The sequence below is a fragment of the Vulpes vulpes genome, chromosome 3 (genome assembly GCF_048418805.1).
Source record: "Vulpes vulpes isolate BD-2025 chromosome 3, VulVul3, whole genome shotgun sequence".
Classification (NCBI taxonomy): domain Eukaryota; kingdom Metazoa; phylum Chordata; class Mammalia; order Carnivora; family Canidae; genus Vulpes; species Vulpes vulpes.
Window position 1 is genome coordinate 116,969,947 of NC_132782.1, and position 70,158 is coordinate 117,040,104.

Here is a 70,158-nt window from a genome sequence, read left to right on the forward strand (position 1 = left end):
ACCTCAGTTGCTTGCTTGGTGGAGTCCCCTAGCCACTGCCTTCATTGCTTTGTCCCCAACACACTGCCTGGCTTGTCCTCCACCAGCATGAAGGCCGGGCAAAGGCCACAGTTGCACTGATGTCCAGATCTGGGAGATATGCCTCTGCCCTCTTCTGCACTCAGAGAAACACCAGGCCACAGGATGTGAGATCTGGCTTCCCCACCAGATGTGCTGGGCCAGCAGAGCAATTATCACCTGTGGGGCAAATATTGACCCCAGAAAGAGACTGCAAAGTGGAGGGGGACTGACAGGGGATATCCTTTTCTCCTCATTCTCACCAGCTGTGGCCCCTGATATTCACATAACTGTGCAATGGTCTGTTTCCTCGTGAAGCTGTGACCAACTTGGTAATGTGCCACCTTGTATTTCCTTTCCTTCCTTCATTTTTGCTGTCCTGGGATTGCACTCCCCCAGGAAAGCGTTAGCATGTAAGCTTTGTCTCAGCCTGTTTCCTAGGGAATCTGAGCCAAGACCATGTATAAAGAACTATTAGAAGGCAATGAAAAAAATCCCAATGCTACAGAAAAATAAGCAGATATGAATAACTAGTACATAGAAAAGTAACTGCAAAGGCAACTATAAATAACTCTTTAAAAACATGGAAAGACCCTCAACTCTACTCATAATAAGAGAAACACAAAATAAAATGATAATGATCTATATTTTTTTATCTATCACACTGAACAGTCTGATAACATAGTATGCCAGCAAGACTGTGGAAACCATAGGCACTCTTGCTGCTGGTGGAAATAGATATTACCATGACCTCTATGGAGAGTAATTTAGTAATACCTTTAAAAATAAAAAAAAAATTCACATGCTCTTTAACTTACCAATTTAAGCTCATGGTTGTTTTCTTTGTAAAAAGATTGGGAATAACCTAATGTCCATCACTTAGAAACCAGTTCAGTAAATTATGGTACAGCCATAATGGGACAATTATACAGCTATTAAAAGGAAGAAAGAGGAGAATTTTTTAAAAAGTGCACTGATATGTAAAGATCATCACTTTTTATTATGTAAAAATACCTCCAGAAAGGTACACAGGAAATTGGTAACAATGGCAACCAGTTTGCACCTTTTGTACCACATGAATCTATTTTTCCTTGCCTAATTTATTGAGCTTGTTGTACAGCCAAACCATATCCATTTAAAATGCACAATGCGATGAGTTTTGAAAATTGTATATGCTGTGACATCACCACCATAATCTGGATACAGAACATTTACCTCATCCCCCAAAGATGTCTCATGCCCTTTTGCTGATGTCCATCACTCTCTCCACCCTGGTCCCCTACAACCACTGACTTACTTCCTGTCATCAGAGGCCAGTTTGCGTTTTACATAAATGGAATCAAACAGTATCTCTTTTGTATCTGGCTCCTGTACACTGTGTAATAGCTTAGGGATTTACTCGTGTTATTTTGTGCATTCAATAGACTGTTCCTGAATAGTATTTCGTTGTATGATTTTTACCACATTTTGTTTATCCAGCCAACTGTTGATGAATATTTGGGTTGTTTACAGATTTGGGCTATGCAAATAAGGCTGCTGTGAACCCTTGTGACTAAGTCCTTGGGTGGAAATATGTTTTCATTTCTTTTGAGTAAATACCTAGAAGTGGAAATGCTAAATTGTAGGTGTGTGTATGTTCACTTCTTAAGAAATGCCAGTTTTCCAAAGTGATTGGACGCTTCTCCATCTTACCAGCAGTGCATGAGAATTCCACATCCTTGCCAATACTTGATGTTGTTGGTCTCTTAAATTTTATAATGAATGTTTAAATTTTTTTTTTTTAAGTTAGAGAGATTGGGAGTGGTAGAGGGAGAGGAGAGAGAGAATCCCAAGCAGACTCCATGTGCAGTGCAGAGCATGATGCAGGGCTCGACCTCATGACATGGAAATCATGACCTGAGCCAAAATTAAGAGTCAGATATTTAACTGAGTGAGCCACCCAGGCGTCCCTTACCTATTTTAAAAGATATGGTTAAGATCAAAATAAATAAATAAATAATAACTGATAGCCTCTATCCTCGAGTCTGTAAATAATGTGATAAGAAAGGTAGGTGCTGAAATTTTGAGAAGGGAGGTGTATTATTTTTCTATTGCTGTGTAACCAATAACTGTAACGTAGCAGCTTAAAACAACCTGCATTTATTATTTCACAGTTTCTGTGGGTCAGGAGTCCCGGCCTGGCTTTGCTGGGTCTTCTGCTCAGGGTCACACAAGGCTACAATCAAGGTTTTGGCCAGGGCTACATTCTTTTATGGAGCCCGGAGTCCTCTTCCAGCTGACATGGCTGTTGGCAGAATTCAGTTCCTTGGTTGTATGACAGAGCTCCCTGTTTTCTCGCTGCTGTCATCTGGGGCCTGCTTTGAGCATCCAGAAGCCACTCACATTTTCTGGCATGTGGCCCTTTCATAGGCTTCCACGACATGGTGGCTTACTTTGAAGGCCAGTGGAAGACTCTCTCTCCAGTCCTCTAAGAACTTGGGCCATGGTTCTCAGATTTGGGTGTGCTTGAGAACCACCTGAGGGGACCCATTCAATTAAGATGAAGTTAAGATTCCTGGGATATATTGCCAGAGTTTCTGACTCAGTAAGTCTGAGCTGGGGCTTAGAAATTTGTTTTCTTAGTGAGCAGTTCCTGTCTCAGATGTGTCTGAAGCAGGTGGCCCCAGGCCACATCTATAGAAACACTGTCATGGAGGTTACTTCATGGCTTTGGAGAGGGGCACTCTTGGCTCTGAGCTTCCTCTTTGCCAATTAGCAAGTGAGATTGACCGGTTCCATCTTTTCTTCTTGAAGACCAAAGGAGAGGCTGGGTACAATTTACCAGCAGAACCCTACAGAGGCAAAGACCACAACCATAGACAAAGGAGAACATGAAGCAGAGAAATCCTGAGGACAAGGTAATCTAGTAGGCCATCGCTGAAAGACAAAGACAAGGCTAATGAATCAAAGTAAAGTCAACTGGTAATATAGTAAAGTTGGTTACTATGGTTCTATCACTTATTAGATGTAAAACGTTGACGAGTCACTTAGCCTCCCGGAGTCTCAACATCTGCAATATGAGGATAATAATACCTGCTTCCTAGATCTGTTACCACATATCAGTGAGATACTGTTGGGGGAGAAAGAATAAAGGCTGCATTCAAATATCTGCCAAATCTTACCTGAAAAACTAGAAACTCAAATGGATTCCAGACTATCAAAATATTATCACAAAGGTTGGTGCTTCCATTTCTCCACAGAGACAAAGTAAAGAAAATAGTAAAGTCAAAATAAAAAGCAATAAAGATAAATGTAAAGGTCAAGGAAAGATTATACAAGTATATCATTTATATTACATGTCAAGGAGATAAGCCTCTCTATGAGAAGAAAATAAATTTAAAGTCTATGTTACAAAATAAATACAACTACTCAGTACCTATAAAAGAACTAATTAAAACCAAAAGACTTTTTTAAAAAGTGGGCTAAAATGATGGCATATTCTAAGTTCTGCTATGAGTGCATAAAAAACTAGGTGTCAAATAAAGTAGATTTACAGGCACAAATATTAAGGATAATAACATACATCCAACAATGAGTGCCTAACGGTTCTCAAGTTTTAGGTCCTAAATGATGCAATAATAAACACAAGCCCAAAGCTGGTAAAAATTAAAGAGAAAGAAAGAAAAAATATGATTGCATTTGAATCCCTTAGCACTTCATTAACTAGTTAATTTCCATTTTAGCAAGAGAGAAAATTGAGCAAATTAAATCAGGAGTGAAAAAGAAAAGCAATTTTTGTGTACTCGTTTATTAAACAATTGGTGAAAAGACAGTAAGTGAAGGCTAATATTTATTCCTCATTAGGGCTTTGAAATAAGATATGGAGATTTTTATTCTTCAATGAGAAGAACAATGTACTTCTGAAGAGCCAATGTCACTCTTACTGGAGATTGCGGACAGTTCCTTCCTTTGAAAGCAGGAGCAGAAGTTTTACCCAGCACTACTCTTTCAACATGGTATTGGAAATGCTGGTAATAGCTATTTGGGCAGGACATAAAAATATAAGGATAAAAAAGTACTACTTTTTGTAGTTGACATGTCAACTACAAGTTCCAAGAAAAGCAACCCCTAAATTACTAGAAATAATAAATGAACCCAGCAAAGATGTAGCCAAAAGAAACCCACATAGAACAATTGCATTTCTAGCTTAATGAAATACAGCCGCATATTAATAAAAATATAAAATAAAAAACAGAAAAAGATTCCATTTATAACCACAAACTAAAAATAAACTTGGTTGAGGATTTTCTTTGAGCCACAGTATTTATTCCAAGATGATTATTAAACCATAACAGGAAAAGGAAAGGAGGATGTGAACAAATGGAGAGATATAATGGATCATTACTGAAAAACAAAGTCTAGTAAACCTAACAGTGTTTTCAAAGTTGATAGATTTAATGCAATATTAGCTAAAGGCCTTATAAAATACTTATAGAAGCTTAATAATCAATATCAATCTTAGAGAACAGTGGGAAAAAATAAGGACTCTCTCAGAGGATTGAAAATGCATTATAAAAAGCACATTTATCAAAACAATAGGTCCCCAGGAGAGAAAAAAAAAAAAAAAAACAAACCCAGAAGAACATCTCCACTTGGTATGTAGCATCTTAAGCTTAAAATAGAACCAATTTCTTTTCTCTTTTCTTCCTTTTTCTTTCTTTCTTTCTTTCTTTCTTTCTTTCTTTCTTTCTTTCTTTCTTTCTTTCCTTCTTTCTTTCTTTCTTTTTCTTTCAAGATTTTATTTATTTATTCATGACAGACTCAGAGAGAGGTAGAGACACAGGCAGAGGGAGAAGCAGGCTTCCTGAGGAGAGCGGTATGCAGGACTCAATCCCAGGACCCAGGATCAAGCCCTGAGCCAAAGGCAGATGCTCAACCACTGAGCCACCCAGGCGTCCCCAAACAGAACCAGTTTCAAATTCCAACTGTTCCTCCTTCAGTCTGTTTCATCACAGTAAATGCAAAACCACCCTTCCAATGGTCTGGCCAAACTATGTGGAGTCATCTTTGACTTTGTTTCAGGTGAAAACTAGACCAAGAACCAACCACTGCTGGGCCTCCCCTCCCCCCGGCCCAGGCCGTTGGGCCCCGGGTCTGTCCCGCAGTGGGAGCTCCTTTCTCGCCCCACAGCCGAGCTCTTTTTTTTTTTTTTTAATTTTATTTATTTATTTATTTATGATAGTCACAGAGAGAGAGAGAGAGAGAGAGAGGCAGAGACACAGGCAGAGGGAGAAGCAGGCTCCACGCACTGGGAGCCCGACGTGGGATTCGATTCCAGGTCTCCAGGATCGCGCCCTGGGCCAAAGGCAGGCGCCAAACCGCTGCGCCACCCAGGGATCCCCGCAGCCGAGCTCTTAAGCATCTTCCTCCGCGCTCTTCTCTTCTGGAACCTGCTTTCCCCCACATATTTGTGTGTTGTGTGTGCGTGTGTGTGTTTTAAAGATTTATTTATTTACTTGAGGAGGGGGGAGAAGGGGAGAGTGAGCCCGCGCCTGAATGGGGAAGGGGCAGAGAGGGTGAGAATCCCCAAGCACAGAGCCTGGCTGGGGGCTCCATCCCACCACCCTGAGATCAGGACCCCAGCAAAAACCAAGAGTCAGTTGCTCAACAGACTGAGCCCCCCAGGGCCACCCCCCCCCCCCCCATATTTCCATGCTTACTCTCTCCTTTTCTTCAGGTCTCTGCTCAAATATCATCTTCTCAGTGAGGTCCTTACGTTTGTCATTGAAAATTTAAACTTTTCTTTTTTTTTTTACGACTTTATTTATTTATTTATTTATTATTTATTTATGATAGGCACACAGTGAGAGAGAGAGGCAGGGACATAGGCAGAGGGAGAAGCAGGCTCCATGCACCGGGAGCCCGATGTGGGATTCGATTCAGGCAATGGAATAATAGGATGTTTTATTTATTTATTTATTTATTTATTTATTTATTTATTTATTTAACTTTATTCATTTATCTGACAGAGAGGCACAAGCAGGGAGAGGAGTAAGTAGGGGGAGAGGGAGAAGCAGGCTCCCTGCTGAGCAGGGAGCCTGACCAGGAGCTTGATTCCAGGACCCTAAGATCATGACCTGAGCCTAAGGAAGACACTTCATCGACTCAACCACCCAGGCCCCCTGCCATGTATTACTTTAGAGTAATACATTATATCATATTCCATAATAAATTTCAGAGTAAAACATACACTAATGTTTTTAAAAATAGGAAAAAATCTTGTGTTTGAAGGAGTGATAAAGGTCTGACTACTGAAGAAATGACAAATATTGAGGACAAGATAAATACAAATATATAAACATTATTCTTTTAAGGATTTTATTTATTTATTCATGAGACACACACACACACAGAGAGAGAGGCAGAGACACAGGCAGAAAGAGAAGCAGGCTCCATGCAGGGAGCCCGTTGTGGGACTCGATCCCAGGACCCTGGGACCTGACCTGAGCTGAAGGCAGATGCTCAACCTCTGAGCCACCCAGGTGTCCCTATAAACATCATTCTTGGGGATCCCTGGGTGGCGCAGCGGTTTGGCGCCTGCCTTTGGCCCAGGGCGCGATCCTGGAGACCCGGGATCGAATCCCACGTCGGGCTCCCGGTGCATGGAGCTTGCTTCTCCCTCTGCCTGTGTCTCTGCCTCTCTCTCTCTCACTGTGTGCCTATCATAAATAAATAAAACAAAAAAAGTTAAAAAAAAAACATCATTCTTAAGAAATAAAGATTATTTTAAAACTTATGGTAGACACAGGCTATAGAAAAAATATATGTGAAGAACAGAATTTTTTTTAAATTTTTTTTATTTGTTTATGATAGAGAGAGATAGAGAGAGGCAGAGACACAGGCAGAGGGAGAAGCAGGCTCCATGCACCGGGAGCCCGACGTGGGATTCGATCCCGGGTCCCCAGGATCGCGCCCTGGGCCAAAGGCAGGCGCCAAACAGCTGCGCCACCCAGGGATCCCGAAGAACAGAATTTTGGAAGCTTATTCCAAAATAGGAAAGAACTGCCATAATAGATAGTTGTGTCCGATTCCAGTCTGTAAATTGCCATAGGAGATGAGTAGTTTATTAACAAATAAAAAGGAAGAACAAATATCACATAGAAAAATATCACATAGAAAAATACACAGCCTTGAGAGCAATAAAGAAAAACATATTTAAACAACTTTAAGATACCACTCTGGAACTATTAAACTAGTAAAAATAAGTAAAAATGATAAATCTCATGTTAACAGAATTGTGGGGTAATATGTACTTTCATATTGCTGATGATGATATGTTTGTATAATTCTTTAAACAATCAAATGATATGCACCAAAAGCTATAACAATTTTCATATGGTTCAGTCATATCTTCTGGACTATTTATTCCATTGTAGGAAACTTACCCACAAGGAAGTAAATAAAACATTAAGACTCTTGTCATTATTATGCCCTTGGAGAGACCTGTCCACACAGCAAAGTGCCTACAAGCAGAGCTTGGAGTGTCAGGACGGGCTGGATCATGTCAGAGCATCAAGAATTTATAGCCAAGAGTTACTAAGCCAACTGAGATTTTACTCAGACACATTTTTTTGGTGTTTGACCTTAATTTGGAGGGAGGAAGAGGGAAGACCTTCAAGGTGTTTACACTGGGGATGCTGGACTGCCTTGGGGAGGTTGCATGTTCCAGGATCCTGGGACCAGACAGGCTGCCAAGCAGCTCAGCTCCCCTCACCTCTCAGAGTCAGCCTCAGGACTCTGGCTGGAGGCAGTTCTTGAATTGCTTCCTGGGACAGAAGGCTGGTCCTAAATATGGTCCAAATGGAATCTCTGGGAACTAGACACAATGCCTTGCAGAACCTGCTGTGTGGCAGACAGATCCAGGAACACACCCAGAATTTAGGAAGTGGATAGTGCTTTTTTTCTTCTTCTCTTAGTGAGAGCCTGCCTATTGGTTGAGAATGGGTATTGTCAAAATTGAATCCTGATGCTCCCGGGAACAATGACAAATCTGGCTGCTTGGGGCAGTGGATGCGCAGAAGAAGGGAGAGACTGAGTGAAGGGATCCAGAGGGAAGGGAGGAATATCTCCTGGGCATTTTTAGGAAGCTTTGCAATGTACTGTGCTGTGTGACCTCCTCCTCTACGTCCCCAAGAGAATTTTGCTAAAGACTGACTCATCTTTTAAGGCTTTTTGAAGTCAGATTTAGATTTCTTTGGAATGTTGTACTATGATGATCCTAGAGCAGAAGCAATCCACAGATCTGGGATTATTTATTCACATAGTCATTTATGAAGCTTCTACTGTATGTGAAGCCACATGTATGTGGAGCAGAAAATATCGAGGTAAATAAGACACAGTCCTTGCTCTCAAATTGCTCACTGTGTTCTAGAAAGACAGACACACATAAAACGAAAAGGTAAACTGTCAGTATAATAAGGATAAATGTGGTAGGCTGTATAATGCTTCCTAAAAATATGTGAATCCTCCTCCCTGCGGATATCCTCCAATCCAGGTGAACTTACATGGAATTGCAGGTGTCCTTACAAGAAAGAGGCAGGCGGAAATTTGACCCCAGAAGAGAAGAAGGCCATGTGAGGGAAGAAGCAGAGGCCCAGGGATACGCTGCGAATGCAGAGGCAGGGCCACAGGGCCAGGGATGTGGGTGGTGTCCCGGCGTTGAAAAGGGCCAGGAAAGAGATTGTCTTTTTGGAGTCAGTAAGGGGCACAGAATGGAATGGATGCTCTGTTGCCCTGTTGACACACAGCGCATAGGCGACTGAGGGGAACTCAGGGGGGCACCTGGGCGGCTCAGTCAGTTAAGCATCTGTCTTTGGCTCAGGTCATAATCACAGGTCCTGGGATAAGCCCTGCATTCAGCTCCCTGCTCAGTGGGGAGTCTGCTCCTCCCTCTTCCTCTGCCTCTCCCCCCTCTCCCCTACCCCCTACCCTCCCACTTGTGCTCACTCTCTTGCTCTTTCTCTCTCTCTCTCATAAATAAAATCTGAAAAAAATAAGAAGGGAATTCGAGAAGAGAGGTGTTACCATTGACTCTTCTCCCAGCACCCTGAGGTGGGGAGTGATGAAAGCATCGTCCAAGCCCATACACATGCATTCTCCAGGCAAACATTATCTGCTCTGAGCTGGGTCCTCTCTTGAGTTCGATGGGGATCTGAAGATGAATAGACCAGAGTTCTTGTCCTCAAGGAGTTTCCAGTCCAGCAAGGGAGAGTCTGGCATTAAAAGCCCTGGGGTGTCCTTACGTTGAATCAGTTCCTTAACTTCTTTGGGTTCAGTTCTTTCTGTGTAAATCATAAAAAGAGCTGCTTCACCAAATGTTGTGAGGACCAAGCAATAAAATGTGTGCAAAGCTGTTTTGTAACTTATGAATCATATTCTAGGGCTGAATACCAATCTTTCCATAAACACTTCTAAATCTGGAGATCTCCCCGCTTCCACCACCTTCACCTTAGGGAGGCTCCCAGGTCCTCCTGAGGGTGTCGGGAGTTGAACCCAGGCTGTGTGTCTGCAATCAGTGCTCACCTCACCATCAGCGCTGTCTCCACAGTAGGCACAGTTAGGGGTTGGGCTTCGTTCATCCTTTTTTTCCATTTCTTTAAAAAAATATGGCTTAGGTGAAAACTTTTTTTTTTTTTTTAAATGAGGAAGTTGCTTATTGTCAAATCATGTGAAGGATGAAGAGAATAGTTCCTGGGAAAGATGATCTGTTATTGTAAGCTAGAAAATCAAATGCTGTGTAAAGTATGCTCCCTTTGGCCCTCTGCTAATATTCCCTTATCAGATGACCTGGTGCTGAAAAAGTGATGGTGAATGTTTGCAGTGGAACAAAAGTCCCAGCTCAGAGTTTGGCTCCTGGTGAACAGTAAAGAGGAAAATCATTGGTTTACAAACTGTATTTGCCTGTCTTTCTGTTTTGTTCCTTTCGCCTCCACGGAGGTGAACTGAGTGCCTCCTCCATCCCGTGGTGTGCGGTGCGGTGGGCGGGCTCTGAGGATGTAGTTCAAACCCAGGGAGGCTATGTGTCAGATGTGCTTCCTCTACATCAGTGATTGAACTTTTAAATCAAAGGGCTATAATTTTTTTTAAAGATTTTATTCGTGAAAGACACACACAGAGAGAGGCAGAGACAGAGGCAGAGGGAGAAGCAGGCTCCAGGGACTCGATCCCAGGACCCCGGGATCACACCCTGAGCCCAAGGCAGACGCTCAACCACTGAGCTACCCAGGCGTCCCAAAGGGCTATAATTTTTAAGGAAGATTCTAAAGCACATCCCAAATCTTCTTCCTCTGTGTATCTTCACTGATCCTTAGCTAGAACAACTCTGTCTCTTTTTCTCTGCCTCTGTTTCTTTAGGTATCTCTCGCTTCCTCCTTTCCCATCCCCCCTTCCTCCAACGGAGGCCTTTACCCTGTATCTCCCTGGACACTTCATATTTCAAATATTTTGCTCCACATTAGAATTCCTACATTAGAATGTGCTAGAAATGCAAATATTTTGACAACCAAGCAACAACTTCTGAAATACTTTTGCATCCCCCAAATAATAAAAACAGCAAACACTTGCATAGTGTTATTTTCCAGGACACTTGAGAAATAAGTACCATTATCATCCCTACTTTACAGATGAGGAGACAGAGGCAGGGGGCTATTCGATGACTTGCCTAAGTCTCCTTGGTCAGATCTTGTGGACCAATTTCCAGCTCAGAAAATATGGTCTCCACAGTCACCTGTCCTGTCTCTTCCACTCCTCCTTGGCCTTGTCTGAAAGCTTTGCACATCTGTGTTTTCATCTGCTCATTGGGCAGAAACACTATTGTGATCTCATCCCTCTGAATTCTCCACCGTGTTTATCTTGTCTGTAGTGGAAGTTCAAATAATTGTGGATTAGGTGAATCAGCTGAGGAAAAATATAGAAGCCAAAAGAATAAAAGAATGTCTGGGGGTCCCTGGATGGCTCAGTGGTTGGTCTCCCTTCGGCTCAGGGCGTGATCCCGGAGTCCTGGGATCGAGTCCCACATCGGGCTCCCTGCATGGAGCCTGCTTCTCCCTCTGCCTGTGTCTCTGTCTCTCTGTCTCTCTGTCTCTCATGAATAAATAAACTCTTTAAAAACAATAAAAAAAAGAATATCTGTAAAAGTTATAATGATGTGGGAAACATTTCATGATGACACTATTAAGTATAAAATTGATATAAAACTGAATATACATTATGATATTAACTATATAAAAATATAAATATAGTACTATTAATATTCTGGAAGAAAATACAAGAAAAGGTTGGCAGTAGTTGTCACTGAATGGTGTGGTTAAGAGTAATTTTTAATTTTCTTATTTATACTTTTTATATCTTCCTATTTATGTATATCTGGCTTAGGCTAACTTCATAAACAGAAAAACGAAAGTTTTCAAGTATATCATACACTCAAAGGAAAGCAAGGAGAGCATGACTGGAAGTTTGCTCTAGTGATTTGTGGTCTCCCCAGGGGATTGAGTGGAATTTGGGTTGTGGTGTGGATTTCACAGCTTCGGTGTATGTGTGTTTGTGTCATCTGTGTTGCAATCTGATGGTATTCATGTCAGGACATAGTTTAAATGATTACTTATGAATGAGGAAGTGAAATATCTCTCTCTTTAATATAGTTTAAATGGCCTATAGGCTTTGGAAGAAACAGGTCCTAGAAAAGACTGGAGTGTCAGAGCTGGAAAAAGGCCACAGAGATCCTAAAATCTAATTTCCTTCTTTTATACATCAATATCTAAAGCCTACTTTGTTCAGGGAATGGATCTGGGTTAACTAGATTGGAAAGAGGAGGTTGAAATCATAAATGGAATTCTCACTTCTTGCTCTGTGTGGGTCAAACCTGCAGCCTGGTCCTGCTGTCCTGGCAGAGGGCCCCTCAGGCATGCCTCCAGCGGTGGGCTGCTGCCCTGGTCCAGCCCTGCTCCGAGCACCTGTAGCTGTCCCCAGTCGTCTCTGTTGCTGGGGGCACTGTGTCTCTGTGGCTGTGCGTGAGAGGTCTTGTAATGAGTAATTTGGAGAAGTGCACAGAGCAGTGGGACTGGGCTCTCTGAAAACCCAGGCCCACCGGCCCAGTTGGCTAAGCTAAAGGGTCTGCTCAGTTGGCCTTTCTGATTAAATGTTCTCTACTCTTTTTAGGCCCATGTACACCAGCAGTCTGCTGTTTGTGACCAAAATGACCATTTGGAGACATCAAACAACCAGTCCTCAACCAGCAACTGACCAGTAATTTGTCCTATTGGTCAAATTACTTTTGCATGTTTAGATCTTGCCTCAGAAGGTAATATTTTGTGGTCTAGCAGATGGCTTCAGGAAAATCACGTCTACTTTACACACGGAAGTAGACGTTTTACAAAATATTTTAATTATATTTTCTTATAAAAATAATATGAGAATTTCATTAGAAATTAGAAAATGTAGGGGTGCCTGGGTGGCTCAGCCGGTTGAGTGTCTGCCTTTGGCTCAGGTCATGATCCCAGGGTTTTGAGATTGAGCCCCGCATCAGGCTCTCTGCTCAGCAGTGAGTCTACTTCTTCCTCTCATTCTCCCTCTGCTCTGTCTCTCAACTAAATAAATAAAATCTTAAAAAAAAATTAAAGACTAGAAAATACAGAAAAAAGAAAGAAAATAAATCCCTCATAATCCTTACCTTTAGTAATATCCCTTATTAACATAATTGTTTTTCCTTGCAATTAGTGGTTTCTTCTAATCTTCTCCCTCTATACAGATATATAGCATACGGTATGTATTTTTTATTCCTGCTTTTCCCCATAAAATTATATGATAAGCTTTCCCATGTCACTCAATATCCTTTGAAAACTACGCTAAGGACTGCATAAAATTCCATTCTGACAATGAACCATCATTATGTAACTGTTCTCCTGGTATCAGACATTTAAGCTGTTTCTATGTTTCAAAAATAAAAATGTCATGAAAAAAAAAAGACAATCAGCCCTAGATATCTCCTGATCAAAGCACACATCAGCACCTATGAAGAAAGCCTGTCAAAAAATTGAACTTGAATCTGATAAGGTCTCTAGATCTAACCTCCAATTTATTAGAAATGAGTGACAGAGGAACACATGAGTGACATTATGACACCAGAAAAATCTGGGTTCCAGGAAACTACAGGACAAATTAACAGATTTTTCAGGAGGGAAACTGCCTGGGGGAAGAGATAAGGGAAGGAGAATCTATGATGCCAAGAGGCTTAGAGACATAGCAACCAAATGCAGTATATGAATGATATTTGGGTTCATAGTCAAATTCTACAAAAATATTTATGAGACAAAATTGAAACGCTTACTTCGATATTTGATAATAATAAGGAATTATTAATCTTTCAGGAGTGATAAGAGTATTCCTGGTTATATTTTAAAAACAAATCCTTGGGGCACCTGGGTGGCTCAGTGGTTGAGCATCTGCCTTTGGCTCAGGTCATGATCCTGGGGTTCTGGGATCGAGTCCCGCATCAGGCTTCCCAGAAGCCTGTTTCTCCCTCTGCCTGTGTCTCTGCCTCTCTCTCTCTGTGTCTCTCATGAATAAATAAATAATATCTTAAGAAAGAAAGAAAGAAAGAAAGAAAGAAAGAAAGAAAGAAAGAAAGAAAGAAGAAAAGAAAGAAAGAAAAGAAAAGGGGCAAAGGAAAAGGAAGCCAGCATCTCTGATGGCCAAGGGCTGAGCTGAGCTTTGGAGGAAAAGAATCCTACACTTGAATAAGAAGGACCTCATTTTAGTCCCACCTTTCATACACTGGCTCTGTATCCCTGGACTGTTTACCTAATCTCTCTGAGCCCTAGAGCCCTCATTTATAAAATTGATATTATAATGTCTGCCAAAAAGTTGCTGTAAGGAGGAAACATGATCTTATCTGGGAAAGTGCTTGGAAAACTAAGTAACATTGGGTATTTTATCTCAAGAGATAAGTAGGACCTGAGGTCCTGGAGAATGTACCCCTTTCCTTCCTCAGGAAGTTAGGAATCCCCAGTTTTTTTTTCTTTCTTTTTTTAAAAGATTTTTTATTGGGATCCCTGGGTGGCGCAGCGGTTTGGCGCCTGCCTTTGGCCCAGGGCGCGATCCTGGAGACCCGGAATCGAATCCCACGTCGGGCTCCTGGTGCACGGAGCCTGCTTCTCCCTCTGCCTATGTCTCTGCCTCTCTCTCTCTCTCTCTCTCTCTGTGTGACCATCATAAATAATAAATAAAAAAAAAGATTTTTTATTTACTTATTCATGAGAGACACACCGAGAGAGACAGAGGGAGAGGCAGGCTCCCTGTGGGAAGCCTGATGTAGGACTCGATCCCAGGACCCTAGGATCACGACCTGAGCCCAAGACAGAAGTTCAACCACCCGGCCATCCAGGTTGTCCTGGATCCCCAGTTTTTCATTGACAGCTAAGAGTGAGCTTTTCACAGAAAAACACTGGTACACCATTTTAATTCCCTTTTAAAAAATTATTATGTTTTTGCATTGTTTTCTTTTTGGTTTTGGGGGGAGGGATGGTTGAATTTTTTTGCTTCGTTTTTGTTTTGTGTTGTGTGTGTATGCTGTGTGTGTGTGTTTTGAATTGTTTTCTTAATGGTTGTCCTGGGGATTACTGTTAGCATTTTAGAACAATCTGGCTTAGATTACACCAACTTAATTTTTTAAATATTTGTGATGTTTGACTTTTCTCAAGCATTATGATGTGAACAGTGAATTGAATGTACTATATATATTAAAATATTATTCTGAAAATTTTCAAAAATCTGCAAAAGCAGGGATTAGAGAAAACCAGTTCCTATCTGATTTTCTGGCATCTGTCATTTTACCTTAAAAATTGTCAACTCATAAATGATTTGGGTCCTACTCGCATGGAATGAGCCTACAGCATATTCCAGAGAGTGCATAGTGTTTTTAAAAAGATATTTTAAAATTTATTTATTTACTTATTTAGAGAGCAAGTGTGGGGAAAGGCAGAGGGAGAGGGAGAGAATCTCAAACAGACTCTGTGCTGAGCATTGATGTCCATGCCAGGCTAGATCCTACAACCCCAAGATCATGACCTGAGCTGAAATCAAGAGTTGGATACTCAACCGACTGAGCCACCCCAATGCCCCATGTATGTGAAGTCTTTTTCAATCTCTGTAGCTCATCCATGCTGGGTCTTTACAAGACATTAAATATTTATAGATAAATTCATGCACTCTCAGTGGGCACCAAGGTGGCTCAATTGGCTAAGTGTCTGACTCTTGATTTCGGCTCAGGTCATGATCTCAGGGTCCTGAAATGGAGCCCTGCATTGAAATTCTCTCTCTCTCTTTCCCTCTGCCCCTCCCCCCACTTGTGTGTGTGCTCTCTCTAAAATAATGAAAGAAAGAAAGAAAGAAAGAAAGGAAGGAAGGAAGGAAGGAAGAAAGTCTTCAAGAAATAAAGAGACTTCACATACAGATCAATCACTTGTGAATTATGGAGCTTATAAAGATCTTGAATCAAATGAAATGGCAAACCAGGAAACAAACAAATGAAATAATTGGGGAAATTAACTTAATTTTGATAGTACACCAGAATTTTGCTCCTATACTGCTCCCATACTCCCCCTCCTTAATGCTGTTATTTTCACAAATGACATTTTTACACACTTTTTGCCCATTGACATAGATTTATAATTATTACTTTATGCAGTTTTCTTTTAAATCAAGTAGGAAAAAATACTGTCTTTTGTATCTACCTATATATTTACCTTTACACACCATTTCTTCATGTGGATTCAGGTTACAATGTATATTTTCTTTTTTTTTTTTTTAAGATTTTGTTTATTTGAGAGAGAGTGTGTGCACACACATGCACGAGAGTGAGAGGGAGCACGCATGAGTGCACGAGCGGAGTAAAGGAGCTGAGGGGAAGGAAGAAGCGGACTCTGCTGAGCAAGAAGCCCAAGATAGGTGCTAGATCCCAGGACCGCAGGGTCATGACCTGAGCAGAAGGCAGAAAACTTAATTGACTGAGCCACCCAGGTGCCCCATTATGTAGCATATTTTCATTTCAGCCCAAAAACTCCCTTGGTATTTCTTGTAGGTCACATCTGCTCGGTGGAAAACTTTCAGTTCTTGTTTATCTGGAAAAGTCTTAATTTCACCCTCATTTTTGAAAGCTGCATATAGAACTTTTGCTGGATATAGAATTCTTGGTAGATAGGTTTTTTTTCCCCCTTCAGCACTCTGTGTATGTATGTCATCTCACTGTCCTCTAGCCTCCATGGTTTCTGATGAAAATTCAGCTGGCAACATTATTGAGGGGTCCTGGTACTGTTTGAGTCATTTCTCTCCTGCTGCTTTCCAAAGTCTTTTTCTCTTTTGAAAGTTTGATTATGATGAGTCTAGGTTTGGAAGTCTCTGAGTTTTCCTACTTAGAGTCCATTGAGCTTCTTGAATGTGTAGTTTAATGTTTTTCATCAGATTTGGAATGTGTCAAACTATTTCTTCAAATTTCTTTCTGCTGCTTTGTCTTTCCTTTTTTTAAAAAAGTTATTTATTTATTTGACAGAAAGAGAGCATGAGCAGGGAGAGTGGCAGGCAGAGAGAGAGGCAGACTCCCCAGTGAACAGGGAGCCTGATGTGAGGCTTGATCCCAAGACTCTGGGATCATGACCTCAGTGAAGTCAGATACTTAACTGACTGAGCCTCCCAGAGTCCATCCTCTCCTTCTTGGACTCCTATTAGGCATATGTTGGTATGGCTTGTTGCTGTCCTGTTGGTCTCTGAGGCTTCCTTGGTTTTTCTACATTCTTTCTGTTATTCAGACAGGAAAATCTCAATGCTTTTATCTTCAAATTCACTGATTCTTTTTTTCTGGCTGTTCAGGCCTACTTTTGAGTTTCTCTGATGAAATTCTCCTTTCAGTTATTGTGCTTTCCTTTTTTTTTTTTTTTTTTTTTTAAAGATTTTGTTTATTTACTCATGAGAGACACAGAGAGAGAAGCAGAGACACAGGCAGAGGGAGAAGCAGGCTCCCTGTGGGGAGCCCAATGCAGGACTCGATCCCAGGACCCTAGGATCATGACCTAAGCCAAAGGCAGATGCGCAACCACTGAGCTACCCAGGCATCCCTAGTTATCCTCAGAATTTCTATTTGGATCCGTCTTTATAATTTCTGTATCTTTGTTGACATTCTCTGTTTTGTGAGATATTATTCTCATATTTTCCTTCAGTTCTTTTTTTAAAGAATTTATTTTTATGTAATCTCCACACTGAATGTGGGGCTCAAACTGACAACCCCAAGATCAAGAGTCACATGTACCACCAACTGAGGCAGCCAGGCACCCCTTCCTTTAGTTCTTTAGACCTGGTTTCCTGTAGTCTTTGAACACACTTTAAAAAAACTCGATTTAATGTCTTTGCCTAGTAACTCCAATGTCCGTGTTTCCTTGGGTATGATTTCTCTTGATTGCTTTTTATCCCCTCATGTAAGGCCTAACTTTCTTACATCTTTATACACCTTGTAATTTGTTTTTGTTAGAACTAGGTTTTCAAAAGAATATAATGCATCAACTCTGGAAATCTGATTTCTACTCCCTCTCCAGGGTTTGTTGTTATGGCTGCTATAGTAAAATATTCCAAACATAGCATAGGCCTTGGGCCAAATTCTCTTCAAGACTAAAGCTGTTCTTTGGGAGAGTATAGATAGAGCTTCTTGCATGTGAGCATGGAGCTCATTTGAGGAAAACCAATGTGGATTAAGTGTCCACAGTGTTTTCTGATAATGATGCCTCTGAAGCTCCCCCAATATCGCAGGCAGAGGGAGGGTTATGTCCTCAGCCCTTCCCCTTTCTCCCCAGAATGACTAGAGTGTGTTGAACCTGCCGATGTCACACTCAGTGATCCTGATTCAGCCTTGCTCATGCAATGCCAGCCTATGACAATCTCCTCTGGAGATTTGACAGGTTGTATGGTGAGCAAATTTCCAGTCTCTTCTCCCAAGAAGGTCATGATCAGGCAAAATAAGAATAATATCAAAGCCTGCTGCCAGCTAAAGCAATCAGTGCCCAGATGTCCCTGGCCCAGGAGACGCCCAAAGGGTGGGCAGGAAGCAAACACAAGGATCACAAAAGATCTAGCCAAAGGAAGTCAGTGAGGGAATTGGGAGTCAAGAAGAGCCTTTCCCAGAGGCCCAGGCGGTGGGCACATCACCCTGGAAGGGCCCTTCCCCTTTTCCTGGTACATGTGGGGTTAGCAGCAGGGCCAAATACGAATCTGAGTAGGGATCTGTCATAGGCACCCCTGCCCAGTGCCAGACTAAACAATTCTTCTCAGGAGACGAAGAAGGAAGATGCTAAGGCCCTGGGGAACCCTGAAAGCCTGCCCGACTGGCATGAAGTGTCCATTTGTGTAACAAGCACCTGTTAGATGCCTACTAGAGTGTGATCTGACAAGACTTTGAAAATAGCCAGATCAGGGTTCAAAGCTAGGCTCTGCCACTTACCACCTGCTGTGGCCATAGCCAAGTTTTAAGAGTCTCTAAATCTTAGTTTCTACATCTATAAAAGGAGCATATTAGCACCCACTCATGGGCTATTGTAGGATGGAATGAGATTGCAATTTTATAGAGTGCCTCACTCACACCAGGCAATTAGTCAGTGAAAGCTAGTCATCTTGTTGGCAGTGTTGGAAAAGGAAGAGAAATAAACCACACTGCACTGCTCGAAATGCTATGGCTTTCTCTGCCTTGACTTTCTGAAAGCCTGCATGGCCTGCAGCCTTGGTCAGGTCACCTGTTACAGGCTCTCCCAGCACCTGTATCTGCCTACCTCTATTTCAGTTTCATGGTTAGATACTTATTTGTGTAACTGACTAATGCCTGTCTCCCTCACTGACTCTTTTGCTCCCTATTTTGTGCTCAGTGTCTAGCAATATATGGGGAAATGAATGAGTAAATGAGGATGAGGCTGTAGCCTTCACAGACCTCATTAGATGCACATACTTGAAGGGGCTAATTAGCAAGGTAGCTGGGAGCAGGTGTCCAGGGCATCAGAGCAGTGCTGGGACCTGGGGGCAGGAGCGGCTGAAGTCCATCATGGGGGTGTCACCCAGCTCTCCTCCAGGGGTTGTTTGAACAATTCCCTTGACCAACTCTCCTCTACCCATCTGTAACCTCTCCCACCCCACTGCCACCCTGTCCCAGAGCCACCTCAGTGTGGACTCTGCACAGGGCCATGGGGGTCAACTTGTGGGTCTTCCTGTGGTCTCACACCAGAGATGGGGCCACAGCAGCCACAGCCCTGCAGGCCTCAGAGTGAGCCTCTCTGTGGGTCAGTCACTTTGCCATGGAGCTTTCCCGAGTGGTGTGCTCCGTCTTTCCTCAGCAGTCCCAGCAGCCAGGCCAGCAGAACCTGGTCATCTCCCCTTCCCAGAAAGTGAAGTGGGAAACCAGGGGGCGAATGTGCTGCTAAGGCAGGTGGGGACTTCGCTGGAATAGGGGAATGTAGGCCCCTTCCCCATGCTGACCTGGGCACCGCCCCTGCCTTAATCACTCTAGCACCTTGTTCAAGGGGTCGTCAGATGCCCACCCCGACCCCAGGCACCCCGCACCAGCTCCTTCCTCGCCGTGGCCCGCAGTCTGTACAAGGTTAACCTCAAGCCTCTTCCTGGTCGCTGGTCACCTCTGATTCACTTTCCTGTCTCTGGCCGGATAATGGTTTGAGGTTTGGCTGGGCCATTCTGCTCACTTACTCAAAGACAAAGTTCCTGACCCTGCCTGCTGACTGGCACCTACTGCCTCCAGGGCCACCTTCCCCAGGGTCTCCTACCTGCCTCCTGCCTCCAATCAGAAATCCCTGAGCTACAAGGTATCAGAATCCTCTCCCAGTTGGGGAGCACCCAGCTCTGCCACCTTCGGCTGAGAGGGGTCTGGGGGTGGTGGCCTCCTGGCTCCCCAGGGCCTGCCCAGAGGGGAGCTGTGTTTAGCCTGAGCCCCGTGGGACTATTTGGCAAGGGCAGCACCAGAACACGCTTTACTTGGGTGCAGCCCTTAGGAGTCCACACCGTCCTTTCCAATGTGTCCTCTCAGACCAGGTAGGCCCGGCTTGTATCCGAAACCAGTTCTAAGGATGAGGAGAAAGCTGAAGGTCAGGGATTTACACGCTCGCCCAAGTCCATACTGCTGGGCAGTAAGGGATCCAAGCAAACTACCTACCTTTTCCTGCTCTGAATCCCAAGTAACTGTTGTTCCATAGATACCCTTCTCAAGCAGCCACTTGTAGCCTGGGAAACCCAGGAAAGCCCTGCTGAGATTTTCTGGCCTTTTTTTCTGGATGCCTTCTGGGCCTTCTGGAAAGGCAGTGATGGGCAAGTGTGTTTTTTCTTGTTTGGTTTGTTTTTTGGTTTTGGGGTGGTTTTCTTTCTTTCTTTCTTTCTTTCTTTCTTTCTTTCTTTCTTTCTTTCTCTTTCTTTTTTTTTTGTCAATCCTTGCCTTGAAGTATCCATTCCATTCACAGCCCAGTGATTAGTTGGGGTGCTAACCTAACCTCGTCTCCATCAGAAGCTAGGGAGAACCTTCTGGCGAACGTCCCGCTGCTTGGCTAATGAATTAGTATAGTTGATTGATATACATTCCATTGGTTGATACAAGCAAGGCCCTAGAAAAGGACACCTGTGAACTCTGGTTGCAATTTGTGTTATTATGCCCTCATTCAAACGTTCAGCATTAACCTTTTGACATGCATTTATTAAACATTTACACTGTATGCGGGATACTCTTGGGCACTGGTATGCAAGGAGGGTTGCAAAACAGTTCCTGCTACTGTTCATGGCCCAGTGGGACAGACAGACACATTTCCAGGTTCTCAGTCTGTGGGAGCACAGGGGAGGAGGGAACTAAGCCTAGGTGGGTCTCAGGGACTGGCGTTGGGCTGGGAAGGCTTCTCGGAGGAGGTGACTTTTGCATTGGGACTTGAAGGAAAAAATACAAGTAAGTTTCTTCAAAAATCCTTTCTGAGGAGTTTTTAATAAATTACGGGAAATGCTTGAAGGAAATGATGAGGGATAGGGTGGTTGTGGGGGTTAAGGGGACAAAGAGGGATGACAGAGGCACCTGGGCACTTGGTCCCTGACCAAGTTTCTTTGAGGCCAGTCCTGGCCCCATAACCTTGGTCTCCTAAGTACAAGGACCCAACCTTTTGAGTCAGCAGTGTCCAATAAGCTTTCATCGATGGCGCCAAGGTTCTGTTTCCATACTCTCCAGCACAGTAGCCATGTGTGTGGCTAGTGAGCCTTTGAAATGTCGCTAGCATGACCGAAGAACTGGATGTTTACTTTTATTTCATTTTAAGCCGTTTGAACTTAAATGGTCACCATGTCAGACATGCACCTCTGTGTGCTTCTCACCCTGGATCACATTTGAATCACTTAAGATGTCTTCCAAAATTTCTGGTGCCCCGTGCCCGAGCCTTACCCCTGAGATTCTGCTTTTGTGGATCTAGGGTGGCATTTGAGTATCAGTATTTTTGGAAACAACTCAAGTGATGCTCACGGGAGCCAGGGTTGAGGACCTCTGATCTGAAGCTGTGTTCCCCACACTCACAGGTGGGGAGGCCCTGGTTTCACAGGGCTACTTAGGGGGAGTGTTTGGGTTTTCCTCAACACCCCTCTACCCCTCAAGCTACAATGCCCAGTGGGAAGATTTAGGCCCTGAGGCCCTTCCCAAAGCCTGCTGGCTCTCCCCCTGCCTGCCTTACCCACTTCCTAGCCGAAGCAGCACTTATCCACCTGAGCCCTGCTAGGACACAGCCACCTGCCTCCGGACAGCAGGGGATAGCAGGGGTCAGTGGTCAAAAAGCCTGGTCCTTGCAGGCCTAGGGTCCTTGGACAGAGCCCAACCAGCCATTTTCCCAGGCTGGGCGAGGCTGGGCTGGAGCAAGGGCCACTGGCCAGGCCTGAGGTTTGGCTGGTTCCTGTCTACTTTCCCCTGAAACAGATCTGCTGTTGAATGTGTTTGGGACAGCAATGATGCAGGTTTTGGTAACGAGACTGACACTTGGAGAGAACCCTCCTTCCCCATGTACCCCGGAAAAAGCTTCCTGAGCTGGGGCTCGCCCAGCAGCTGCTGCCCGCCCACCCCCACTTTTGCCACCCACACCCCAAAAGCACTTTTGCCATGACTCACACGTGGCAGCTTGTGCACTTCTTTTATTATTAAATATAAAAGCAGCTTCCTATTTTTTAAATAGATATTTCAATGACTTTATATAAAATAATTCATCACTTCCAAGTATAAAAACAAAATCTCACAGTGTGTGAGCCAATGTTCCCTCTCAGCTTTCTCAACGAAGGGATTCCTGTGCAGGTAGCCAGGGGAGCCACCCAGAGGGCTGGGGCCCCTCCTACGCCTGTGTCACCAAGTGCCCACAAAGAACTTCTGCAGTGGGTTGGATTTGCTTTCTTGACTTTTAAAATACTATATGTTTGGGGTGGGGGAGGAATGCCTTTTTTCTGTGTTTTTTTTTTCCCTTTCCCTTTTAAATACATATTTTCTAGCATCAAATATAGAGTCTGAGACTAGAAGGAGCCCCACAGGGCAAGTTCCCGGCTGCCTCCCCTTCAGCTGAGAGCAGCAGGGCCGGGGTGGCAGGAGCCACGAGACCCCCGCTTTTGAGGGCAGGAAGGAAAGTTCATGGACCCCGGCTTAGCGGCCAGGAAGGGTGGCATCTCTCGGTGGAGGGCCCAGGGCAGCAGGAGAGGAGAGACACAGCAGCACAAAAGGACCACGGGCAATCGGCCCCATCGCCAACCGCCAGCTCTCAGAGCAGTGGCCGCGGGCCGGCCCAGGAAGCTGAGGCTTCAGGCGGACTCCAGCTGCCTGGTCCTTCTCCGTCATGGCTGGCCTGTGGCCCGGTGGGAGACACAGTGTAGGGGCCGGGCTGGGGGGATCCCTGCCTCCCCGGGGAGGGTGGGGAAGAGAGGGCGGGAAGGGGACAGGAGCGGCGCTGGGCTGGGAGGCTGGAGTGAGGCCTGCTGCTGGGATGGGGCCGGGCCGCATGGGGAAGGGGCCAGGCTGCGGCCCGGGGTGCGGACGCCTCCCCCAGCTCGGAGGATGCCCAGGCCTGCAGAGACCCTTGGGCAGTTGGTGGGCAGCGGAGCCCCCGTGGGCCTATGCGCTCCTGCCTCCTCCCTCCCACTCGTCACCTCCCCCTAGGGACGTCAAAGTGCAAGATGCAGAAACCTGCGAGCAACACAGCCTGAAGACCAGCTCCGGGCCGGGCGCGGGGGGGGGGGGGGGGCGCGGGTGGCCCCTGGCCCAGGCGGGGAGCCGGACAGTGGCGCTCGCAGGGCTGGGCGGCTGTTCAGCAGGCAGGTTCGGGGTTCACAGTGCAATGGCCTCTTCGCGGGCCTCGGCGCCCCCGGGGCCCTGGCAGGGCTGGGGCAGTGGTGCAGACGCCAGAGCTGGCCTGCCCTTGGCAGCGGAGCCAAGCCGCACGGTCCGGGGCAGAGCTGCGCGGCCGGCGGGGGCACTGGGCAAGCGGGTGGGTGAGCCCAGTGGCGCAGGCCTTCCCTTCCGGCTTTGGGCTGCACGCCTCAGGGAAACCCGGCCGCCGGCTGCCCTGCCCACCTCCGGCTTCTCTCTGGAGACAAGTCCCTGCTTGTTGGCGTCGGGACCCCTTGGCACCAGGCGGTCCTCCGAGCCTCGATGCCCACCCTGCGCTCCCACAGCCTAGAGCCTCTGGGTCCCTGGCCCGGGCGAGGCTTGGAGGGGAGATGCAGCAGGACACAGCCCCCGAGGTGCAGAGGGTCCTCGGCCGAGCTTCCTCGCCTTCCTCCAGTGGGTGGGCGCCTCCAGGGCCCACGATAAATATCAGCAGCGTGGGGAGCATCTCCAGCCCTTTCCTAGTCAGTCCAGTCTGAGGGGGCGAGGGCAGAGGGACCCCAGCCTCGCTGCTCTGGTCTAGTCCTGGCAGGCAGGAGCTCTTGTTGTGGGCAGGCCACACTCCCAGGAGAATGGCTGGGGATGGGTGGTGGTGGACACCCCCATAAGGTCTCCTCCCATGGAGAGACTATCCTGTGCGCCCAGCTGTACGGGAGAGAAAGAAAGGCCAGTCAGCGAGTGGGAGTGGAGGGAGGGGTCACTGAGGACATGAGTGGGGGAGGCACAGCGTTCCTGTGGGCTGTTGGTGGTGCTGCAGGCAGGACTTCCTCCCATCTTCTCCCTCGCCTTCCCAGCCACCCCAGACACCACAAGGGACCAGGAGGCTTTTCCTGGCAGCAGCCCAGACCTCTGGCCAGACTGGCCTCACCTCCTACCTCCTCCTGGGGAGCAAGGGACCGCAAGGGGAGGTAATGGGACCTGGTAGTGGCCTAAGCAGGGCTGGGAGAGGGGACTGGCCACCGCTCAAGTGGAGGAGTCTGACAGGGAGGGAAGGTGCACCTGAAGAGTCCTTAGACCATCTCGCTGGCCTTGGGCCAATGAACCCAGGGTGACTCCTGCTAACTCCAGCAAAGAAGACTTTCTCATTCCCCCCTCTACACCATTCATCATGAGGGGTCATCACACATGACACTCGGGATAGCAGATCATAGGTAACTAAGAGGAAGAACTAGAGGCAGTTCTGGAACAAGGATACTCCCATCCTGCCATGTGGTATGCTAACCCTGAAGCAATTCAACCTTCTTCCTGATGGACCAAAGGACTTGCCTCCCTGCATCATCCATGGGAATCAGGGCCCTGCTCTTTCCAACCCCACCCCCATCCTTGTCCTTTGCCCAGCATCCTCAGAAGGCTTTGTTCCCAGAACAGAAATCCCCTGGACTCCATCCAACAGTGCGACTTTGGATCCTGTGTGGAGCTTCCCTCCCTAACCATCCATAGGCCCTACTGGCAAAGTCCATAATGGACGAGAAGGGCAGATGGGACCACAGCTTCTGGCTCCCAGCCCATTCCCATGCTCTGGAGGGGGAAGAAGGGAGAACCATAAACTGGACACGAGCCATGCTGGGTATAGCTGGGCCCTAGGACTGGGCCCTAGGACCTGCTGGGATTAGGTGGAGTGAAGGGCCAAATGGGTGAGCTTCACTGCCCCTATGTCCCAACTCCTGGGAGTAGGGGGCTCGTGTCTGTCTTCTTTCTGACCATCCCTCTAGCAGGCTCTCTGCCTCTGTGTTTTCCTTTCTCTTATCAGAGCAGTAGGTAGTCTAAGGGCTGGCCCTGAATCTCCTGAAGCTCCTGGGGCCTGGTCTGGACCTACTGATCCAAGCGGGGTCTGGATGTGGCCCCTGCCCTGGGTTCTCTCTCTAAGTGAAATCTTGAGGGGAGGAAGAGAAAAGCTTGTCAGGGCTTGAGAAGAGACAGGCAGGGAAAGAAGAGTAGGAGTGTGGAGGAGATGGGGCAGAGGGCCAAGATGAAGGGGCGAGGCTGGCAACCAGTCAGAGGTGGGCACAGCCTGAGCTACACAGAGTCCCTGTGGACCTTGGTGCCTCCTCTGCTTTACCAGTCCTGAGGAGGTCTGGATCATCCTTACAGCCCTGCCAGTGTCCCATCTGACCCACTCACCCATCTTAGCCCACCCTGTGTTGCTTTTTGTTCTTTTCTAAATAGGCTCCCCTGGTTTTTTGAACGTTCGTTATACCCCTCTTCTGTCTAGAAGTGGCCCAGACTTGTCACTGCACACATGGAAAGACGTTAAGACACTCACTTGCTTTTGGCATAGGGTGTGACTGGAAACTCAAATGGGTTACCCCAGCTAGTTGGCCGGCCAGCCAATCAGCAAACCAAGCCATTAGCCAGCTAATCAGTTAGTCAGTCAACTCACCAATCAATAACCAGCCTATTAAGCAGTTACCAGCTAGTTGGTTACTCAGCTAAAGTCATCTAGCCAGCTGATTGGCCAGTCAGAATCGATTAGTTAGCTGGTTAATGGACGACCCAGAAGGCTGGTCAGTTAGAGACAGCTGGCCAGGGTCAGGTGGTCAGTCAACCCTTAAGCCAATCCAGTCAACATTTATTGAGTTTTTGGCAAGTATGGAGCAGCCCTCTCTGTATTAGAACATGGGACAGAAAAAAATGCAAAATAAAAAAAAGGGGGGAAGACACAATCCCTGCCCTCAAGGGGCTTACAGCCTTCTTAGGGATGCAGAATGTACATATACACATAAAAGGTTTTAAAATGTATAAAAACAACATCCAAATGAGTGCAAATTGATATATATTAACCAAATACAAAAGAACTGAGGAGTAGGAACTGATAAGCTACCAGCCGGTGTTGGAAACAATCTGGAAGAACAGGAGGTGGTGGTGGTGGGAGCTGTCTAGAATCAGGGAGCTGCAGATGAGGAATGATAAAGGGCACATCTTTACCAACAACATGGGTGAGGCCCATAGAAGGCACTGGGAGGGCTATGAAGCCAGACTTGGGATTTAAAACAATTTCCACTTGCTCAAGTGATGGGCAGAAACCAAAAACGTGGTTTTAACAAGAACAGACATAAACTCCTGCACCCTGGTTAAAAAACTAAGTTGTCCAAGTACAGGACAGAAAGCTTGGCTTGCCAGAGGTTTATGGGAAATGGAACTAGGGGTTTTAATAGACCACAAGCTCAACATATGACAACAGTATGATGCATCTGTTAAGGAAACAAAACACAACACTAATGCAATCTGAATCTGCATGAATAGAAGAATATTGTCCAGATCAAGGAAGGTAACAGTCCAACTGTACTTTGAGCTGGTCGGACAACATCTGGAGCACTGTGTCCAGGGCTGGGTGCCACATTTTCAGAGGGACATTGACAAACGAGTGTATCCAGAGGGCGACCAGGATGGTGAGGGGTCTGAAAACCATATCATATAAGGAATGTTTGAGGGACTTGGCCACACTTAGCTTAGAGAATTCTTAACAGGGATATGGATAACTGACCTGAGACACTAGAGGGCTCTCATGAGAATAGAAGGGAGGACCATCACGGAGGGGGCAGGGAAGCTCACTCATGGAAAGATGTCCTCACAGCACTCCTGGGAGACGGCAGGGAGCTTGCCTGGGACTGGGGGCCCAGGGCCCAGCAGCTGGCTGACCCCATGTCAGGGGCGCAGAGACAGGAGACCCCTATAGGGTAGGATACTGGCCAAATGACCTCTAAGAGCCTTTCCAAGACTAAGGCTCTATGGATCCATGAATCTAAAAGCAGGGACATGGAGGGACACCTGGGTGGCTCAGCAGTTGAGCATCTGCCTTCTGCTCAGGGCGTGATCCTGGGTCCGGGGATTGAGTCCCACATCGGGCTCCCTGAATGGAGCCTGCTTCTCCCTCTGCCTCATCCTCTCTCTCTGTGTCTCTCATGAATAAATAAATAAAAGCTTAAAAAATAAAATAAAATAAAAGCAGGGACATAGAAATGATCCTGGCTGGGGAGAAGGCTCAGATAGGGTGCAGAGCAATAGAAAGCTGGCAAGAGGTGGGTGTTAGGGGCGGCTGCTGGAGGAGCCTGGGAGCCAAGCTGAGAATGTCGGGTTTGAAGTGAATGGGGATGCAGATTCCCTAGGAGGGTAAAGACTCTAGGTAAGCTTTTGGTTCTCTGGAATGGAAGGAGGCAGCAAGACTAGAAGCTGAATACAGAAATAATAACTGGATGCAGAGGTGATAGTGCCTGGCCTCAGACTGGCAGGGGGTTGGGGGCGGTGGTGGTGTGGAGACCTGAGGACTCCAAAAGGAGACAGTTGGCGGGATCAGTGATGGATAGAAAAGGGAGTAGGAGGGGAGGGAGTCAAGTGTGGGCCTCAGGGAAGTTGGTAGTATCAGCCAGCCTGGGTAATTGGAAAGAGGGTAGCTAATTTTAAGGGGTGGAGAGAGATCCAAATCAGTCTTACCTTAGAAACGCCCCTACACCGGCAGTTCCACCTGTCTCTCCTCATCCTGGGTCAGGGGGCTGCGGGTAGAGCATAGGACTGGCATAAGGCTTCAGCAGAGGCTGAGGAGTGAGGAAACCCCTTAAGTTTGTCCCTCAGAGGGTGGCATGTGCTCCAGCCAGAACTGCCTAACCCTTAGGAGAAATCGGCAAAAATCCCAGATAGCTAGGAAAGAAGAAACGCCCTTCCTCCTCCCTGCCTCCTATCCTGTTCTGAGCTCCACTTCCTCAGAGCAAGTGAAAGAAAGTCTCCCTCAAATCTAGAAGGGAAACAGATGCCAAGCCAGCCCCCCCCAGCCCCCCACACCCCCATGCCTTCCTGAGCATTCCCACCCCCTGTGGACTCTCACCTGCCCTCTGGTTGCTCCACGGGAGAATCCGCTGCCTGAGGCTCTCGATGACTCTGGGAACAGACCACAAAGAGCAGGCTCGTGGAGGAGCCAGGGATCATGAGGGGACTGTGGCCTCGCCCCCAGGGAGGGTTGCCCAGGGAAGTAGATGACAGTTATCGAAGTCTCCCCCAGCTACCCAGACACGGAGATGAGCCGCAGGGCCAGGAGAGCTTCGTAAGGCCTCCCTGTTGGTGGCGCCCCCACTCACACAGGCTGCTTCCTACCCCAGGGGTCGTTGGGCCCAGGCTCTGCGGAGCTCCCAGCGAGCACCCCGCCCTGAGGCTGGCACAGCATCACCCTCCTCTGCTGGCTCCCTCACCGGTGGGTTCTCTTCCACTCTCAGCCCGAGAATATTCTCTCCTGGTCCCTTCCCATTGGCCTTATAGCCTGGGTCTCCCCCAGTTTTGAAGAAACCCTCCATTTCAACCTCCTCTGTCCTGTGTTCAGGTGGCCTTCTGTCTTGGCACCTGAAGAACCTGGGCAGAGCCCAAGGAATCCCCCGACGCGCTTGCCCCGCTCCTCCGCCTGGGCTGTGCCCCCCCGCCCCGCCCTCCTCTCTCCCCTTAAGGGGCTCCCCTTACCCGCCGTCTCCGCCTGTACAGCAGGAGGCCGCCAACGGCCAGCAGGACCAGGATGACGCTGGGCACCAGGAGGCGGAAGGCAAACCTGGGGAGCTGAGGGCCAGAGGGTCCCTCCTGGTGCTTCTCGTGGCCTGCGTCAGTCAAAGGAACGGCGTTAGAGTGGGCCAGGGCCCCGGCCGCCCCCTCGCTCGCTTGTCCTCCTTCTGGCTGCGCGGGGCTCCTGCGGCCCCGGGTGCTCCTTCTGCCCTCCACGTCCCCGAGGGGCAGCGCACGGCCCCAGGAGAGCCTTCTGGGGAGCCCTGGCTGCTCGGAGAGGGCTGCGGGGCTGCTGAGGCCTCTCGGGGGCCGCGGTGGGGTCCTGGCAGGGCCTGGCTTCTGATGGTCTCCGGGCGCGGCAGACGGTCGCTCGGTCTTCTCAGGCGTGCGACTCTGGGCCGGGCCAGCGGGTCTCGCAGGGCCTGCCGTGGACGGGGGTAGGCCGGGCACGTCCCCTGGCTGCCGGCCCCCGGCTGAGTAGGACAGCAGAAAAGATGCTGACAAGAGGTCCCCGGGCCTGGCGGTCGTCTGGGCTTGGCCTCCGCCTCCTCCCAGCCTGGAGGGAGAAAGCTCTGCCCCTTGCGGCACGGGACCCTCACTAGCCTCTCCGGAGGCCTCTTCTAGGGTCCAGTTAGTGCCCAACGCAGAGTCCAGAACGTCTTCCATCCCAGGGACGGGGGCCCTGACAGAGGGCAGGCCCTGAAGTGAATCTCCGGCGGGGCTGGCCTCCACACCTGGGGGCTCCGGAGAGTCAAAGCTCTGGCAGGTGCTTCTGGGTGGTCGCTGCTTGGCATTGCCCGGGTCCAGGTCCACTGTGCGGAGGGGCTGCTCACTGGGCAAGAGGGAGCTGCCCTCTGTCCCCTCAGAGTCGGCCCAGGTCAAGCCAGCCATAGGGGCCATGGAGGGGGCAAGGGGCTGCTGAGGGGAGACAGAGGCCAGGTCACTGCTAGGGGTGGCTGTGGGGTACAGGCAGTTGCAATCAGGCTTGGTCACCATATCTGAAAGAACCACAGAGAGAGGGAGAGAGAAAGACAGGGAGGAGATAGAGTCACCAGCCTTCAGCACAGCTTTCCCGGGGGAAGGGGGGTGCCAGGGGGATGTGGGTCTGGGGGTCCCTCATGCCCCAGTTCAGCCCTGGGGCTCAGGAGAGGACAGGACTGGAGCCAGTGCTCACGACACAGGCCTCAGGCAGTGAAGGGACAGACACTGTAGGGTCACAGGCAGAGAGCAAAGAGTGGGGTTGAGAGGCACAGTCTGGGGGCCAGGGTGAGTGAAGACCAGGGAACGGCCTTTCCTGGAGTTCCAGCTGGCTAGGCGCCATGCCAGGATCGAGCAGCAGCTAGCCAGGAGGTTGAGCAGTGGCCTCCGGGACCACCACAAGTCACCCTCAAGTCGCACAGACAGTGTTGGTTGGAAAGCAGCAAGGTGGTTTCATGCACAGCCAGGGGCCACACAGCCACAGCCACGGGCGAGATCAAGCTGGGGCTGGAACGTGCCCAAGACTTGAGGCCTTGGGATTGAAGCCACGAGACTGGACTCGGCCACTGGCAGGTCGTGGGGCCTCAGCTCCTGCCTCAGGGAGCAAGGTTGAATGTAGGAGGGCAACGTGCCACAAGACGCAGAGACGAGGACACGCAGAGTACCCATGTGTGCGGCTGAGCCTGCACTGGGAGACTTTGAACGATGCTCAGACTTCAAATTCAGCCTTTTCCCTTGAGGGAACACTCAAGGCATCCTGGGGAGGTCTGAAGCCAGGGTCTCCTGGTGCTTCGCAGCAGGGCTCCTGGCGCAAGGGCCCTGGCTCCCAGATTGAGCCCGGCTCTCTCCACGGAGGCCCCTGTACGGAGCCAGCCTGCAGTGCCCGTGGGGAAAGCCTCTGAGCCTACAGGGCTCTCCGAGAGGGGCCCCATTCCCCATCCCTCATCTCACAGCCACCAGCGAGATCCTTCTTGATGCCTCCACATGCAGACATATTCGGTGTGCATGCACACACATGTCAGAAAAGACATGTGCTCAGGACTGCCCACAGGTACATGAAGCCACACGTGTACACAAGAAAAGCACATCTACACACACAGGAGCACGAGTAGCAGCCAGGCTGCCTCCCCAGGGTCCCTCTGGCCCCCACATCTCACCTCCTCATCCTGGCTCGGCTCCCTACACCCTCCCCTTGTCCTGCACTCGCTAGGCCCTCTGGTGCTTACCTTGGCTGGAGCACTTAGCAAAGCTGTTGTTGCAGTTCTTGCTGAAAATGTTCCAGTCCTTTTTAAGGAGATTCTTTGTTTCATTAAAGACATTCTTGATCTTTTCCAGCAACTGCAGGGGTGTCTCATAGAAAGTCCGGACACAGGCCTGGAAAGAGAGAAGCACTCCACCCCTTCAGTGAGGATGGGCCGTGGCCCATGTCTCTAGCATGTTTGCCAAACTCCCTTGGCCTTTCTCACATCTGTCTTCTTTTTCTCTTTCATTTCTCCCTCCCCTCACCCTTGGTATGTGGTGGAATCAGTCCTGAGATCTGGAGATTTGTTATTTATTCGCAGATCCATTTAACACATATCTGTGTGCCAGGCATATGGCAATTATTTGGGAATCATGCAACGAACACCAGAGACGTGGTCACTGGCTGAGCTGGACACTGAGTCCAGCAAGGCACTGGCATTAAACACATTGTTACAAGTGCAGTGAGTCACATGGAAAAGTGTGGAATGATCTGAGAATGTACAGCAAGGGGAACAGGGGACACCTGGGTGGCTCAGTGGTTGAGCGTCTGCCTTTGGACCAGGGTGTGATCCTGGAGACCCGGGATTGAGTCTTGCATCGGGCTCCCTGCATGGAGCCTGCCTCTCCCTCTGCCTGTGTCTCTGCCTCTCTCTCTTTCTCTCTGTGTCTCTCATGAATAAATAAATAAAATCTTTAAAAAACAATAAGAAGGGGAACATAGGGCTCAAGGGGAGTTTCCTCATGGAACCAGCTGAAAAATGAGCAGGAGTCAACCGGAAAGGACGTGGAGTTGGAGAGAGCTGTCCCATTGGGGTGGAAACAGACTGTGCAAAGGTCCTGAGGCAGGAAAGAGCCTATAATGTCAAAAGACTAAAGGACGGCTAGAGGGGCTACAGTAGTGCCATCGAGGAAGAAAGTGGCAAGAGATCCTGAGAGAGGTCAGCAAGGACCAGGTTCTGCAGGTGTCAAAACCTGTTAACTTGATCCACAAAGCAAATATATAACTTCTGAGGAGCTTTTGGGGGAGGTGGTATGGTAAGACTTAAGTTTTAGAAGACTCATCCCGCTGTGCTGTGGAGCAGGCCAGGGGGCTGTAGGTCCTTCTCTGGCCTCTGAAGCTGTCCCAGTCCTGCCTGTTGAGCTGTTCTGTTCTCTTCCGCGCGTAGGACCCAGGCTCCCTACACCCACTGGAACTCTGAGGAGCTTCACACGCTCCTGGTTTCCCTCCCACCTCCTGAGCTGCTCCTCCGTCTCCTTCCCAGGCTCCCCTCCTCCACCTGATTTATAAATTCTGGCATTCCTCCGAACCATCCTGGAACCATCTCTCCTTTCACACCAGAAGGTGCCACACATGCCCACCGCTTCATCTGAGGCCTCCTTGCCAATGACTTTCAAGTACCAAGTTTCCATTATACTGACCGAGCTGCACTGGGAAGGACCCCAAGCGTCACCGGCCGTGGAGTCCCAAGCCATCTCTGAATGCTCACGGCCTGTGCACAGCAGGCCCCTGATCGATGGTGACCCGCCAAATGAATGAACGGACACAGTTGTGAGAAGACTGGGCTCAGCACCACCATCAGCTAGGTGGCACCGGCCAAGCAGACCATGAGAAAGCGGCAACCATCAGACAGACGCACCTGCCAGGTGCCCACCTATGACACGGAGGCGGTGCCTTCTCTCCTCAGTGGCTCTGAACCCTGGCCCAGCCTTCTCCTCTCGGGGGGCTGGCTCCTCTCGCCTCTGGGGCTCCCTCCCTTCTCGAGTGCACCTCACTGCTCTCACACCACGGGCGGCTGGTGAAAATGCAGATTCCCAGGCCCACCCACAGACCCAGTGAGTCCGACCTTTAGGGGTGTAGACTGGGAATCTGGAATTTAAACAAGCCCCCCAAGTGATATGTCCGAACCTTAACACCTCTCCGTGAAAATGTTGTCTCCTGCGATCCCACACCTGCTCTGGGGACCTCTCCCTCTTCCGCAGGCGCACCCCCCCCTCCCCCCGGCCGGCACCCCAGCTGCCACCTACCCCAGCTGCCACCTGCCCCTGGCGGCGACCGCACACTACTGGATCCGCAACGCTGAGTTCCCGGGAGAGGGACTGCTCTTCCATCCTGACACCCTCACCGGGTTTCCCTCCCGCCCCCAGGCGGCTCCCTCCGGGTCCTCTTGCCGGGTGCCCCCCTGTGCCCGGCTGCTGAGGCCGGGGCTCCGGGCTGCCCTCGCACGGGCGGCCACGTCCTACACCTCCTGGCTTTGCAGGTCCTACACCTCCTGGCTTTGCAGTGACGTCGGGGCCCCTCCTCCGTGTGCGCCCAGCTGCCGGCTCCGCATTTCCGCTTGGCTGCCTCTCTAGCATCTCGGGATTCCTGTACCCCAAACTTAGCTCCTGCTCCCCGCTCCCCAGTCGGCCCTCAAGCAGGGCTCAGGACTGAGCGGTCCTGGGGCCGCCCCTTCCCTCCGCTGCTCACCACCACCTGCCACGGAGTCCTGTGGGGCCTGTCTCCCGGGGCTCCCCGCGCACCCCCTAGACCTGCACCACTGCCGGCCTCCCAGCCCCCATTCCTGTGCCCTGAAGGGCTACCACACGCTTCAGACAACACTGTGCATCCCTCCGGGCTCCCGCCACCTCCCCTCTCTCCCAGGCTCTCCCATGCCTCCAGCCGAGATCGGGTGCCGCCTTTTGAGCTTCTGAGTGTGGACAGCTGCTGCTCACCTCAGGGCTTGGTGTGCAGCCTCCGCTGGGCTGGAATGCTCTGACCAGCCTCGCTGCTTCCTCTTACTCCTCTTTGGACCTCAAATGAATGTTCTCTTGCCCAGAAGCCTTCTCTCCTTCCCTTCTTCCCTACCTCCCCCCCCCTTTTTTTTTTATCTTTTCAAGATTTTATTTATTTGAGAGACAAAGACAGAAATAGCGAGAGGGCAAGAGCGGGGAGGAGAGGGAAGAGCCCAGCTCCCTCAGCAGAGAGCCCAACATAGGCCTGGGCTGGATCCCAGGATGCTGGGGTCATGACTTGAGTGAAGGCAGCCACTTAACCTACTGAGCCACCCAGCACTCCCTCTCACCTCTCCTTTTTATTTATTCATTTTTAAAGATTTTACTTATTTACTTATTCATGAGAGACACACACAGAGAGAGGCAGAGACAGGCAGAGGGAGAAGCCGGCCCCATGCAGGGAACTCAATGCAGGACTCGATCCCAGGACCCCAGATCATGACCTGAGCCCAAGGCGCACCCTCAACCACTGAGCCACCCGGGTGCCCCCCACCTTCCCTTTTTAAATGAGAGTGCCATTTATCTCTCGGAGCACCAGGAGGCCTCCTTCATGGCTCCCTCCCTCACCCCTTTCAGGTCTTCTCTTGCCTGGTGTTCCCTTCCAGGGATGCACTTATTGCCATCCTAAATCCTCCCTGTTTTACTCATATATTCTGTTAACTGTCTCACGCCCTCTCCCAAAGTAAGCTCCATGAATTCGAGGGGTTTTGTCTGGTTTGATCCCAGCTGCTTCCTAGTGCCCAGAACAGTACCTGGCACACAACAGGCACTCAGTAACTATCTCTTGAATGAATCAATAGTCCTCACGCTGTGGAATTCTATATAGTTGTGTCATTGTTTGTTTAATTGTTACCAGCCTCCCCTAACCCTAAGCTCCACGAGGGCGGGAACCATGTAGTTTTTGCTCACTAAGACATCGTCAAGGCCCTGTACTGTGTCTCCCGCATGGTATGTCTTTAGCAGAGGTGTGTAGGGTGAATAAATGAATGGGAGAGTGAGTGAACAATGACACGGGGTGAGAGGCAAGCAAACACACTCTGCGTGTATGGGCAGGGATGGTACCCCCAAAGCCACCCGGGGCTCTTACTCAGTGCTCCCCAGGACACTCCTACCTTGTCCTGCTCTTCGTAGTCCTTCGTGAAGCAGCTCTTTAGCCTCAGAGAGAGTTCCTGGAGCTTCACGATGACATTGGCGTTGGGAGTATTGTCTTTGAAGCGCATGGTGTCCTCCATTATGTCTTGCATCAGGACAAACGCCTTCTTAAGGTAGCACACGGGATCTTTCTGGAAAACCAGAAACGGGAGTTGATGGTGCGCCTGATGTGGTCTGGGAATCCAGGCTCTGCGACAGATGTCCCCAATCCTGGCAGATGGAGGGCTGCAGCTTGCCTTACACCTGCCCCTGAGGTGAGGGCCAAGCCACTCTAGTATAAGAAGGGAGGTGCTGACCTTGGCTGCTCTTTCACTCTGTCTCTTTGGGATCTGGAATTGGGGTAGAGGGAAGGAAGTGGCGGCTCTGATTAGAGACCTCCTCAGATTTCTGGAAGATGCGGCTTTAATCCGAATGGGGGTGCGTGGGTAGGGTGGGCTCTGGGGAACTGCTGTCTTTTTGCCTGCTCTCACAAAAGTCCTTCTAAACCTCCAGGCTGCAGGGGGACTAGAGGACACCAGAGGGGACAAAGAATAACCTCAGTGTTTTGTCTTCCCGAGGGATGGTGGTTGCCTCAACAGACAGCCTGCTTCAGCTCTCTATCCTAGTACCTGGCCCCATCATTTCTGCGTGAGTGATCAAGTGAAATACTGAGGTTAGTCTTTGGGCCGTGAGGTGGTCAGGGGGGCAGAAGCTCAGAGATGGGAGCCCCTTCTGGGCGCACCGCGGTGATTTTGTATATGGCGCAAGGATGAGCCCATGTGCAGTAAGGGACAGGGTCTAGGCAGTTGGAAAGGCGTCACAGGCACGGGAGGAGCGCGTGCACAGGCTGGGAGGCAGGGAGGGGCAGGCAATGGCGGGGGCGGGCCAGGTGATGTGCCCTCGAAGCTGAAGCTGAGGAAGCTGAAGCTGACCCAGCTGGGCTTTCTCCCCCAGCGAGGGGGGCCAGGACAGGTTTGGAAGAGGAAGTGAAGGCAATAGGCTGGAGTTCCGAGAGCTCCCCCTACGGGCTGGATGATGGGTGCAACTGGAAGGGGAGAGGCCTCTTAGGAGGTGCTTGGTACTGTCCAGGCAACTGGTTGGGCAAGGCTGGGGCAGAACCCAGAGCTGCTGGGAGACAGAACAGCAGTGCGGGGGCTGGCTGGGTGTGGGGTAGGAGGAAGAGGGAAAGGGCTGGACGGACTCCCTGGCTGCTGTGCTGTCTGTTGGATGGAAATGACATCCTTAAGCAAAGCATGTGACACAGAAGGCCTATTGGTGTGCCTTAGGCCTTAGAGCCAGCCTGCCTGGGTTCAAATCAGGCCTCCACCACTTAGTAGCTGTGCTCCCTTACCCTCCCTGAGGACAATAACCAGATTAGCAGATCACATAGTTGTACCGTCAGGATTAAATTAGAAAGTGCCTGGCACATAGTAAGAGCTTGACATGTGCCAGGGCAGGAGAAGGGAGCAGCAGGGGACTTGAGGCCTGGACCTTGCTCAGCCCCAGACCCTGGCATCCCAGGACTGAGCACCGGGAATCATCCCACCCTCAAATCCTACCTGCCCAGGTAGAGGATTTCTCCCCCCTCCATGCTCCCACATATACCCACCTCGGGAAGCTGGCACCCGGGCCTTGTAAATAACCATAACTCACCAATAGCTCCTGGTCTACAAACTCAAAGGCAATCTGGCATGACGTCTCCATCTGACTGTCAATCTGTAAGAGAGAGCAGGCCAGTGGTGGCAGGGTGTCTGTAGCTCCACTGGGCCCACCTAAGAATGAGGGCTAGAGTCCCTGGCTGGATCAGGCTTTGAGCCTCTTCTACCTTCTCACCAACCACACTGGGAAAGACAGAGCCAAGGGAAAGACTTGTGCCTCCCGCATGCCCAGCGTGGACTGTAAAAGAAGTCTCTTCCTTCCACCTCCCACTCCATGAATCTGACAAAGACCAGTTAGTTATAAGGAAGAACTATCTCAGAGGATATTGGGCATAACCTTCCATGATAGGTAATGAGCTCCCTGTCGTGGTGGGACTTCAAGCATAGGCTAGACAAGTTCTGGGGGTTCAGAATATATAGGGGCTGGGGCTAGATATCCATCAAGCCCTCACTGGCCCCCCCAGAGCAGTGGTTCTGTGATTCTAAGGCTCAGAGAATGCTGTGGCTCTTGGTCTACCTGGGATAGCTGTAGCAGCTGTGTGCAGGAGGAAAACCATAGCGGTAAGAGAGGCAGCAGGCCCAGCCTACAGGCCCCAAGGAGCTGGCCTTAGCCAGTGCTGCCCCACCCGGCCTGGCCGGCTAGAGGGACGGTAAATTCTCTTCTGAGCAGGACAGCGGCCATCATGGTAACCTGACTCTGCCTCCCTGAATCACATTTGGAATTACTGACATCCCTGCCCGCCCGATTAGAAGAAGGCACGGGCTCCTCCATGGCGGCCTGGGTGAGCAGTCCTTCCCAGCCCCGGGGCTCAGGCAAGAGCCAGGAAAGTGAGGGTGGAGGGCTGGGAGGTAGGCTGGAGCCTCCTCTCCAGATCTGGCTGAGGCCCTGGTGCCAGGTTGGCGGCATATCTGGGAGTCCAGGAGTTAGAAGCAACATCTGGATGCAGCAGGCAGACACACTGGGCTGGCTCCCTAGAGGAAGCATCTCAGCGAGGGACCGCAGGCCTCACAAGCCTTTTCTAAGTCCATGGTTGACACCCTGGGCGATCATTAACCCAGGCCAGTGGCTGGAAGCCCACCCTGTCCATGGTCTGGATAGGCCCTGACCCCGAGAAGGTCACTGAGGAGAGAATCCGTGGGGCTAGGTGGGAGCCACAAACCACATCCTGCACAGCCATACTTCACTGCCTGCAACCCTTGCCTTTGACCCTGCTGCCTGGCTCCTGCCTCAGTTTCCCCAGTGAGGAGAAGGTAGACAGTCATGGTCCCACACTCACCAGCTGCTGGAGGAACTGCAGGTGCCCATTCCCAATCATGTGGCTACAGTGCTCTGACACCTCCTCGGTAGTACTCCGGCTCGCCAGGAGAGAGACCACCAGCAGCAGGGGCATCAGCCATGTCTATGATAGAGAGTGTGTCATTATTCCCAGCTCTCCGTCTCCTCAGGAACCCCCATGCCCTGGGGAGAGGGGAAAACCAAGGACCTCATACCTACAATGCTCCAGGTTCCGCCCTTTACCCCAGGATGCAGTGGTCCCTGAATCCAGCTTTCTCAAGATTTCCTCACTGGCATGCACTGTCTTGCTCTCCCTTGACAACCCACGTGTCATCTTCTTCAAGAAGCCTTCCCTGATTAACCCAGGCCAAGCTTGATCCCACACTGAACTTCTCATGAGGATATGGAAGGTGTTCCTACCAGTCTAAATTTCAATTACACAGGACACTCCTCGAGCACAGGACTTGCATCTGCTCATTGTTGTGTCCCTGTGACATGCAACACCGAGCCAGACATCTTGTGGGCTGTCCACTCCTCTCAAGTTCATGTTCATGCACCCACTTCCAGACTTCAAGCCAGAGACGATTTCCCTGGGCCCAGCCCTTCCTCCCACCTGGTTCCACACAGGTCTGGCTCTGCTACTGGAAAAACCAGGGCCCCAAACTCAGTTTCACTGGGAACTTATCCCATGTTGGAGACCTTTTGGGTGTGTGTGTCAAAAGGAGCCCAACTGCTTAATCAGGGGTGGCAGTGCCGGCTCGAGGCCATCCTGCCTATCGGAGCCCCATCAGGCTCTGCCTCCAGGCTGCTAGCTCTTATTATGACCAGGAAGTTTCCTGAGATCTCCCCTCCTTCAGCTCCCACCTGGCCCATGAGCTGCCCACCCTCAAAGCACTGGGACTGGACCCTGACCACCCCCTGCCATCATTCCCTTCCTTCCTCTCTCCCTCCTCCTCAACCGGGGTCTCCTTAGCCCTCTCCCTGGCCCAGAGCTCCCCTTCTCCGGGCAGGGACAGAGGGACTCTAGAGCTTTCCTTCCCCAGCTCAAGGTTGCCTCCTGGCAGCTGGATGTCCCCAGATTCAGGGAAATGCTGTCAGGTGGAGTGAGAGCTGGTACCTTCCTGTGCTCTGGGCTCTGCCTCAGTAACCAGATGATGACACAAATGCCACAGATAATCAGTACATTGGAAAAACAAGGAGGGCTAGGAAACAGCACAACATGCTGGTTGACATAAAACCTCAAAAGTTTGTTAGCTGCTACCAGAGGGGAGAGGCCCTGGCCGGGCTACCAGGGAGGGTCAGGGAGGAGAGGCTGCACTGAGGCCTTGGAAATGATAAGATGTTGATGGCAGAGAGAGGGAAGAGGCATGGGATGGTCCAAGGCCATTCTGTAACAGGGATCTGGTGAGGGTCCTGGCCTCACCTAGGGGAGGGAGGGTGGAGAAGAGGGAGGATGGTCATGGTGGGGGGACTTCAGGCTCTGCTGGGCAGTAGAAGAAGTAGCCCTGGGTGGGAACAGCTGCCCAGGCTCTCCGGTACCTTTACTGCAGGACCCGCTGGAAACCGGACGGTGCAGAAGATGTGTCTCTGTTCCCGGCCGGCTATCACAAGCCTGTGAGCCTCCAGTTTTAGACAGTATGGAGGACAGAACCCGCGGGAAAGGGGATACTCAGGAAGACAGCCTTGTCATAGACACTTCAAGATATTGATGTCTGAGGACAGCTTAACTCAAAGGCTGCCTGGCTTTCTGAGCTATGTCAGGCATTGCTGTGAAGAGAGTGCGGCCACCACGTGGGAAGCTGACTTTGAAGGTGGCTGAAGAGGCCCTCCCCTGGCCTGCCCCTAAGGTCCTAGTTTTGCCTCTGAGGAGGAGCTGGATGGGCACCCAAGGGTTAACACTCTAGCTTGCAAGTGGCTGGGCTGGCTCTTCTCCCCTCCATTCTTCCTCCCACCCACCGGCCTCAGCCTTGGGGACAGCCAGGAAGGCTCCTTCTTCTGTAGGCCCACAGACATCTCAGCCCCACTGTCCAGCCTCACCTGTCCCATTGTCCTCATCAATGGGGGCTCTGGAGGGACCTCTGACTGATGGGCTTGATCAGAATTTCCAGCTGCTCCTGTCTAGAACCAGCCCCCACTGCCCCACCCCCCATCTGCCCATCTTTACTTTCCTCCTGGTCTCCCTGGAGCCTTTATCCTCCTCTTGTTGCCTATCAGTTCCCCTTCCACGATTTCCTCTCCCATCCCTGTCTCCTCTCTCTGAGTTGGGCTCTTCCTCCCCTGTGGACTTGCCCTTCTCTCAACCCCACCTGCAAACCCCTCCCATTCCCCTCCAAATATCTGTCTGCTTCTCTCCCAGCCAGGTTTCTCCTCCCATTCTCCTCTAGTGCTCCTCGGAAGTAAACCTACTGGGAGAGCACCGGACTGTTCATCAACAGTGCCACCCTGCTTCCTAGGAGCCACCCCACTTGTGCTCACAGTTGGGTCCAGACATCACCCAAGCAGCCCAGAGCAGCCCCTAGCACACCTAAGACTGCACCACTGAACCCCCTTCCACCTTCCTCTGAACTGCCAAGCCCGGGACCTTCCCAGCTGACGGAACCAGATTTTGCAATAAAAAAATTCAGAATTAGCCCCAAGCAGCCCTGGAGTCCAGTCCCCTGCAAAATAGACTTGATCGGGCCACCCGAGTCCCCCGGTAGCTCCTGCCCCTGTGCTGGAACAAGTAGCGGCTTGCCTGGCTCCGTCCTTCTGCCAGCAGGTTCCTGGGCACAGGCCCTGGCCTTCTGGGTGACCCCGGGACGGCCCCCGCCCAGAAGCGCCCACTCCCAGCCAGACCTCGAAGCGTGTGTGTGTGGCCCACGGGGAGGGTGCCCCCGGGAAGGTGCCACACTCAGCCCACAGCCAGGGCTCCGGTCTCTTGGTGGTGTCGCACAGAGGCGACAGGGGCAGGGGCTCGCGCGGGGCTGGGACAGAGCCCTGGCCGCGCGAAGCCCTCTCTGCTGCCAGCGGGCGGCTCAGTGTGCGCCTCCGTGCAATGGGGCGAGCAGCCTCCGCTTCCCGGGGAGCTCCCGCAGCCCCGGGAGCCGCCGCGGGGAGCCCCGGCCCTCGACCGGGGCGCGCCCGGGACCCGGCAGCCCGCAGCCAGCCTGGGGGGACGTCGGCGCCCGCGGTCCCGGCGGGGGAGCGTCGCGGGCCGGCGCGCGGGCAGGGCCCCCGAGCAGCCGCCGCCCCGCCGCCTCCCGCCCCGCGGCCGCCGCTTACCGTGGGGGGGCAGCGCCCGGCGGCGCCCCGCGCGGTCATGCGGGCAGCTGGGTCCCGGCCGGCGCGTCGGCCGCCCCGGCTCGTCCGCTCGCTGCCGCCGAGGAGCCCGCGCCCCGGCCGAGGGCCGCGCTGCCGTCCGGGGGTGCGGGGAGCGGCGGCGCCCGGCGCCCAGGCAACTTTCACTTTCCAGTGGCCCCGCTCCGCCGCCGGCTCCTCGGCACAGCCTTTTAAGCGGACTCGCGGGGCATGTGGTTTATGGGAAATCACCTTGGACAGGCGCCAAACAGACACACAGACACCGACACGCGCGCGCGCGCACACACACACACGCGCGCGCGCACGGCCGTACACCCGACGCAGACACTCTCGGGAGCCCCGCCGCCCCGCCCCGCCCCGCCGCCCCGCGGCCGGCCCCGCGCTCCTCGCCGCGCCTGCCCGCCGTGCTCCGCGCCCGGCCTCCGCCAGGGGCGAGGCCCCCCGCCCCCCCCGCGCCCCGCGGCCCCCGCCCCCCGCCCCCGCGCCCTCCCTCCCCCTCCCTCCCCCCTGCCCCCCTTTCCCCTAGCCCCCCGCCCCGCGCGCCCCCCCTCCGCGCCCTCCCTCCCCCCTGACCCCCGTCCCCCGGCGCCCCCCCGTCCCCCGGCGCCCCCCCGCCCCCCGCCCTCCCTCCCCCTCCCTCCCCCCTACCCCCCTTTCCCCTAGCCCCCCGCCCCCCGCGCCCCCCCTCCGCGCCCTCCCTCCCCCCTGACCCCCGTCCCCCGGCGCCCCCCCGCCCCCCCGCCCTCCCTCCCCCTCCCTCCCCCCTGCCCCCCTTTCCCCTAGCCCCCCGCCCCGCGCGCCCCCTCCTCCGCGCCCTCCCTCCCCCCTGACCCCCGTCCCCCGGCGCCCCCCGCCCTCGCGCCCTCCCTCCCCCATACCGCCCCGCCCCGCGCCCCCGCCTGGAGCCGCGGCTCCCCTTTTCCTTCCTTCCGCGCTCTCCAGGCAGATCCGGCGCTCGCTCGCTCTCGCCCTAATACTCCTCTCGAGGGACTTTCCCTCCAGGCCTGAAAATTCCCAAAGCTGAGCGGGCCGTGGGCTGAGAGCAGGGGCGATGGCTGGAGCCGGGGCCTCCCCAGCCGGGCTGCGGCCGCCGCACCTGGTGGCGCCTGAGGCCGGGGTCGGAAGCAGCTCCTTCCTCCGGCCGCCCGCCGGCCTCGGCTCGCGCTCCTTCCCGGGCAGGGCACACGCGGGACGCGAGACCCGGCCGGGAGGGGGGGACCGCGGCCGTGGCACTGAGCTGGTAGCCTCTGCTCCATGCCAGGAGACACTCCGGGCGCTTGACCTGCGCTACGGGTGATGCACACGCTGGCTGATGCCCCTGCTCCTTCCTGGCCGCCCAAACCCGGGGTGATTGGCACCTGGGCCCTAGATTTCCACCGATGCTTTTGGAAATGAATGCATTTACCGAGATGCTTAATCACACTGTCTCTACAGGAGAGCGAATCTAAATGAAGTCTAATAGGATGAACCTATTAATTATAACTCCTACCTCAGGCTCTTTTTCTCTCTCTTCGATTCATTGTGATTCATGTTTCAATCCCTCTGGGAAGCCACCCACCCTCAGCCCCTGGGAAATACATGATATGTGTCCTGGTCCCAAAGGGGCATCTTTTGTCGCTGGCTCCAACCCCAAACAGTAATCCTACATCCTCATGCCCTTGCTCATACTGGCCCCTCTGCTTGGAATGCTTCTCTTTCCTCTTGTCTTTAAGGCAAACTCCTCATCCTTCACGCCTGAAATAATACCACATCCTCCACCAGCAAATGCTTCTTTGACTCCCCAGGCAGATCAGTGGTTCCTATTTCTGTATTCCCACCGGACTCGCCTCTTTCCTTCATGGTGGTCCTGAAAAGTTGTTACTCATTCATTCTCCACATTATTCTCAGAAGTATCTAAGGGGGGACTGAGAGTTTTATCAGGCCCCCACTCTCACTGAGACTCCCTTCTGGCTGGTCCTTTGCTCACTTACCTCAGAACAACAGTGCATAACACATAGAAAGTACCCAGTTAACCGTGATTGAGTCAAAGGAGACCATTTGGGGAGTAGCACCTTGTGGCTACTGCATGCAAGGTGCTGTGCTGGCCCCAGGGATATGATGAAGGACATGCCCACATGTCCCGGACATGTCCCGGCTTCCCTGGCCTTGGGGGCAGCCAGAGCTCAGGAGTGGGCCAGCGATGGGTCCTCAGAGCCTTGCGGAAGGAAGATAAGAGACAGGGCTCAGCCAAAGGAAGGAGGTTAAGGATTTACTTCCTCCGGGCATGTTTTGTCAAGTGTCTCTCTGTACAAAAAAAACAAAAAACAAAAACAGAAAAAAACCAACAACCAAAAAATCCCTACACAACACAATAGTGCTTAGGACTGATAAGAAGTTAGAGGAAGTAATGTGAAGAGAGAAACCTCTTGACTTGTTGAAAGGTTGTCAAATTTTACCTGCTCCGTCCTTTACCACCTCCACCCTGCTTCAGGCTCCCTGGAGGGCCGCTGTCCTCCCCGTGGGCACGAATCTTGGGTCCTCCTTCTCCCTCAACTGAAATCATTTGCATGATCCAGGTTTGAACCCGGCCTCTGCCCGAGACATTAATTTGCCTTTCTTACCAAAGTGGTGAGGATTGAAAGGGATGGCACACGTCTGTGTTCCCAGGGGGCCCGCAGGGAGTGAGTCCCACTGTTGTAGTTACTCTTGTTACCATTTTTGTCTGTCCCCCCACAGCAGCCTTAAACCATGACACAGCCGGGTCCTGTGGACCTAGGAGCCCCAGCGCCAGATTTCAGTCCCAGCTCTGCCACTGCTTTGCGGTGTAACTTTAGACAAAGCCCTTAATTCTTCTGAGCCCTTCTTTCCTCAAGTGTACAATGACCATGGCAAGCCCTTTCCCCAAGGAATGGTTGTGAGGTCAAATGGGCGACACATGGAGGTCTCTAGGGCAGCTGACAGCACAGAATGAGGGCTTGGTTATGAAAGAACAGTTTGGAATGGAGGGCTATGGTATGGGGGGGGGGGCAGCTCTGTCCACACGGAGCTGCAGAGGGATGAGCACGCCCTGGATCACAGGACTCCACAGCGGGACTCACGGCGGCTTGCCTGTGTTACCTTCAAAGGGAGGTTCTGGGGTGCCTGGGTGACTCGGTGGTTGAATGTCTGCTTTAGGCTCAGGTGATCCTGGGGTCCTAGGATCCAGTCCTGATCAGGCTCCCCACAGGGAGCCTGCTTCTCCCTCTGCCTATGTCTCTGCCTCTCTCTCGGTGACTCTAATGAATAAATAAATAAAATCTTTAAAAAAAAAAAAAAAAGAAAAGAAAAGAAAAGGAGAGGCTGTGAATCTACTTGACTTCAGATGTGCTTTACCACCAGACATGGGGAAATTGAGGCTACAAGAGCTTATGTTACGTCTAATGGGCTTCCCTGGGCTGCATCTCCTGTGCTTTTTCCTGCACTGGGCCAGTACTCCTGCCCCCTCTCCCTGTCTGGCCTGGGATACCTTGGGTAGGCAGGTCCTCATTAGATATCAGGGCTAATCCTGCAGAACAGTGTCCATGTGCATCTAGCTCCTTGGCTGTTCATACCCGTGTAGGCCTGCGTGTGCCCAGCCATAGGCAGGGAGTGTTGGAACCACAGCACTAGAAGCATTCCCATCCCATGCTGCCTTGAATGAGCAAGTGAAGGCCCAGACAGGCCAAGGCACCTCCTCCAGAGGATTGCATGAATTGGTGCAATCCGGGGTGGGGTCTACAATCAGGAGTGAGACTCGAAGTGAACTAACTCTGAGTCCCGTGTGCTCTCCCTGGTCAGATTAGCCACTGTTCTCCACACTGACTTCTGGGAGAGTCATGTCCGGAGCTGGGTCACTGGGGAGGCAAAGAGGAATTTGGAACAATCCAAGATTTTGGTCTCGATGATTTCCTAATGTAGAATCATCAAGAGGGCAGCACTCAGCTGACCCTGGAGGAGGGCAGAAGGGAGTATGAGAGGGACCCTGCTGGCCAGAGGAGTGAACCAGGGGTGGGAGGAGAGAGGTTGAAAAGAGAAATGGAGGTGGATGGCAGGAAGTGGGAGGAAAGCCTCATTTGCTGGGCGTTGACATGTCATTTCCCTGAAATTATTTGATAGGCGATATCCCCTTGAGATCCTTGAGATCCAAGGAGTTGACTTCTATCGCAAAGGGCTTCCTTGCTGGTTCTTTCTTCTGTCCCTTTATTTCTTCTCCTCTCCTCGCCGCTCCTCTCCTCCTTCCTTGTTCCTTCTTTCTTCCCCTCAACCTTTTTTTCTCCTTTACTTTCTTTCCTCCCTCCCTTCCTTCCTCCCTCTTTCCCTCCTCCTCCTCTGTCTCCTTCTCTCTTTCCTCCATCAAAGTGGCCCCCGTGCTGTGGCGGGCCAGGGTGTACCCAGATCCTTGACTAACCAGGTTAGGGAAGCTAGGTATCCCATCTCCCGTCCTGCCCCATGCAGGTCTTTGGTGCTGCCAGCTGCCTTTTTAAACATGTCTTCCCCCTCTTTTAAGAGGGTGGGTGGACACAAAGGGTGGTAAAGCAACCATGATGGACAGATCTTGGGCTGGATTTCTCATCAGTTAAATGGGAATGGTAGCTCCCTGCCAGCTGGCTTCCCAGGGCTGCCATGAAGAGTTTGTATCTGATAAACTACCAAGGGGGATGGTAAGACCACTCTTCATCTGGCTGGGGGGGGAGAGCCAGCTGTCCCCCCTGTCCCTGAAGCTGGGGAAGTTCCTGTGCTGGTTTATGGCATGCCACCAGGAGTCTCACCCCCCGGAAGGCGGGCATTGCTGGTAGGCTCTCTGCATCATTATCGGGGCTCAGCTCTGCCCTCTGCTTCCTGCCACTACCAGGCTGGGCACCATCTCCTGGATGTGGGCAGGAATGGGCCCTCTTGGATTGGTGTCACAAACTTCTCAGAGCTGATCAGTGTAACCTAGAAATAAAGCAACTTACCTACAGTGAGTTTGGGCTTCCCAAGTGCCCTCCCTGCCCCACTAGAGTCACAATCCCTCAGCTGAGGAAACATCTAGAATGAAATTTTGTTCCAATACTCATTGGAAAAAGAGAACCACATTGAGGATGATGTGTCTGCTGTTGTCCAAGCAGCACACAAGCCCACTTCCTATCTTTGGTACTGTATGACTTCAGAGTGAAGGAGGCAGAGAATTACCTGGAAACAGGAAGTTAAAAGCCTACGCTCTCCATGTTCATCTGTTAATGCAATAAGCTTGTTCCCTGTTGAGTGCTTCTTGCATGCTGGGTCCTGCCTGCGCTCATCCAGTCCAGCTGAATTGCATGCCCCTTGCTCAAAGACTGCCAGGGACAGTCCAACAGGAGGCAGGGCGAGTAGTGATGGGGAAAGGTCCGAGGTGCGCCAAAGACCAGAGTGGCTTGGCTTCTGAAAGTCACTGCAAGGAGCCAGAAACCTGGAGAGAGAAGAGCGTGAGGGTTGGAAGAGTTCAGGTGTCAGACCCCTTTCTTCCACTCCATGTGATTTAAGAGGATTGCTCGCCTGAGGTCTCTATGTTGGTTTGCCTGAGGCCACCTGGGAAATCCCAGAGGAGCCTTTCACAATAGGGGTGGGGGCAGGCTGGCCAGGCTGGGGCAGCCTGGATCAGAGGGTGTGAATGTGGAGGGAAAGCCTTTCCAGAGTTCCCCTGGGTGAGGGAAAGAGAAGCATGAGTGACTCCCACTCTGGCCTGAAACATCATCTCTGTGTCTGCCCTAAACCCCAGGCCAGGCCCTCCCTCCAGCCTGGTGGCAAGTTTTCCTGTTGGCAGGTGCTGTGCAACTCTCCCCAGGGAGGGGGAGGAGTCAGTTCAGAGTAGCCAACACCAGGGGAGCCGTGGAGGGTGGGGAGCAAAAGATAATTTCTGTAGCCATATTGCTTGGATTGAAACTCAGCTCTGGGGGATCCCTGGGTGGCAAGGTGGTTTAGCGCCTGCCTTTGGCCCAGGGCGCGATCCTGGAGACCCGGGATCGGATCCTACGTCGGGCTCCTGGTGCATGGAGCCTGCTTCTCCCTCTGCCTGTGTCTCTGCCTCTCTCTCTCTGTGACTATCATAAATAAATAAAAATTAAAAAAAAAAAAAAAGAAACTCAGCTCTGCTTCCTGCTAGCTCTATGACCCTGTGTCATAACTTAACCTTTCTGTGCCTCAGTTTCCTCATCTGTCAAATGGGGATAATGATGGCATCTTCCACAGAGGGCTTCTTTAAAGTTGTTATTATGTGTAAAATGCTTAGAACATTGCCTGGACTCCAGCAGGTGCTCAATAGGGGGGAGAACTCCACAAGCCAAGAGGGCAGTGCATCTGTTGACCAGTCAATTTCGCACCAGTTAATTTCGCACCAGTGCAACCAGTTAATTTCGCACTACCCTGTGCGAAATTAAAAGAGGACTCCAGAGTGGCTGTGCTAATGCCTCCTCAGCAGTGCCTGGGCCCAGGAACAAGAGGGGGTGGGTAAGGAGGCGCAGCCAAGGCTGCCTGCTTCCACCTCAGGAAAGCCCCTTTCCACTGTGGGTGCCACGGCCCTGCTCCGGAGCCCCCAAGCAGGGGGCTTAACCCTGAATCCCGGAGGATGGATGGGCCTGTGCTCCCACTGGGTCCAGAGCACCAGGAGTTGCTGACGGGAGCAGGAATGCAGTGTTCCTTGGGAGCCTCTTCCCTCTCCTAACCACAATTGGCCCAGTAACCGCAACCACCAATGGTCCATTCATTGGAAAGCCTCCTGCGCAGTGAGCCGCCCGGGCAGTTCCCGCCCCCCCCCCCCCACATTCCTGCTCTCAGCTGGGCTCCTGGCCCTAAAGCAGACTTGCCGCCGGCAGGCCTGGAGGCCCACACTCTCTCTCTTCCCAGGAACAGCATCTGGAGCAGAGTCCAGGCAGGGCCACGGTGTGGCACGAGGGCTCTTCCGGGCTGGTAGGTGAGAATTCTCTTCCTAGAATTAAATTATTTTCCTAGAATTCTGGTGCTGTGCTAGAAGCTGGGCAGGGCCCAAACCCGATGATCCAGTCCCCCATTCAGTGTAGCAGAAGGAACACAGGATTTGGCTGCAGCTCAGGTCCTGTAATAATTTACAACAGGGACTTGTGGCAAGTTGCTAGAACCCCCAGAGCCTCTGAGCCTCTGTTTGCTCATCTATAAAATGGGCATTATAATGATTGGGGCCCATAGTATACAGTGATAGGATCCAATTAGACATTTCCTGGAAAATACTCTGTACCCTTGGAAGACTCCTGCAGATGTTGGCTGTCACTACTAAGGACTTTGGGTCTAAAACTAGAGAAGCCACATTCAGATCCCAGATCTGCTACGCTCCAGCTATGAGATCATGGGCAACAGATCTCTGAGCCTCAGTTTTTCTCATCTGATTAGTAGAAATAATGCTACCTGCCTTAGAGAGTTTGTGAAAAGTCAGTAGAGGATAAAAGCAGACCCTTGTCGCAGGGCAAGAGTTGCACTGAATGTTAGTTCCATCATGCAAAGGAGTAGTAGTGATGATACAGCCCGAGGAACTTGCCACGGAAAGTAACCCAGGCTCACAAGCCTCTTCTGTTCCACTCAGCTGCATCTCCCCATGCTATAATCATTCAATAAATATTTGCTGATTGATTGAAGATGACTGATCCTGGACTCTGGTGCCAAAATCTCTCAAAAAGCTGGAAACTCCAAACCCCCTGGGTGCTAGGCCCTGGGCTGCTCTACAGGAGATGGAACTATCTTGCCTGGAACCCCCCACCCCTCCCTGCACCCCAGACTTAGATCAGATACTTGTTTCCCTGAAAGTTCACGAAACACTATTTCACGAAATTGTATTTTCACTTATGCAAGAACATTGTCATGCCAAAGCTATTTTATTATGAAGAAGCAAAAAAAAAAAAAAAAACCCATAGAAAAAATATTTTTAGAACACAACAATAAAAATCATATTCCGGTTCTTCCTTGGATGTTAAAAAATAAGACCATGGGCTATACGCCTGATTTTTTTAAGCCAACTTCAAAGAGGGATCTTCTTAGAGTTGAGTTTTGGGGGATCCTGGATCATGGGCTCATGTCATCCAGGATAATATGTCTTTGGGGGAATTTGTCCCCTTTCTGCCAGTGGGAGCCAGGGCCAGAGAGAAAAATTAGACATGTGCCTCTGAAATCATTAGCATTTCTTCAGACATTAATTAAGTCATTCATTTAATGAACATCCGGGGAGCACCTACCAACTGGTCAGCCCTTGACACTAAAGCTAAAATCATCAAACAAGACTCGTCCCTACCCTCAAAGAGCTTGTAAACACACAGTTCCTATAAAGAACAGCAGTGCCCTACAGTGTTAGGAGAAAATGTGAGTGGGAAGAGAGCCAGGAAGGCTTCCAGGAAGAGGAGAGCTTTGAGCTGCACTGAGAGCAGAAGTGCCCCATGTGCAGAAATGAGGAAAGGCCATTCCAGAGGGATGAGCACACACAAAGGTCAAGAAAGGTAAGCAGTGGGCTTTGGCAGTATAATTATTCTGGAGTGACTGGAGCTTAGGTGGGAGAACACAGTGGGAGAGAGGCAGACCAGACCCGTTCCTCAGGTGCCTGTAGGTCACACGTGACATTTGACTTTACCTTGAGGAGCCACCGAGGAAGCTGGACTGGATGACAGGATCAGATCCATCCATTCGATGACTGTTTTTTGAGCTTCAGGTGCTGTTCTTAGTTCTGGGGGGCCTAGGAAGAGGCACATGTTGTACCACGTGGACTCTTATCCTCAGGAAATGCAGCATCTAATCAGGAAGCGAGGGGATTTGGGATGTGTGTGTGTCAGAGACCTGACCACATATATTATCAACTAAAGGGGAAGGGAGCCAGGGAGCTAAACAGATGAAGTGAGTCAAGGCCACGGAAGGAGAAAGGTCCTAGGGGCGGGCAAGGTAAGATCAAGGGCGCAAGGAAAGGTTTGAGAGGTCAGGAGGAGGGATGTTTCACTTTCCAGGCCTAAGCTCTGGGTTTGGCAGAAGGAAAGGGGCTCAAGAGACTAAGTGCTACTGAGAGAGAAGTGATCAGTGGTGGGTGATCAGTGGGGAGGGGAGGCGGAGGGTCCGAAGTTCACTACCTCGTTCAACAGGGCAAATGATTACTAAGTATGACCAGGGGGCCAGGGACACAACCCATGGCTGTGGGCTGTGCCCCCACCTCTGGGAGCTCCTGGCCTCTTTCTGCCCAGCTTGCTGCCCCGACCCACCCCTCCCAAGTCCTTTTGTTGAAATCGCATCTCTGAGGGTGCCTGAAATGGCCCCTCCTCAGAGAACTTTCCCATTTGCCATCAACACGAATGCTTTCTCCCTCTGCTCGCCCTGTGGTGCTTTGGTCTCTGTCTCTCCCTTTTGTGTGTATGCTTCTCCTCCTTCCTCCAACTCAACTCTGAGATTCTTAAGGATAGAGACAGCAATTTGTGTCTTGCAGCACCCAAATAGACGAGGGACTCCATAGAAGTTTGTTGAATTGGATGACTGACTGAATGAATGAATGCATGAATGAATGAATGGACTTCAAGAGCCCAGGTCACTCCTTAGATGGAAAAGACCACAGCTCCCCTAAAACCCAACCTTTAACTGAGCTTCTCCTTTCCATCCGGCTGCTGCTTGTCCCAGGGCTGGCTGCTGTGTCACATGCTGTCACAGGCCCTCTGCACTAGGGTGAGGTCAGGGCTCTGGCAGGAGGCAAGAGCTGCTGGGTTTGGACTCACTCTGTCAGTGAACCCAGGTGACAGCAGAACCCCGAGGGTTCCCGCAGGCTCACCTATGCCCCCTGAGACCTGCTGACCAGGATGCTGAAGCAGCCCTCAAGGCCTTCCTCCCCATGATCTCCACTTTCTCTGTGCCTGCCCTCATGTCCCTGCAGGGCAAGCCTGTCAGTGGGCACCATCAGCTACCATGCTGGCCTCGTGCTGCGCTGGCTCCCTGCGCCACCCATCCCCACCCCCACCTTGCCTGACGGAAAACCTCCCTCCGGTTGGTCCCAGTCTTCTGCTTGAGCTTTGGCTTTCATTATCACCTGCAGCCCCCGCCCCCCCCATTAGATACGTACCCACTCTGTGAATCTTTTTTTTTAATGTTTTATTTATTTAAGTAATCTGTACACCCAACATGGGGCTCAAACTTAACGACCCTGAGATCAAGAGACGTTACTACTACTACTCTGGCGCCTTTGACTGAGCCAGGCAGCCACACCCACTAGATGAATCTTTATTCAATGTTTACTACGGCCCAGCTCATGGTTAGTTGTTGGAATTTCCAAAATGAAAGACAGTCCATTCTCAAGGAGCTCATGGTCCCGCAGGACTGGAGGGGGTTAGGCAAGGAAGTGGCCAGTTCCAGTGTAGGCCTCATCCCATAGTTAGAGCCAAAGGTGGGAAGCCCAGGTTGCCATGGGAGCGCTAGGAGGGGGTCTGGAAGGCTAATAGGGAGGGGAGGGGAATGCCCAAGGGAAGAAGAGAAGGGAGGGAAGAGAGGGTGTTCCAGCCGGTAGGAGTGGTGACAGCAGAGGGCTGAGGGGAGACTGGTTTGGTATGGCTGAGCGTGGGCAACTGGGGGTTTGATGGTCAGATAGGCTGGACTGGGCCACAGGACTGTCACTATGTGCCCATGCCCACCTAGGGAAAGAAACCCCTCCTTCAAACCTTCTCAGCTGCCACCTCCTCCAAGAATTCCTATTTCCCCAGCCCATATGGTTTCTTCCTTTTCAGCAACCAATGGCTGTGTATCCGAGGGCCCTCTTCATGTTCTAGTTTATTTGAGCCTTATATGTGTACCTGCCCCAGCTCTCCCACTGGACTGGGAACTCCTCCAGAGCAGGGACACATCATTTCAACATTCTCCATAAACATCTAGAGGGGATATACTCTGGGCCAGGTCTAGGGTCCCTCGAAGGCAGCAGAGATGTCCACAAACTGAATAGAAATGCCAAAGTCCCCACCCAGATCACCTCTGTCCCTTTATCAGGCTTATCGGTGAGTCATCCGGAGGTTGCTTGATGAGCAAGGGACCCATCCAAAGGAAGGGCAGTCATCTGATGCCACTTGCTGTGTGACTTTTGGCAAATCCTGTAGCCTTTCTGATAGGAATAAAAGTAACTCCTCCTTCAGGGACTTGTCAGGAGCAAGTGCGCTAACAAATGTGGAAGTGCTAGGTGAACTTTAAAGCAGCCTCCAAAGGCCAAAAGTTTGGGAGTACAGTGCTTTTCCACTATTCCTGTCCTGCCTGGACAAAGCTGGCTCAGGTCAGCTTGGCCCTTGGCTCACTGCTCCTCTCTCTCTGATTTGCCTTCCTTTTTTTTTTTTTTTTTTTGCATTTCGTATCAGCAAGGAAAAGCTTCCAGTTCTGCTAGGAGGCCTCATGTGTAGGCTGTGATTTCCAAGGCTGCAGAGCATCCTCTGTTTCTAGAGGCTCTACTTCTTGGTTTCTTTAACCTCTGGGTTGAACTAATCTGCATTTCAACATCGGGAGAGTGGGAAGTTCTCAAACATGTTCACATGGTGGAGCCTCTAGAAGCCAAAGCCTATTTCGTGGAACTTAAAAAAAAAAAAAAAAAAGTAGCACGTGCCACCTCAAATCATCCTTAGCTGTGCTAAACCAGAGACCATGTGATCTTTGGTTCTCCTGGAGCAAAGCAGTAGCAGGGCAACAGGTTTAAGGTTGAAGAAGAATGTCAGAACCTTGAGTCCTAAGTGGAGAGCACTCTACACTCAGCCTTCGGATGGGTCTTTATGTTTAGGGGTAGGACTTCTGTTCCAGGGAACAGAATTTGAGAGCTCTGAGTCTCAGAGTCAGACCAAACCTCAAAGAAACGGCCGAGCATCCTGAGAGCTCTCCTGGCCTCTTGGCTGCCCTAGATTTCCTTACTTTCCATTTTCCTTTCTTTTCATTCATTTCTTTTCTTTTTTAAGATTTTATTTATTTAATCACGAGAGACACACAGAGGCAGAGACACGGCAGAGGGAGAGGCAGGCTCCCTGCGGGGACCCCGATGCGGGACTCGATCCTGAGACCCCGGGGTCACGCTCTGAGCCAAAGGCAGATGCTCAACCACTGATCCAACCTCAGGTGCCCCAGCTTTCCTTTCTTAGATGCTCACCCCCATGATGCTCAAGACTATCTTGAACTTGCATCTCTTCTTGTCTCTTCCTGGAAAGGTAATGGCACATGGCAGCTAGGCAAGGACAAGCGCTCCGAGCAAGACTATCTGGATTCAAATCCAACCTCTGTGCTCACTGTGTAACCTGGGACAAGCTCTGCCGGTGCCTCAGTTGCCCTATTTGTAAAATGGCAATAATAATAGTGCCAACTTCCACAGTCCTGGAGAGGACAGTTAGCGCCGGGGCCAGCGCACCCTTTCCGTAAAGGGCCGGCAAGTAAATCGTTCTGGCGTGCGGGCCTACGGCGAGCCCCCAGGAGCAGCCGGCGGCGGCATGTCCATGATCAGTGAAGTGGGCCTGTGAAACTTAATTTCTAAAAGTAGGCGGAGAGCCAAGTGGCTTGCTGACGCCGAGTTAATGCATGATGAAAGTGTTTGTCAGAGAGTAAATAAGAAATGTTAGCAATTATTTTTTTTAAATTTATTTATTTATGATAGTCACACACACACAGAGAGAGAGAGAGAGGCAGAGACACAGGCAGAGGGAGGAGCAGGCTCCATGCACCGGGAGCCCGACGTGGGATTCGATCCCGGGTCTCCAGGATGGCGCCCTGGGCCAAAGACAGGCGCCAAACTGCTGTACCACCCAGGGATCCCCCAATTGTTTTTTTTTTAAGATTTATTTATTTGAGAGAGTGTATGTGGGGCTGGGGGGACGGGGCGGTCAGAGGGAGAGGGCGAGAGAGATTCCTGAGGGGGCCCCCGACTCTCCTCCTGTCGCCTGACTCAGAGCCCTCAGTGCCCCTGGCCAGACACCCACTTCTGCTCTTCACATCTGCCCTGGGGTCCCAGGCTTGCCATAGTCCCCTCCCCACTACCTGCAGCCAGAGGTGCTCCCTTCCTGCCACCCAGCAGGGCAGCAGGAGGGTCGGATTCCACTTCCTTCTGTGCAGGGGAGGCTGGACCTCCAGGCACAGGGAATGGGGTGAGCTTCCCTGGAGCCACTCCCAGAGGCAGACCCTGGAACTGGAAAAAACCTTGTGAATCCTGCCCTTGGGTGCGGGTGCGTGGTTCCCTAATTCTTTGTTGGTTTACAAAACGCCTGTGCATGTATATTCTGGACTGTGTTCCAAGTCCCCTCTCTTCCTTTCCTTCACACCCCAACTTGCAGCTTCTTTTTCTCTATTTTTTAAAAATATTTTATTTATTTATTTGAGAGAGAGAGAGCATGAATGGGGTGCTTCTCTCGCCCTTTCTTTCTCTCTCTCTTTTATTTTTTAGTTTTTTTAAAAAATATTTCATTTATTTATTTGAGAGAGAGAAAGCACAAGGGGGGTGAGGAGCAGAGGGAGAGGGAGCCCAACATAGGGTTGGATCCTGAGCAGAAGGCAGATGCTTAACCAACTGAGCCACCCAGGCGCCCTGTCTCTCTCTTTCTCTCTCTCTCTCTCTCTTTTTTTTTTTTATCTTTATTGAGGTATAATTGATAGAGAAAACAAACTGTACATAGTTAATGTATACTACTTAGAGAGTTTAGACCTAGGCATGTACCTGTGAAGCCATCAGCACGATTGGGTAGTGGACAGATCCACCACTTCCAAATGTCTCTTTGTGGCCCTTTGTGTTTTGTGTTGCTTTGCTTTATTTTTGTGGTAAGAATACTTACCCTGAGATTCACCCTCTTCACAACATTTTAAAAGCACCACGTTGTGTTGTTGACAATAGACACCGCAGCCTTCCCTTACTAGACGCTGTGGGCCGTGTGACACGACTCTTTTGCAGAGAACACAGTCTAAACCCCAACAATGTCTGGAGCTGGAGCCAGCCTGCCATGGTGGCAGCTGCAGTAGGTTCGCTCTTGCCAGCCTCTGTGTCAGAGGGATGGGTTTCCTGACCCAGTCTCAGCTCCAGGTTACACCCTTCTGGGGGCCTGTGGCCCTCTGTCCCCTCTTTCAATGCTCACTTCCTTAAGAAGCCTTGCCAGACATTGTCCCCAGTTCCGAAGCCCTCACTGGTGCTAGCATCTCCCTCAGAAGGTATGCCTCAGAACCCAGGCCCAGCCGGTGTCCCCTCCTCACCCTGACAGGCCTGGGAGGGCCAGAAGGGTGCCTCCTCTCTCCTTCATGGCCTTCACTACCTCCCTAGCTGGCTGGAAGAGGTTTCTAGAACTGCCTGACTCACCCACAACTGGTGTTGTCAGGCTGGCTGTCATGTGGCACGGTGGGTCCCAAGCGGGTAGGCGGGCAGCACGGGTTGGGGTGGGTGTGCTCCCAACCCATTCGGGGGCCTCCCTCCCCTCTCCGTGTTGTCCTGTGTTGCTGTCTTGGTGCCCAGGAAGTTGGCTGAGGAGGGAAAAGTCTGACCCCTCTTCCTGTCAACAATGACTTTCTGCTCAGAGCTGACCCCTCTGCGGTGAGTCACCGGGAAGGGCAATCAGCCTCTGCCAATGGAGGAGGAAGCATCAGTGTTAGAGCTTTCCTTCCACAGCCCAAGACAGCCAGAGGCCTGCGGCTTAGTCGGCTTAGTCGAGGGCCTTCCATCTGAGAGAGGAGGCTTGCAACCCCTCCCCCAAAGTGGGGGGCAGTCTCTAGTCCATCTGGGGTTCTTAGGCATGGCTTTGACCCGCATCAAGCTTGCTTGCAGTCTTTGGAGGCTCTTCATTTCCTCTAGAATAAAGTCCAAATGCATTAGGTTGGCCCCAACCTTCCTTGGCTTCATCGCCCTTCACTCCTTTCATGCCCTCGGCTCCAGTCTGGGTGGCTGGCCTCCTTCACTCCTGCACGTGAGAGTGCCCACAGCCACCTCCACACCTTTGCCTTTGGCATGCCCCTTCCATGCTCTAATGTCTTTTTCTTTCCAGATGTACTTATACTTTACTTTCACAACATCCATCCTTTCAAAGAATATTTGACGAACACCTTTAACTGTCAAGCCTTGTGCCAAGAGCTGAGGTTTCGGCCACCAACTAGCTAGACAAGCTAAGCATTCATGGGTCAGCGAGGCTTGTGAAGGGTACAGAGACATAAACAGGCACTTGCAATGAAGCAAGGTGGGCTTAGGGGGCTAGGGAAATACCTGGGAGGAGCACCTGGCTCCATCTTGAGAAGATCACCGAGGACTTGCCAGAGGAGGTGACACTGCTGATGTCTTGATGAGTGAGGAGGAGTTAGGTAGGCAAGGGAACCAGGGAGTGAAGGGGGCAGCCAGGATGTTGAGACCAGCAGAAGAGGAAAGGAAGAAGGTCCAAGGCAAGCGATGGTACATTCTAGGAACTGAACGTTGGTCATTAAGTCTGGAGTAGATGGTGCAAGGGGGCATGGGGGGAGAATAGGTTGAAAGCTACCTAGTGACTGCACAGTTTGGATTTTATCCTCAGAGCCATGAGAAACTGATGGAAGGTTTAGAGCAGAGGCTCACAACAAGCAGACTTGCACCTTAGATGGTCCAGGTGGTCCACGGGAAGGCTGCAGATCGGATGAGGGCAAGCAGCAGGCCCTGGACACTGGTTAGGAGGCAATGTCTGTGGTCTGGGCCAGAGGCTTGGTGGCTGGAACCGAGTGACAGCCCAGGAGCTGAGCACGGAGAGGAAGCTCCAGCGCTCCTTCCAGCCACCAGACTTGGTGATTGCCTAGCTGGGGGTGGAGGGGAGGGGAGTCAGCCTCGCTGTCAGGTTTCTGAGGAAGCAGGGGGGAGTTTGTCTGCAAGAAGCAGTCTGCGGTTAGGAGGATGATGAGCGCAAACTTGAACCCATTCCGTTTGGACTTTCTGAGGGGCAGCCAAGGGCAAGCAGGTGCCCCAGGGGTGGGCAAAGCTAGATCTCTGGAGAGAGGTTCCTGTGGAAGGACAGACTTGGAGGCCCCGGGTGCATATGGCCTTTGAACTGGGAGACGATGAGATGGCCTCTTCCACGAAGCCAGCCTTCGCCCTCTGGCCCACTGTACCCAGCCCTAGGCCTCCCTTGACATAGTACGTGCTGCCTTGTGGGAGTAGCTGCTCTCTAAGTATGTGCCATCTTCCCTATCAGAGTTCTCAGAGATCAGCCAATTAGGAGATCCTTGCAGTAAGTCCTCACAGCAGGGGTGAGAGCCTAATCCAGAGACAGAGGACAGATACAAGAAATATTTGAAAAGGGGTTTTAGTGGGACTCATTCATGATTTGTTGGGTATGTGGGGTGAGGGAGAAAGAGAAGTCCCAGCTACTCCCAGTTTACTGGCATAGGGGTTCCTCTAGAGGACAGGAGGAGGGACAGGTTTCAGGAGGAGGAAAATAGGTTCAGTTTTGGACTTACTGATTGTGTGGTGATGCCTGCAGAAGGAACCTCTAGCTACAAGTCCAGATGGTCACAGGACACAAGAGTCTGAGGCTAAGAGGAGAGTCTGGAGTTACACATGAAGCAGCCTCATCCACCAGCCCTCTCCCTGCCCCAGCCACATCGGCCTTCCTTGCAAGCTCCTTTGTCACCTCAGGGCCTTTGCACGTGCTCTTTCCTCAGCCTGAAACATTCTCTCCTTACACATTCACATGGCTTGTGCGCACAGGTCATTCAGAGTTCTCTAGAGTAGCCCTTTACCCCATCACTCACTATCTGCTGGCTCTGCTTTCGCCGTAGCATTCTATTGTGAATCATTTATGTGTTTTGCTGTCTCTACACCTGGAATTTAACTTCTTTCAGGGCAGGGGTTCGGTCTGTCTGGTTCACCCCCACCTTGAAGGCACCTGAGGGTTTTCAGAGCAGGCACCTGTAAACACAGGTAATAGAATAGCTCACCGGGGAGGGGATGGCTGTACCAGCTGCCAGCACCAGTGCAGAGAAGGGTGCCAAGTGGACGCAGAGTAGGAAAAGGGGCTGGGACAGAAGCTGACACCTCAGGCAGGGGAGAGGGGCCCCAGGTGGTCGATGCAGTGGCAAGATGCCCAGGGGATGGCGAGCCCCAGCAAGAGGAGGGCACCCTGACCACAGAAGGCCTCAGAGAGCTCTAGCCTGGAAAAGGCCCTGGGAACAGGCTACTGGAGGGGTCAGACCACCAACACCGTGAGGAATGAGCTGCAGACTGGAGGGGAGAGGAGGAGAGATTCGAGCGGCACTGGACGCTGTGCCACCTCCCTGATGGAAACTAGGGTGGGAATGGAGGTACAGGACAGCCGTTGTGATGAGCAATGCCTGCAGCCCCCTGACTGCTCTCCTGGCCTCACTTCGGCAGTGAACTCCCCGTGCAGAGTAATCTCAGAAGTACAAATCAGATCATGTCACTCCCCTGCTCAAAAACATAGCTTAGAATAAAACTCAAACTCCCTAGTGTGATAAACAAGGCCCTCCAGGCCCTGGCCCTGCCTTCTCCCCTGACCTCATCCCCCCACACTGGCTCTGCTCACTGCGCTCCAGCCACACGGGCTCCAAGCTGGTCCTTGGGCCAACAGCCGCCCTGCCTCAGGGCATTGGCACTGCTGTTCCCTCTGCCTGGAATGCTCCCTCCCAGACTGTCACCTGGCCCTCTCCCATGTCTATAGTCCATCTCTGCCCAAATGTCACTTCTGCAGAGAGGCTTTCCTTGAGCATCCCAAGATGGAGCTGTCCCATCTGCTGCTGCCTTACCCCGCTTTATTCTTCTGCACAGCAGAACATTGTATCTCCTTTTTATTAGATCTGCATTTATTTGTTTCTTGTTCACCTTCCCTACTAAAGTGCACGTTCCAGGAGGACATGGAGTTGTGTCTGTTTTGTGCCCGCTACATCCTCGGCACACGGAAGAGTGCCTGGCACGTGGTCGGCGCCGGGGTGCTTGCTGTGGGACGGATGTGGGAGCAGCAATAACTGGATGTCGGAGGCAGGTGTGAGGCGGCGTCCTCCCCTGCAGTGGCTCTTCATGACAGCTTTGCGAAGGGTCATGCTTCTCAGACAGAGAGCCCAGGCTCGCAGCCAAGCGGCTTGCCAGGCAGCCAGGGCCCCGCTGAGCTGAGCGCCGCGGGGAGCACAGCCCACTCCGAGGCCCTTCTCTGGGGCAGGCCACCTGCCCCCCCCTCCGGGGGGCCTCCTCTGGAGGGGGAGCCCGCCCACCGGCCTTGCTCTCTCCTGGTTTAGGCGGGAAATGAAGAAGGGCCTGGGAGAGATGCTGGGAGGGGAGGAGAAGGAGGAACCCAGGAGCCCAGAAGGGCAGGGAATGCCAGGGAGGGATGGGGGCGGCCTGCCCGTGTGGGCACCATGGGCTTCCCCGAGCCCTGAGGGGACACCTTGGACCCCCGTGGCCCAGTCCTACCTCCAGGGGATAAACAGGGACTTGCCTCAGGAAGGGATGCTCCTGCTCATGAAGTGCTGACCTGGTCTTGCCTTCTTCCCTCCACCCCTCCCCTCCGAGTTGCTGGGAATTCCCCCATTTCCTGGTAGGAACAGTAGAAGCTGGGGGGGGGGGGGGGATTTTCCTCTGCCCAGGAATGTGGGACACTTTCCAGCTTTTGTTATGGCTTCTTCACACTCTGCAACACGACTTCTCCATGCTCTCCCCACAGGTAAATTTGGAGAGGCTGGGCTGAAAGGAGAGGATAGTCTCCCGGAGACCTCTGTATCTGCTCTAGAAGCAACCCTTTCCCCTCGCATCTCCCCACACATAGGGAACAGGTCGGCTCTGTCTGTCTGCCCTCTCTTCAGGGTGACTCAATGGCAGGGGCCAACCGCAAACACACAGCCCCTAAAACCAAGATGGTGCCTGGTCAGTCGCGGCTAGAGTAGGAGGCTTCTGCTGGGGCATCTCAGTGCTCCGGTCCACTTTCCCAGTGAGTCACTCTAGCCGGCTCCTCTGTAGTTCCTGATGCTGCCTCTGCTTGCTGGAAGCTTCCCTTCCCTGTGCCTGGCCGCATGCGGGAGAGAGTGGCTATAGGGTGGGCTGGGAGGTGGCGTCAGTCCACCGGCCTCAGGGGGCCCTCCAGGACAGGCCGTGACCTGCTGGTGCCAGGGGTCTAGACAGTCACATGAATCGTGAGCACTCGTCTGGTCTGAGACATCTCCCAAGCCAACTATTTACTCACAGGTCCCCAGAGCACTTGCTACTTCTGAGCAAGTCTTTCTCTGTTCATTTCAGCAAATGTTGACCCTGCCAGGCCTCCTACAAGGCAGTAGAGGGAAGAGGAATGAAGGAATGAAGTAGACACAGCTTCTGCCTTCAGGGAGACTGAGGCTCGTGCTAACAGATCACCCAGGGGGGCTTTTTTGACACACAAGGCTCTGAGCAGGGGCGTGGGGCCTCAGATAAATGAAAACTCAAGCAACGTAGGTTTTGCCTGGGAAGACAGGTGTACACTGGTAACTCCACAACGTGCCCTTCTCAGCACACGCCTGGCAGGGACCAGTGTTCTCTCCTGGGATCCCCAGAGTCTCACACAACTAGACATATTTGCAAGGTAACTTCCACAAACGACTTCTAAACAGCTGACTGTATCACAAGACTGAAAATGCATGCTAGATAGAGAGCTTGGCAATTTCCTGCCTTTGTTGTAGAGGAAGGGGTTAATTCTGAACACGAGGATCAGGTAAGGGACCCAGGGAGGAGGCGTGATCACAGCTAAGCCCTACCGGTTGGAGGTGGAGAATGAATGGGAAGGACATCCTAGGCTGAAGGGACAGCACATACAAAGCCCTAGAGGCAGGAAAGAACATGGCTTATCACAGCAAGTGTAAAATAGCCAGAGGGACTGGCACAGGGTACATGGAGGGAGAAGCAGAAGATGTGGGTGGCAAGGAACACAGGGCAAGGTCAAGAGGAATCATGAATACCACACTAAGGAGTTTGATCTTTGTTCTGCAGATACAGGGATCCTCTGGGAAATATTGAGGACAGGAGTCACAGGGACTAAGCAGTGTTTGGGGAAGATTATACTGATGACCGTGACATACACTGATGTCCATGTGGTGAAAGCATTGCTAGGAGTGTCTTCTCTTTGGCCTTGGCCTCTTGAAGAGAGGAAGAAGCCAGAGAAAGTTGGGGTGGGGGATGTGCAGAGAAGTCACTTGGGAAGCCATTGTAATGTTGGGAGGCAGATGACAATAATACAAATCGGAACAGGGGCCCCGGTCATAAAAAAGGCAGAATTAGTGACCAACTGGATGGGAAAGTCAGACTCTTTTCCAGCCAGAGTGGAACACAAGAGAAGGTGCAGGCTCTCTGGGTCAGGGGAGGAAGACGAGGCACATGGTTCTGGGTTGTTCCCCTTCGGGCTCCTTGGGCTCCTTACATAACATTGAGAAGAGAAGGACTCGTAGGAGATTCTCTCAGTGGATGCCTTAGCCTAGGAAGACACAGAGGAATCCATTTTGTTCAAAGCTCACACAAAATCGCTTTCTACTATGGCAACATCTCCCAGTCCCCTCCTAGTTTTAGCAGCTGCCACCTCCCTGCTTCCCACCCACCACCATAGCAACCCACGTGGCTTGACAAACAGGGACGCGTTGCCAAGAAGCAAGATGTCTGCAGGACCCACGGAGGCCCTGCCATCACTGTGGATGATGTCAGCCTCTATGATGTGACCCAGCCCACACCCTAGCCTCTTAGTTGCTCCTCTTCTCTATCTCTGACCACCTCCTGTCCTACTGTGTCATGGCCACCCACTCCCATAACCACTCCCCAGACTTACTCACTACCCAGAACTCCCCCACCTCTGAAATTACTAACTCTGGCACCCTTCTATACTCTCTGCCTATTCACTCAGTCATTAGCCTACACCTGTCTTCTGACTTTATCAGAAGCATCTGTTCACAGCCCCCCCCCCATCTTCCTCCCTATCCTTCCCTTTTCTTCACCCTCCTCTTTGATGGCTTAGATTGTAGGGCTCAGGATTTCATTCATTCTTCCCCATAATGTAAATTCCCCTTTGTTGCACCACCTGGCAAAATCCCAATGGTGGATCGAGAGCTCTTCTTTTCCTCTGAGGTGTACCTACGTCGGAGGTGATTTGTACCCGGAGAAGACCACACCAACAAGCTGACTGGATCCACATCACTGGTGGTCACCAAGCTTGACCGGGTCCTCGGTACTGCCTGCTGTGTTTTCCCTAGTCAACATCTATTCAACTCCTTGTACAATCACCTTTTTAAACCTTATCCCCTGTCCTCAAACCTTCCACATATTTACCTCCATCTTTTAATTCTTAGAGGTTAATATCACGTCTCCCTTCAAAGACAAAAATGGGAACCATGAGCCAGGGAATCTTTCAACATCCTGCCATTCATTCTCTCAACCTGCCTGTACCCTCCATTTGCTTCCTGGTATAATGGGAGGTGTGTATCCTGTTTAATCTTGCCACTTATTTTTTGGATCTCAACCCTTCCTTTCTGCCATCTCAGGATCTTGCCTGTCCCCTCTTCTTTCTCATCTTCAGCTTCTTCCTCTCTACTCATGTCTTCCCATCAACATTTGAACAAGATCAAGTGTCTGATAAATTAAGCCCTCCCTTGATCCTATCTCTTTCTCCAATGACTATCTTCTCCTTCATAGAAAAATATTTCAAATCTTCCCGTATACTGCTCTCACCAAGGCCACCAATGACTTGTCTATTCATTCAGTGAATGCTTTTAGCCTTTGCGTATTTGATTTTTCTGCTCTGATCATTTCTACCATTCTTAGCTCGGTGACATTCTGCTTTTTTCCCTTCTTTTTTCTCCTGTGCCAAAATCCTAAATGTTGGAGTTCATCGGACCCTGTCCTAGGCCTTATCTCCTCTATATATTGGTCCAAAGCACCTCTACAGTTCCAATGCTTCAAGTGCTTCCCTATGCTGGCAATTGTCAAGCATATACCTCTGTCTAGACCTCTCCTCTCTCCTGAGACTTAGATCCATGCATGCAATGGCCTGTAGGGTTATAAGGTTTAGCAAATAAAAATATAGGATTCCCAGTTAAATTTGACTTTCAGCTAAACATTGAAAAAAAATGCTTTAGTGTGAGTATGCCCCATGTAATATTTAGGACAGATTTATCCTAAAAAATTATTTGTTGTTTTTCTGAAATTCAAATTTGTTCCTTACTTTCTGTGGCAAGCCTGAATGACTTGGCATCTTTATTGAAGCCTCACAATTGAACCTCCCATGGGACAAACTCAACTATACACTGGTCATATAAATGAAAAAAGCAAAATTATCCCTGGCTCCACTGCTCTTCTTTAGCTCCTGAATCCTCCTAAATATCCCTGAAATCTGACAGCTATCCTCTCCAGTGACAGCTGTCACCCTAAAGAGGCTGCCATCATCTTCTACCCACCAGTTTCCCCTCTGGCCCCTACAGTGTGATTGCCACATAGCAACCCAAAATATCTTATGCCTATTTTTATCATGATTTCATTGGTTTGAATTCTAAAATTTGAAATTCTTGGGGTGCCTTGGTGGCTCAGCTGGTTAAGGGTCTGCCTTCAGCTCAGGTCATGATCCTGAGGGGGGCTGGTTTGAGCCCCACTTCCATCTGGGTTCTCTGCTCCGTGGGGGAGTCTGTTCCTTCCTCTCTCTCTGCCCGTCTCCTGCTCGTGCTCTCTCTAGCACTCTATCTCAAATAAATGAATAAAATCTTTAAAAAAAAATAAAATTTGAAATCCTTACCACTAGTGCCCCCATGCCCTGCGTGTTGTGGCCTTTGCCCATCTCTCCTTCCTCTCTTACTTACTCTACAGTCACTCTGAGCTTCTTTCAGTTCCTCAGAAGTCCTGAGCCCACTCTTGACTTGGGCCTTCCCTAAGCTCATCTCTCTGCCTGGAACACTCTTCTCTCCCTCTTTTCCTCTTCGCTCTCAGTAGTCCTTTAGGTCTCAGCCCCTGTCCTTTGCTTCCTGTCCTCAATCCTGTGCTTCTCTCGGCACTCTCTCCTCACCTGTTTATGCCTGGACCTTGTCTGTCTTCTCCATTGTGTCCTAAAGCCCTAACACAGTCCCTACCCCAGAGAAGGAGCTCAATTAATATTTCAGGGATGATTGTGAGAGTAATCCATCTCCCCTTTCAGCCTGGGAGGTCTCCTCTTATCTTCCTGTGAGCTCTCAGCACGGGGCACTCCCAGGACTGGAATGGTTTCCAGACGGATTTAGAGTTTACCTACCACTACATCTCCCAGTGGGACATCTCCATCCTCCAGATCCAACATCAGTAACCCAGACCTAGCCAGAGGTGTCTCCCTTCTGCATGTCAATAGGGTAAAGCAGAAGGCAGAGTGGCCAGAGACATGGAAGAGCAGATAGCCTCCTGCAGGATGATGGCAGGCCTGGTGAATTGAGGCCAAGACCCAGACATCAGGGCAGGCTTGTCTCCAGGCCTGGCTCCTGAAATGTGGCCTCCGGCATGGTGACCCAAGTGCCACAGAAGCCCCCCAATAACGGATGTGTGGAGCTTGGGTGTTGCAAGGGCTTCCAGTTGCACCCGCCAGTGGGCTCTTGCAATCGAGGGCCTGGAATCGAAGGAGGAATCGAGGCTATAGAGTCACTAATGAGCAAGTGACCATCAAAGCTGCATGAGTGGTGAGAATCCCCCAGGGAGACCATGGGGGTGTCTGTCCAAGGAGTGAGACAATGACAGAATTTGGGAGACATCTGGCTTAAGGGATTCAGCAAGAGGAATAAACTGCAGAAGAAGTAGAAGAGGAACCAGAGCTGTAGAAAGAGCATCACAAAGGCACACAGGTTGAGAGATAACATTTAAAGGAGGTAACATTTAAAGAAGCAAAGACTGAGCAACAGTCAACTGCCCCAGAGAGGGTGAGCTCTGAGAAGCGGAGGCTGGGGTTGGAAAATGGGATGTCAGTAGTGCCCTTTGAAGAGAAAAATTAGCTTCTCTCTCTGGTTCCAGCCCCTTCTACCTTCACTCTGAATTCCCCATTGTGTCCCTTTCTTTTTTTTTTTTTATGATTTTATTTATTTATTCATGAGACACACACAGAGAGAGAGAGAGAGAGAGAGAGAGAGAGGCAGAGACACAGGCCGAGGGAGAAGCAGGCTCCATGCAGGGAGCCCGATGGGGGACTCGATTTCGGGACTCCAGGATCATGCTCTGGGCCGAAGGCAGGCACTAAACTGCTGAGCCACCCAGGCATCCCTCCGTGTCCCTTTCTATAAGCGAGAGAACCATTTATGACTTGGGAAGTAGTTAGGAAGAGGGAGAGAGTCAGTTCCGGTCAGGAAGCTCACATCTTCTGTGTCTGGTCTCCAGAGCCTGTGACTGCTGAGAAGGTGGTGGGATGGTTGCCACCTTTCAGAGGCTAACTGTCTAGTGCAGGTGTCTAGGGCCGCTGCTCAGCTCTGCCCCTGCTCAGGCCAGGGGGCTCCCAGACAGTCCTCTTTTCTTGACCAGGCTCCTGCAGACTGCATCCTTTTCTGTGTTTCTCCTTGTCAGCGCCCACTCTTTTGCCTGGAGTTTGTCTTTTACCTCCCCCTTCTCAGAGTCCCAGAACCTGACTGCAGAAAAGGTCGTTGTCTCCCCGATTTTCCATTTCATTCTATCCCACAAGACAAGCCTACAACATCCTCCTCTACCTACATCTACTTCGGGAGACAAGCAGCAAAACAAGCAATCAATCCAACTTGGGGTTCAGAGTTATGAAGTCTGACAACTGACAAAGCCATGAGTTCCTGATGTTTGCTCCCAGTCCCTCCTGGGAGCCTCCCTGGACCTTGACCTCAAGGGCCTCCAGCACATGAGGAATGAGGGCTCGGACGTGGAGGACAGAAGGTGTGCTGGAGTAAGGAATGAGTTACTTGGGGCTCCTGTGTGGGCAACTCCCGACAGCTTCTGCTCCAGCCTGACCCATTTTCTTAGGCCTCCGAACATTCTACGCCAGAAAGGGCCAATAGGCTTCCACTGGCCAGCTCTAACCAGTCAGTGATGGCAACACTGAGAAGGAGTGTGCATTCAGGGGCTGTAGGAAACAGTATGACCATCAGTTCACAATGTCTTCCGTGGACAAGGGATGGAAGAGAGGGGTGCCGTGGGCCATGTATTTGCCTAACTTGACCTATGCTCTTTCAGCCTCTTGTCCTTGACTCAAGCAATTCCTCCTTCCTGGGAACCCCTCCTTTCTTCTTTCCTTGTCCAAATTCTTTTAGGACCTAGAGACTTCAGGAAGCAGGGCTAACTTCCTGCCCTCAGAAGCCTCTTTCTCATCTGCACTGTTTAAAGATAATGACTGGGGGCACCTGGGTGGCTCAGTGGTTGAGCGTCTGCCTTTGACTCAGGTCGTGATCCCAGGTCCTAGGATCGAGTCCCGCAACGGGCTCCCTCAGGGAACCTGCTTCTACCTCTGCTTAGAGCTCTGCCTCTCTCTGTGTCTCTCATGAATAAATAAAATCTTTAATAAATAAAGGTAATGACTGTTGAGGGACATTTAGTTTGTTTTTAATTTCTAGAGGGGTTGAATGGAGCTGCTGTGAGCAATAAATATATAAGTAAATAAATAAAACCCCCCAAAAGTCATAGCTCTTCTGCTCATTTGACACTAAACCTAGGCTGCCCTGTCAGGTGAAGTTCATTCTGGAAGGTTTACATGTTCTCTCCCTGACGAGACTGTGAGCTTCTGGGGGGCAAGGCTCACTGTACCACTTTGTCTCTTGAGGAATAGAGAGGCTCAGAGAGTTTGCTGAGTGGAAAACCTGTTCCTACCCAGGAAAGACCAGAAAGATCCTGGCCCGGAACAGGGGTGAGGGAGGTGCTTGAGAGTTGGGTGCCTGAGCTGAAAACACAGAGGAGGGGGGCAGACCCCTGGGTTTAGTCAGAGGCCTTTCCCTAGAAGTCAGTTTCAGAATCAGGGCAGGATGTTTCTGGTGAGAGGAGGTGGGGAAGTTCCAGCCCCTGGGAAAATGTGAAGGTTCAGAAGGGGAACCGAACAGTCTGCTGGGAAAGTCTCCCTAGAGAACAATCCTAGTCCTTATTCTTTCTAGTACATGAGACCATTTGCACATGGCCAAGGTGCCATCCTTTTTAAAAAAAAATATTTTATTTATTTATCCATGAGAGACACACAGAGAGGGACACAGGCAGAGGGAGACACAGGCAGAGGGAGAAGCAGGCTCCCCGTGGGGACCCCGGGATCAGGCCCTGAGCTCAACTGCCCTCCTGCCTGCACAGCATATTGCCCCAGACCGAGAGCACTGGCCGCCCCCACACTGCTCATCTGCGTGTTGGTGAAGAGACTGAAGGTGTCGTGGTGCCCTGGGGGTGGCGGCCAGCAGGGTGAGCGCCCCAGGAGCTGCCAACCCAGGCCTGGAGCTGAGCTGTCGCCAGGGCCTCACAGAGTCGTGATTTATGGGAGGACAGTCTCTACCTCCCCCTGGGCCTGTTATGTAGGGGCGCGGTCTGTGGAGGGGGGCGGGGAGGAGTGGGAGCAGAAGGAAAGAATGGAAATCAAAGAGCAGATGCCTGGTGTCCCGGCTCAGCAGGGACCCTCCCCCACGCTCCAGTGGCATTGGTCACCCACGGTGTGCTATGGAGCCGTTCTCACTGTGCTCTATGTGTGCCTGCCCGCTTAGCCTCCTCTCCTCTTTCCCAGGCCCCGGGAAGCAGACGCTGGCTTCTGTTGCACCGTGTGCCCCCCGCCGCAGCCCTGGGGGGCTCCTGGGAAGCCTGGAGACGTGCCAGTGGCCGAGCCACTGGCTGGCTGAGTGCGGAGTCGTGGGGGTTAATGAATCCTAGAAGGTGGGCTCCTAGAAGAATCCCAGCTGCCAGCTCCCCGAGGGCCCACCAAACTCTTGGTGGCACCCTGTGCCCTCTCAGGGCGCCCGGGGTGGGGTCATGCCTCTGCTGTCTCTGTTGGGCCTCCCCCTCCAGCCTCTCAGGACGTGTCGCTCGCCTCCAGGTCTGAGTGTGTCAGCTGGTTCTGTGAACTGGCTGCTGAATGAATTTGGCCACTCCCAGGTTTACAAGTCCCGTTGGCAAACATCTCCCGCCTTGCCTTCCTGCAAGGCTGGGGCCTCTGCTCCCTCCAGGGGAAGCCTAAGGCCTGGGCCTGTTGCTTCTCCAGGCCCTCACGCACCCCCGTCTCTCATTGAGCAGAATTTGCTGGGCCCGGGTTCTGGGCGTGGATGTGCCAGTGACCCAGGGAGCATCAGGAGAATCGCCGGGAGGGCGCCTGCCCTCCTGCAGCTCCAAGTCCACCAGGGCGACCAGAACCCGTTGCGAAACTCTGCAAGACATGCTTGCTTGCTTGATAAGCACCACATGTGTACAGAGAGCGCTGGTCCCAGCCCAGCTGGGCTCTCCTGGGTGGGCTGGGGTGTTGGAGGGACCCACATGAAAAAAAATGAGAAGAAGCTTCTTCCAAGAGCATGGAGAGCCAACTACTTCGGCTACTCAGCAGCTGTGTGACTTTGGACAAGTCACCTAACTTCTCTGGATTCAGGTTCTTTCTTTCTTTCTTTTTTATTTTTTAAAGAGGTATTTATACAGGGCTGCCTGAGTGGCTCAGTGGTTGAACGTCTGCCTTCGACCCAGGGCGTGATATGTGGGTCCCGGGATCGAGTCCCACATCAGCTCCCTGTAGGGAGCCTGCTTCTCCCTCTGCCTGTGTCTCTGCCCCTCTCTATGTTTGTCTCTCATGAATAAATAAATAAAATCTTTAAAAAAATAAAGGTGTATTTATTCATCTCAGAGAGAGTGAGCAAGAGGCTGAGGGGAAGGGCAGAGGGAGAGAAAGAATCCCCAAGCAGAATCCCCTTGAGCACAGAACCCAAAATCATGACCAGGGCCAAAATCAAGAGCCGGGTGCTTAACCCACTGAGCTACCAGGCGCCCCTAGATTTGGATTCTTATCCTCACACCAAGGTTCCCTGACCTAGGAGCTGATCGTACCTGGCACAGAGCTGCGGGCCAGCCGCTAGACAGAGAGAAGTTCTTGGAGTCCTCACTGAGGTGAAGGCACAGGTCCACCAGGGATGGACGTGGGGCACGTGAACCTAAGTCAACTTCCCACGATCAGTAGGTGCAAAGGGCCACAGCTGAGAGGCCAGGGGCCCTAGCGCCGCATCCTCCAGTCTGGACACCAGGTGTCCCAGACCGGAGCTTCACCTCTCCCTGTGTCCCCTACCCCAGAACCACAGCTGGGGTGGGCAAGGACAGAGGGAGCCTAAGCTGAGCAGGAGCCACATGGGCCCCAAGCAGTACAACAAAGATGAGCTGTTCCCCCCAGCCCGGGGTTGTTTATTTGCAAGCAACAGTGTTTGCACCAGCCAGTGTTCTCCTGCCGCCCAGGCCAACAGAGGCCGTCTGTGTGCTTGCCCAACCCCCTCACCCGGGCTCCGTCTCTGGCCTCCACCGGGGCCTACTCATGTGCAAATCCCCTGGCTCTTTGTAGCAGCTCTCCACACATGGAATCTGAGCAACAGGCTGGTTGGTGGCAATTTAGGAGGCAGTTTAGAAAGGTGGAATTTGGGGATAGCCAGGATGGCCAACAGCATAGGAAGCAGGCCCAGTGTGTGTCCTGTCACATCCCAGACGCCTGACTCTGGCTCCCCTCAACATGCCCTCACCCCTATCCCAAATCCAGGGCCCTGATGTGTCAGTGCTGGGAATCTAGGGCTCAGAGCACCTCCAAACTGGACTCCTACAGTCCTGAAGCCCTGAACCCAGATCAAACCTCTCTGAAGTTTTGGCAAGGTTGGGGGAAGCCTCTGTGAAGTATCCCTCTGGGCGGTCAGACAACCCCTTTTTAGTGATTCTCTCCTTTGGGATCAGCACTTTTTATGCAGGGTGTCATTGAGCA

General features: G+C 51.3%; 1 protein-coding gene across 4 annotated transcripts; it reads right to left on the bottom strand.

The window, feature by feature from the left end:
• Positions 1–23,683: 23,683 nt before the first annotated feature.
• Positions 23,684–41,687, bottom strand: CSF1 (colony stimulating factor 1). Of its 4 annotated transcripts, none has more exons than XM_072754370.1 (9): positions 41,306–41,687; positions 38,046–38,168; positions 36,764–36,826; positions 35,092–35,262; positions 31,192–31,339; positions 28,952–29,985; positions 28,329–28,381; positions 27,941–27,999; positions 23,684–24,154 (listed from the first exon to the last, which is right to left on the bottom strand). In XM_072754370.1, the coding sequence occupies exons 1-8, from the start codon at positions 41,342–41,344 to the stop codon at positions 27,954–27,956; spliced, it is 1,677 nt and encodes a 558-aa protein (XP_072610471.1). In that variant the 5' UTR covers positions 41,345–41,687; the 3' UTR covers positions 23,684–24,154; positions 27,941–27,953. The 4 variants fall into 4 exon arrangements, with proteins under 4 accessions (XP_072610471.1, XP_072610472.1, XP_025852174.2 ...); XM_072754371.1 differs by having other exon boundaries at positions 28,952–29,082; positions 41,306–41,491; XM_025996389.2 differs by lacking the exon at positions 41,306–41,687 and adding an exon at positions 38,260–38,527.
• Positions 41,688–70,158: the final 28,471 nt, after the last annotated feature.

What these genes read in the sequence shown, in the direction of transcription:
- CSF1 (XM_072754370.1), bottom strand. Translation starts at nt 41,344, where the DNA reads ATGACCGCGCGGGGCGCCGCCGGGCGCTGCCCCCCCACG. An exon ending in TGCAGTTCCTCCAGCAGCTG is followed by an intron (nt 36,827 to 38,045) that starts GTGAGTGTGGGA and finishes TCTCTCTTACAG; the next exon opens with ATTGACAGTCAGATGGAGAC. An exon ending in TGTACAGGCGGAGACGGCGG is followed by an intron (nt 28,382 to 28,951) that starts GTAAGGGGAGCC and finishes GTCTGTTCCCAG; the next exon opens with AGTCATCGAGAGCCTCAGGC.